Source organism: Phoenix dactylifera, unplaced genomic scaffold (assembly GCF_009389715.1).
Source record: "Phoenix dactylifera cultivar Barhee BC4 unplaced genomic scaffold, palm_55x_up_171113_PBpolish2nd_filt_p 001812F, whole genome shotgun sequence".
Lineage (NCBI taxonomy): Eukaryota > Viridiplantae > Streptophyta > Magnoliopsida > Arecales > Arecaceae > Phoenix > Phoenix dactylifera.
In genome coordinates this window covers 393-68,656 of record NW_024069106.1, presented here as the reverse complement: position 1 = coordinate 68,656, position 68,264 = coordinate 393, and the positions used below count along the sequence as shown (strand labels likewise).

Genomic DNA, 68,264 nt, shown 5'->3' with positions numbered 1-68,264 from the left:
GAAGACAAAGAGAAGGAGAGAGAACGCGGGGAAGAGAGGGAGGGAGGAGACTTGTGGCTGCCATCGGAGAGCCGCGGAGGGGCGGCGGAGGCCGAGGCCGCGGAGGGGTGGGGGAACCCACGGAGGCCGAGTCCGCAGTTTTTAATTTAGGAATTTTTAAGTGCATTTTTCAAAGTTTGTAATTCGGAGATTTTTAAGTAAAGTTGACACCCAATTTGCCGACTTTACTTAAAATCTCAAAATTAAAAAGCCACAGCCGCGCCCCCGCGGGTTCCCCTGCCCCCAGCCTCCGCGGCCCTCCGCGGCTCTCCAATGGTGGCTACAGGTCTCCTCCCTCTCTCTTTTCGCCCCGCTCTCTCGTTCTCTTCTTCTTTCCGGCTCCAGCGGGAAGAGTTGGCCAGTTCGTACCAGCCATTTCCGGTACGAACCGAAACCGTACCGATCCGGTAGGAGACCGGTACGCCTATCGGTACTGGTACAGTAAACCTTGACCGGTACCGACCGGTACGGGCTGGTACCAGTTTTTAACACCAAATCGGACTGGTCAGAGCCCGTACCGGCCGGTATCAGTTTTTAACACCAAACCGGATTGGTCAGAGCCAGTACCAGTTCGGTACGGGCTGAACCGGCCCGTACAAACCGGACTGGTCAAAGCCAGTACCAGTTCGGTACGGGTTGGCCCCTTATATTTCTCATTGATTCCTATAATAGGGTTAGTGTTGTCTTTGGTTGTGTCTTGGTAGGCAACAGATGGTTTACCGTGTTTCATGTTCATTTTTGTTTTTTTGGCATGGTTACAAGTGTGTGTATTAGCTATTATGTTCCTTGAAGAAATTCATGTAGGTGAAGAAATCAGCAAAAAAAGGTCTCAACTGTAATAGAGAAAAGCATACATATACACATATATTGTGTATGTGAATAATCCGATTATGCCAGTTTTTGTAAATGAGGGTATGAGATATGAACCCTAGGAAATTTCAACTATGCCTGATTATGGGCCCAACTACCCTAATAAAGAGCTTTAAAGTTTAAAATAGCCTTCATTTAAACCTAGAATCAAGATCTACCGAACAAATACCAGGGCTCGTATCAACAGGCAACTAGCTCGGTATGGTACAAGTCTGTACCGCAATGTACTGAAGCAAGGAGAGCCAGAAAGGAAGGGGGAGACGGAGAAGGAAAGAGGAAAAGAAAGAGGGGGGAGGGAGGAAGGGAGCAAGAGAGAGAGAGGTTCGAGCCATCGCAAGGGAGCTTCAAGCACTACAAATCCGACAACAAAGACTAAGAGCGATGGGTAGAGAGAAAGGGGGAGAGAGAGGCTGCAGAGAGAGAGGTTTGAGCCATCATGAGGGGTTTTTGAGAGCTCCGGATCCGACAACGAGGACCTAGAGAGAGAGGAGGAGAGAGGGGGAGAGAGAGAGATACCTGGTCGGGGACCTCATCATTGCCATCATATGGCATCATCGCCGACTCGATGGGATGGGGATTAGGGTTTCAAAATCAAGCAAAGCCGAGGGGAGAATATTCGAATAGGGGAGGGGCGAAGGCTTTTTACCTTAAACTGATGGCCATATTGGCAACTGACTGGTTCGGCACGCTCTGAACTAGCCAGTTTGGCATTATTGGCTAAAAATGCCTAGAATATTTAAGCCAGTTTCAAGGTAAACTCAGTCCTACACATGGTCTGCCGAACCGGACCGTACCGACCGGTTCGGCCCGGCACAGACCAATCCGGCCTGAAACCGATACTCGGATAGCGTGGGAACCGGTTTCAACTGTTTTCGGGCCGGTACCGGCTGCGTACCAGCCGGTTCGCACCGGTACCATTTTTTTTAAATCACAATGTGCGCCCTGTGGTGTAGCGCATGGCCCTTTTCGGGCCACGCATGGTTCCCTGTTGAGGATCCCCGCAAACGCCGCCGTCGGCGCCCTCAACCAATGCAAAATCCGGGCCCGGATGAAGCCAATGGAAGGCCATGCCAAGACCAAGATCAACATTTGGGTCAACTACTTTGCTTAGAGAGCCTTGGCCAAAGCTCCTTCATACTTGGCCGAGCATTGATCGAAGCCTCTTCACACTTGGCCAAGCCTTGGCCGAAGCCCCTTCACACTTGGCCAAGCCGTTTCACACTCGGCCAAGATGTGGCAGGCGAGCCCACGCTGCGCATGCCCAGCCTCGGCCAAGCCCGCCTGCGCGCGCCCGCGGCCTAGCCAGGTTCGGCTCAGCGAACCTTGCCGGCCGCAGGTCCGTGTGCCCGCCCGACCATGCACCTGCGCGCACGTATGGGCGCGCAGCGCCTGCCGGCCTGCGCGCGCTGCCTGCACGCGCGCGGCGTGTGCCAGGCCTGCGCGGCCGCCCTGCTAAGCACCCTATCGCGCGCCCCTGCCCTGCCTGCTCCGCCCCAGCTGCCCGCCAGCGCCCTTCCACAGCGCCCCCAGCCGCCCAGCAGCACCCTGCAGCCTGCCAACCACAAGCCTTGGTCAGCCAAGGCTTTGCCCGATCTAGGCCACACCATTTGCCACCCTTTTATGAAGTGTTTGTCCCCCATGAAGAGCCTATATATATGCCTTGATGAGAGCTTGGGATAATATCCTTTTGTTTTAGAGAGTTCCACTTATAATTCGGCCTAAGGGCTTAGGAGAGCTTTGCTCTATTGTAATCGGTCTTAGAATCATTCTAAGGACTTGGGCTAGTGAGAACCCATCATAGTTCCACTAGAGTGTTTTGTAATCTTGTTTTGGGAATAGAATCAACCATCAAGCATTCCTATAAAATACTGTGTTCATACTTGTGTCTTTGGTTGTTCTCATCAAGCCAAGAGTCAGGCCAAGCTGCACACCAGTAGGCCCGCCCCTTGACTTGAATCCACGAGTACCTAAGCATCCGAACACCATCCGGCGTTACCCCCGGTATCGGCCCGAATGAACCATTTTCAAAGTGCGCACAAGGAGCACAAGGCTTAGAGTGGTGTGGAGGCTTCCGGGCCAAAAGCCACCCTCCATCATGCCCCGCCCATGCGCATTTCCGCGCCCGGTTTCACCGCGTGCGAGCGTGATTCCACTGCGCCGGGCGCGATTCCCGCGTTGGGAACCGCCCGGGCGCAGTTCCCCCGCCCACGCGGGGCAGTACGCCAGCAACGGGCGCGGGCTAGTTCATTCGCGCGGGGCAGCACGCGGCATGGGCCAGTTCATCCGCGTGGCGCGCTGCCCCACTTGGGTCATAAATGCCACAGAGTGGCATTTAATGCTCTCTGTGGCCACCTTTATCCGCGCACGGACGTGAACCGAAAAAAGAGAGCAGGAGGACCGGTTCGGTAGGGCGACCGATATGCCTACCGGTACCGATCAACGTACCTTGTCCTACGCATAGTTGTCTCGGCCCTAGGAAGCCTACATCTTGAACTTGGACCTATCCTGAACCTTTGCGCGCTGCCCCACTCGGGTCACTAAATGCCACAGAGTGCATTTAATGCTACTTGTTGGCCACCTTTTATCCGCCGCGCGGACGCTTGAACCAAAAAAAAAAGAAGCAGGAGACTGGCTCGGTAGGCGACCGGTATGCTTACCGGTACCGAGTCAGCGTACCTTGGTCCTACGCATAGTTGTTTCGGCCCTAGGAAGCCTTATGTCTTGAACTTGGACCTGTCCTGAACCTTTGACACCATAATTTAAGGGCAAAAGAGATGCCATCAAAAAAATGTAATCCTTGGACAAACAATAACAATTTCTGGTCTTGTTTCTAATGATCCCTCATATATAAATGACAAGCCTACCAAATAGCACAAGGTTCTAGTTCAATTGGTTGATGGATTAATTATTTACTAGCCTTCCAAGATTGACATACAGGACTCAAAACAAGCTAATCGAAGAAAATAAGGATCAAAAAGATGTTGTCTGGACATGAACCTGTATACAACTCTACTCCGTGCTCCCTTCAATTCAGATTATGCCTTTCCATATTACTAATATCGTTTTTCCCCTGTTGCGAACATTGTTAAGAATGTTGGCAAGCTATTGCAACTATTAATGAGTAAGGAAACTAGATTAAATGCTAAATTAGATTATGAGAAAAAACTTCAAAGGATAAGGGCTTAAAAGTTAGTAGAACAAAACAGCAAATGGAATGTAATTTTAGTAAAATTGGAAAATAAAGATAAGATGCCATTAAGATTGATGGATGAAAAATAACAACATATAATTGATTTCCTCATTTGGAAACTTTTATACAAAATAATGGAGAAATAGATGAAGATATACATATATATGATGAATATCTTAGAATTAGAGCAGGTTGGATGAAGTGGAGAGGTGCCCCTAGGGTGTGGTTGACGCATACATGAAGATTTATGAAAAGATTTTATAGAACAATGATAAGGACTACGCATTGTATAACTAATAATGCTAAGCCATAATAAGGGTTCAAGAGAACAAGTTAAATGCAGTAGAAACGAAATGTCAAGGATGAATAATGGCAAAACTTATATTAAGAAATGGATCTATTAGAGGTGGGACATGCACAAATAAGGACAAAATGATGGAAAATAGATTAAGATGGTATAGGCATGTACGACGAACACATGAGGGGACCCCAGTAAGGGAATGTACTTTAATTTGTATGCACGAAAAAAGGGGAAGATCTGTTAAAAAAAAGGATACAGAAAAGCATCAAATATCAAAGGTAGCCTTAGGAATACTTAGTATGCCAGGTTTTCAAATCCTGCAGAAACAAGATGGTATAAAGGGTACCATACTGTTCTGGCTGGTTTTCTGCACCAATACACAATGTGTTGGTATAGGGGATGCAGTCCTGTGTGCTGTGTCCCATACCTAGTACCGTACCGTTCTAGCAAAAAAAGTGCACGAGTTCCGGTACCATATCCTTCTCAAGTTATGTATATGTATCTGGACAATCTACAAAGTGGTAGAGGTTGCACAGGTGCTTGGGCTACTTGCATTATTAGAAGAAAGGCTTTAAAAACTCTTGATGCTGGTGTGCATGCCTATCAAGTGTCAGTCCAATGCATACTGTACCAACACACCATACAGGTATGTGCCAAGGACAATAGCTGGCATGCTTTTTGTTACCAATACAAAGGGCAATCCTTGGTTTGAAGAAAAAGTTGTGAACTAGTAGGTTATGATAGGTAAAAAGACACAAACATAGTTTGATCTTCTAAAGCATGCCATTTACAACTCTAGGGCTTGCAGCTAAGCATGCTTTGGCAAAACCAAGCACATAGTCTATGGTGTCACCCAATCCTTTGACTTCACACCTCTTGCAACATGATACTATCCTACTCTCAAAAGAGTGCACAAAATTTCAACAACCACACAACCATTCGCGATGCTCAAGTATTCCCCACATGTATCCAATGCTACCCCAGAATTCAAGCGTCCTTAATCTTGCCACTCACAAAACTACATCAGGGATTGTAGCTATGGAATATCAAAGCTAATCATAGGTAAGACAGCCATATTTTGAAATATCTAGTTCTACCATCTTTTCTTGGTACAATAGTATTTTATACCGGACCATACCATCTAGTATCAAGTGAACTGATACTCGACTTAAGGGGAATACCAAGTGTTGGTACTACAAACCGAGGGATACTGACATTGTACTAGAATGGTGCTAGTCCAGGTACCAAAAACAATACTAGGAACCTTGCTTGGTACCATATTGTAACTAGGAGTTGGCATAAAACATCTTAAATCTTCTTTGAGTCCATCATTTATTTTCTATATTTATGAACTCCCTTTGAGTTCACTTTCAACTTATATAAAGTCAAAGTCAAACCCTTTACTATTCAGAAAACAAGTTCCTATCTTTTTGTGCTCCAAGATTTTGGCATACTTTATATCCTAGTGTCGTTGTTGCTAATCTTTCTAGTGTTCTCCCCCATAAAGAAATTGTCATTTAGCATCCCTCATCATTGAGGTTAAACATTTCTTGTCAATATATTTTTAGCCTCATAAATAAGTAGTACAATAAGTTAGAAAAAACACATTAACTCTCATTCTTGGAAAAGAACTTTGTAATACTTCTTCTCCATTTGTTCTTTGAGTTGTTTAGATTTTTGAGAACTTCACAGATTTTATATATTTATTTTAATATACTTGACGAAAGACCATTATAATCTTCTTTATATATCTCACTATTTGCAAGCTAAACCAATTCGATACATAGGTAAATATTTGTCCTTAAGGCGGAGCTAGCTGGGCCCGGGGGAGCATCCCATTCTCATGACAAAACGGTACCAGGACAAGGAGCGGGACTCTGAAACCCAGCCACATAGAAAAAAAAAATGAAAAGGAAAGAAAGGAAAGGGGATAAAAAGAAAGAAATGAAAGAAGAAGAAAAGGAAAAGAAAGAAAGAAAGGAAAGAAGAAGAGGAAGAAAAGAAGGAAAGGAAGGGAGAAGAAAAAAAGGAAGAAGGGAAAGACAAAAAGAAGAAAAAAAGAAAGAAATGAACGATAGAAGGAAGAAGGGAACAAAAGAATAAAGAAAAAAAGAAGGAAAGAAAGAAAGAAAGAGAGGAAAGAAGGAAGGAAAGAAAGAAGAAAAAGAAACAAAGAAGAGATGAAAGGGAAAGGAAGGAATGAAGGAAAAAGGGAACAAAAGAAGAAGAAAAAAAAGAGAAACAAAGAAAGAAGGAAAAGAAGAGAAGAAGAAGAAGAAGAAGAAAAAGAAGGAAGGGAGGAGAAAAAAGGAAGAAGGGAAAGAAAAAAAGAAGAAAAAAGAAAAAAATAGAGGAAAGAAGGAAGAAGGGAAAAAAAGAAGAAAAAAGAGAAAGAAAGAAAGAGGACGGAAGGAACAAAAGAAAGAAGAAAAGAAACAAACAAACAAACAAAGGAAAGAAGGGGAAGAGACGGATGGTACCTACCAGGACGCTCAACCAAAACAAACCACCGGGATGGGCCGAGACAACAGGGCATCCCATTCCGTGGGAGAAACTAGGACATCCCTACCCCATTGGATATAAAAACTTGATTTTAGTACTTCTTTAGCTCGAGATTATTAATTAAATATCTTAATTCAAGAAATAATATATTAATATAAAGCAAATATCATCACCTCATAGAAATTGCATGCTTATATTTGTTATAATGAATGTTTTAAAGCATTATTTGAAATGTGTTTCCTAGGAGAAGCCATGTGGTTGCATTTCTTCCCAAGGATGGTCACATTGTTTAAGTTGCAATATTCTAAAATATGGTGCAACTAGCTGCAAATGCGGGCACACATCCGGATCCCGTCGCTAATCCACAATGCAATGCCTATATGCAGTTACTTTATGCAGTAATACTGCATATGGACCAAAAGTCTGCTACTTAGTACTGTGCAATCACATATGCAGCTGGAGTAGCATTGCAAATCGACACATGTAGCCTACTCTTATTTGAGCCCATGCGGATTCAAGATGATGGTTAAATTGGATATAAGTTTTGGAGGGGTTGGTTATGAGTATTAATGATGTTAATGTGTTAAATCCAGGGTCTAACGAACAAGCCCGTACCAGCCAGTTCGGACCGATCCGGCCTGTAACCGGTACACCGGAGCAGTGAAAACCAGTACTGGCCGGTTCTATGCCGGAGACAAAGAAGACGAAGAGAAAGAGAGAGAGCACGGGGAAGAAAGGGAGGGAAGAGACCTGTGGCTGCCATCGGAGAGCCAGCGGAGGTCGGAGGGGCGGTAGAGCCCGCCGGAGGGGGGGACGGGGGAACTCGCAGGGGCGGTGGCGGAGGCCAAGGCCGCAGCCGCGTCCTCTGTTTCGATGCGGCCGCGGCTTTTAATTTGGGGATTTTAAGTGAAGTCGGCAAATCGGATGCTGACTTCACTTAAATCTCCGAATTAAAATTCCTAAATTGTCGTGGCCGCGCCCCCGCGGGTTCCCTCACCCCCCCACGGGCTCCGCCACCCCCCCTTCGGCCTCCGCCCTATATGCAGTTACCTTATGCAGTAATACTGCATCTGGACCAAAAGTCTACTACTTAGTATTGTGCAATCACATATGCAGCTGGAGTATCATTGCAAATCGACACATGTAGCCTACTCTTATTTGAGCCCATGCGGATTCAAGATGATGGTTAAGTTGGACATAAGCTTGGGAGGGGTTGGTTATGGGTATTAATGATGTTAATGTGTTAAATCCAGGGTCTGACGAACCGGCCCGTACCAGCCGGTTCGGACCGGTCCGGCCTGTAACTGGTACACCGGAGCAGTGAAAACTGGTACGGGCCGGTTCTGTGCCGAAGACAAAGAAGACGAAGAGAAGGAGAAAAAGCGTGGGGAAGAGAGGGAAGGAGGAGACCTGTGGCCGCCATCAGAGCCGGCAGAGGTCCGGGGGGGCAGGGGAACCCACGGGAGCACGGCGAAAGCCGAGGCCGCGGCCGCGTCCCCCGTTTCGACGAGGCCGCGGCTTTTTAATTTGGAGATTTTAAGTGAAGTCGGCAAATCCGTTGCTGACTTCACTTTAAAATCTTCAATTTTTTAAATTCGAAAATTTTTAAGTAAAGTCAGCACCCGATTTGCCGACTTTACTTAAAATCCCCAAATTAAAAAGCCGTGGCCGCGCCCCAGCGGGTTCCTCCGGCCCCCCTCGGCCTCCGCCACCCCTCTGCGGCTCTCCAATGGCGGCCACAGGTCTTCTCCCTCCCTCTCTTCCTCGTGCTCTCTCTCTCTCTCGTTCTCTTCTTCTTCCCCGACTCCGGCGGAAAAGAGCTGGCTGGTTCCGGTATGAACCAAAACCGTACCAGTCCGGTAGGCGACCAGTACGCCTACCGATACCGGTACGGAGAATCTTGGTTAAATCTATTATGACTATTGTTGTTATGTATTAAGTACTATGTAGGAAGCACTGCTTGTTATTGTTATTGATATTGCTACTATTTATTCAAAAAAATATTACTATTACAATAATTTTTTATTGTATTTAACATATTTTACTTATTTTTGAATAGTTAAAAGAAACTACAATTGCAAAAGTGCCTGAATATGCAGCTCGCATACTGCATATGGGCCGCAGCCACCTTTTAAAACATTATTAATATGATAATATTTTTGTGGTTTCAATTGATGATGAAGGAATGAGGAGGCTAAATTCTTTATTAGAAGAATTTTCACGACAAAGACCTAGGTGAGAATTAAAGAATCCACCACCCCACCCCCAAAAAAAAAAAAGAGGGAAGAAATTTATCATGGAAGATTTTTCAAATTTCAAACTAAGAACCTAAATTTAGTTTCTTAGGAGCCAAGTGAAAGAACACTCCAATAATGGAATTTGGATCCTCATTTAAATATTTCATGGGCTAGTAAGTGAAGGAACCTAATAAAATCATAAGCCTAGATCCTCCTACTAAAGCTAACTACAAATATTGACATATCTCAAGCTGCACCAAGAGATAATTTCTTACGAAATTAATAGGCATTTACCATTGGAACCATAATGAAATGCTAATTCGGAAATTTCACCAGGTGATAGGTTAATTGCTGGTTGCCATGCATTGTTCACTGTAGCATGATAACTTTGAGAAGTAAAAAAGAAAAGGTTAGTGGTCATTTCAAGCAAAAGCAGAGAATAGAGCTACAGCTCATGCAAAATGCAAACTACTCTGGCTAAATACTTCGTTGTCTAAAATGAAATTTCTTGTCAAATATTATTTAAAACTCTTCAGAATAACCAAGTGACACTACATATACCAAACAATCAAATTATGGGAGGCAGATTTAAAGTAAACTTTATTTAGGAGAATATAAAGAAGAGACATTCCTATACTCACATTTGTGTCTTAATATGAGTTTATTGATGCGCTGATTAGCTCTTGGATAAATGAGGTTGCCAAGATTCCTTTCCAAGCCCAGATGCTTTGGTACATATGCTTTAATTTAAGAAGTGATGTTTTTTTATCCTGTAATTGCACCTTCTCCTGTTGGTTAAATTGACCTCACACAATGTATTCTAGCCCCATATAAGTCGATAAAATATTTATTACATGATGGGCCACAACCAAAAGTGCATTTTTGACATTCTGATTTATTGGTGATTGTCCTGTTGTCTTAGCAGCAGGTGACTGATGTATTCTAGCCTTCTCGATTCTTGCACTTTCTTTCCATTCTATTTCTTTCTTTAGTCTCTCATCTCCTCATTTTCCTTCAATCTCCAGTAGTCCTTTCCTCCTTGGTACTTTCCAATCTATTACAACTTGTGCCATCAAGCCCAACTATTTTTTGATGGAATTATCTAAGGGGCTGTGCATGTTGCAGGATATTTGCCTCATACAGATCTAATCACTAGAACATAAAGATGAACTTTGAACCTGAAGTCCTGAACCACTACAAAATTAGCAGAAGGTTTGTGCATCCAATCCTAAGGATGACAATATTGAACCTTCAAAAAGTGGGAAAAATTAAATCCTAGTTATATATGTGGATGACTGATTTGTGAGTTAAGATGTCATGAGCTAAAGTCCACTTGGTTTCAACTTTCAACTCTAGATTATTAAATGACATCACCAGAAGAATGTAAAGGATGAAAAACAAGATAATGCACCAAGTCCAACTACTAGCAGTGTCAATTAATTTTTTTTTCTTCAGATAACTACACTGTGACCAAAGATTATGAAGACAATAGAAATAAAGAGAAACCGGCAAGGAAATGCTCAAACTGTATTTTGTCAGCATGAAATGACTAGCAAAGAAATAAGTCAAGAGTATACAGGTGCAAACCTTTTCCTACTTAAAAATTCTAGTGTGATTGCAGACATAATAGGCATTTTCGGGCAACAAAGAACATAATACATGAAAGGTTGAACTAGTCTTTAGAAAACAAACAGCAACCCTCTCAAAGCAACTAAAAGTTAAAATAGATATTCAAAAGTACATATATTTCTTTACTTGGCATATTTCACTTCAGACGCAGATTAAGAAAAAAAATTGATATGAAAGAATCCAGAGAGGTGACCTGTTTCGACTGTCCTTCTCCACAAGGTTCACAAGCAAACCCAAAATAGCAACCAGAAAATCCAATTCATGGTCACTTAAATGTCTGTTGTTAGGATGACCAGCATCAATACCTAGTTTGGAAGAGAAATTATTCTCTTTCACTTGGCTGTTCATAGGGAAGCACAAGTCAAATGATGGAAAATGGCTAATGATCAAATAAGCCATGGTGTCCAGCCCACCACAAGCAGCAATTTGCTGACAGCCCACAGGGTTGTCATTTGTTAAGTTCATAAGAACCTGCCAAAAAGTCAATGCAAGCACAACCTTCAGACAGTATCAGAGCAGCAAGGAGAATGACATGATATAAAGGAAACTACATGAAAAGAAATTAGTCTGAAATTGTTCATGGGTTTTTGTGACCACTCCTTATACAAACAGTGGAAAGAAAAACTGGTGGATTCAATAATAGATGGTAATGAAATAATAATGCAATGAAAATTTTCTGAACAATCAACTTGATAGTTTGATGCAGGAGCCTTTTCAGGTTATCTTTTTGTCATTTCCACATCCTATAGCATGTGGTTTGAGCTTTCGGGGGGTGGGGGGTTTGACAAGCGCGGAGAATAACATCTATAGCTTGTGTCACCAAGTAGGCAACTTAAGGATAGGATACTTCTTTATTTGTCCGACAGAAATCATAAGGCATACATATAAAGACCTGGAAATTACAACTACAGGAGACGTGGTATGCTACTTAATAGAATAATGCCACATTAAGCATATTAAGATGGTGTGCATTAAAAGCAGTTATAAAAAGAGAATGAATTGTGATCGTTGCCTCAGTGGTGTTGGTAGGCATGTAATGAATTTGTCACTCATAACATTACTTCGAAAAGATGAAAGCCCTTATTGGATAGATTAAAACCATCTGAAGAAAAGCATACTGATTCATAAAAATAATGTATCCAAATTCTGAAAAAAAAGAGCACAAAATAAAAATATAATGACATGCAACAAAACAGATGAAATAGTAAAACTAACATGCTCTCCATTGTTGCAAAATTTGTTGCATAGTACAGTATATCTCATGGCTGCTGTACCAGACATACCAGTTAAGATTGTAATAACCAACTAGCCCTGCCCCATCCAAGGGTTAGTTTGAAAGATCAAGTTGTGAGCCATCAAGAGTTGAGAAAGTTTTTGACCATATTTCAGCTCAAAGTCAACCATCATTTTAGTGTTCAGATTTTAGAGACAAGTTGGAATACAATCCCAAATATCCCAGTCAAGTCAGACAGGTGAGCACACATCACATATAGTATGTATAAATGTTCTTATGTATGTAAACTTGTATGTGGGTATGTATATAAGAAAATTTTTGATAAGATATACATTGAGACATACAAAAAAAAAAAATACATATAGTGCATTTGTTTGTGTATATATGAAATATTATGTGCATGCATCAAAATATGTGTTTGTGTATATAAACACATGTATCGTATAGAAAGAGTTTTTGCCTGTAGATGTGCATCATGACTGGAGCATATGTTAGCTTTTAGAATCAGCACTAACAATTCAATGACACATACCCCATCCCTCTAGAAAAAATACCCTGTGAAAACCAATCATGACACATTTAAAAACAAAAACATCGTTTCTACTTCTAAAATAATGCTAAGATTAACATATTTTGATTAATAACGTGTGACTGCCTTAAATTCATTCAGCAGCTTCTCAGCATGTTTGTAGTGTCACTGAAAAATGAATGATGCCTATCACTAGTATGTTATGATACCTGTTGCATGTGTATAAGCATTTGTGAGAATGGTGAGAACAATCAAATTACCTTTACTGAAGTGAGGAGGCAGTCTTCCAGAAGGTTAGAATCTTCTTCAATTACTGATGGACAAGAATTTTCACAAGGATGATAATTTTGCTCATCAGTTAACCGACTTAATACATCATCCGTGGTAACATTTGGAAGATTGTATCCATCTGTAAGTTCACCATTTGTTACAACCATTTGGTGTGTGTGAGATGTTTCTTTCTTCTTTTTTAACAACTCCCACTTTGATGGTTCCAAGTCCCCTTCGTCAAACGCAAATGGATCAAAGCTGTCCATCTTACAATCACCTTTAACATCTTCAGACATATGACGCCTTTTGGACAAGTCACTTGAATTCTTTTTCAAACCATTAGGATTTATGGAGATCCATCCCTTTGAACCTTTAATGGAATTCACCTTTAAACCGTTACCATGCATGTTCAGCTTTAAACTATTACCATTTGTGTAGCTATCTCTAGATGAAGTACTTGATGCCCCATTACATGAACCAGATGAAGTACAATCAGTTCTCTTTATGGTTAACTCATCAGAACCAGATGCACTAGTTGTTTCTGAACCAGGAAGGGCTTCTTTGGACTGGGAAGATGACAATTTTTGACGTTTATAAATGCTCCTTCCATTAAAGTTCTTGTCCATGCCAGAACACCCAGCACAATCACTAGTCAAAGTCCGATCTCCCCTGTCTACGAAAAAAAAAGAAAATACATAAAATTAAGAACAAATTATTCTAACAAATATCTACAAATATATGGGATAAAAACAAATTACATTTAAGAATATGATGGATGAAAGTATTTAACATAAGAATTTCCTGCAAAGGCATCACATTTGACAAATTTTTCCTGTTGCACTGAGAAAATCTAGCAAGCATCAAAATAACAAGAGTAACAGTAATGATGATTTATATTTAGGTAGATATAAGAATTTTTTTTTTTTGCATTCTTTGTCCACAAAATCATTAGATGAATATTCATCTGGTCGTCAACAAACTTCAAAACTATCTTACAATATCCAGAAGAAAGCTAAAAACAAGACCATCAGTAAGCCTCTATTGCTATAGTAGGTGAAAATTGTTTTTTGTTATTTCAACAAGATAATATATCAACTGGGATAGATTAAGACATGCCTTCTAAAATATAGGGCACTTGTCTTATCAGATATAGGAGCCCAGTCGTAAGATAATAGAAGATCTAAAAATATAGTTAAGTGCACAAAATGATTCAATCAGATGCTGTGAGAACAGATTTTTACAAAAAAAAAATGGCAACTAAGTTCGATGATGTGCCAATTTGAGACGAGGAAAAATAGCAAGCAAGTAAATGATCTGTTAGCATATGATGAAAATTAATTTCAAGCAAAATTTTTAGGCCCTTCTATAGATCAATGTTAACAAGACAACTTAAGCAACCATAGCAGATTATTGCATCCAAAAGTTTGCAACAAAGAGATAGACTCATTCAGACGATACAGGTACCTCTCCGGTTATCATTCATCTGAACTTCAGATAAGTTTGATTTCCCTTTGTTGGAAATGCTGGAAGAATTTTGGAGCAGAGAAAGCTCTACAATGCAACCACAAAGACAACATCAACATGAATGAAGTATGAGACTATATCTGATCAACAGTTCAAATTTGACCATAGAACAATAATGCTACAATGAAGAAGAATATTCAATTTTGTTTAAGTAACCTGAAAAAGATTTAATCACACAGATAACGAGCCCAACAAAAGACAGGGGAAGTCTTTCAGAATCCAACTTTCTTTCCATCCCAAGCAAGTGGTCCTGTTTACACAAACAAAAAAGGTCATAAACGTGCAATGACTTCTAGGACTGTACAAAGTCCAAATAACTAGATAATTTGGACAAGCATATGAGATTACCTGATTGTCCTTACTTAAAAATGTGGCATTCTCCATGATCTTCAGACATTTCAACATCAGTACCACACTTTGCAAAGCTGATCCATCTTTTAATTCTAACAACGAGGGCGACTTGTGTTTTAAGCACACCTGTGATATCAAATGAACTACTATAAGCACACCAATCAAAAACCATCCAAAGAAAATAAGCTACATATTGTAGGACACAAGTGTTTAAAAATGGAGCTCACATAACAGTTGTTAGCCACAAGGTATTACATTGTATGTTCAAATTGCACACACTTGACACAACACACGTAAATCTTCTTCATTTCCTTTGATTAATGAATATCAAAAGAAACTAATCATGACCAATTATCAAAGCATAACATTTTAGAAACTAGGTTAGAAATAATTGGAAATTTAAATCAGCAAATAAGGAAATGATGGAATTTCTCTCAGCCAGCCCTGTTTTGGATTGCCTCATTTCCATTCCAGGCCACTAGACCACCATATTCAAAACCCATCTTACTTGCAGGTATTCGTTAAACCCATGGGCTGTTACAGCACATTAATCCACTAGCTCGTTAGTCCATCCATGAGTTTATTTGCTTTTGCATCTTCAGAGGCCGTTTTGCTTAGAATGGCACTATTATCACTCCATTTGTCATAGCTACTGCACTGAGACTGTTTAAGTGAGAACAGCTTTTAATCATGACAAGTGTATTATGTCGTTTGCAGGTTTTAGAAAAATTAGAGGTAGCAAAGAAGTCTCAAGAACCTCTCACCTCTGTTGAGCCAAAGCTGGTTTCAGAAGCATAACAGCAGTTAATGAGGCTCATATTACAATTCCAAGCTCCATTATATGTTACTTTGACATAAAATTGAAGTTTTAAATTTGTTTGTATCTTCACCTAGTCTTGTCCACTAAAGCAAAGAATTTATCTGGTTCATTAAGTGATCCTGTGTCTTCCAACTCTGAGTTTTGTAGACCTTGGTTGAGCAATTGAGTTGATGTTTTACAAGCTTATCCTCACCGGTCACAGCTTAGTAGCTGGTATCTCCTACTAGGGGACTTGCACCACTTCTTACATGCTTCTTTACCATAAGTTGAGAGCGCAGCTTTCACACTCTCGCACATGCTCTCATTACAGGTAACTAAAATCATTAACATTAGCAGCATCAAGCTATTTTGACCCTCTACTTTTCATTCTAACCACCCTATAGGCAGCCTACATCAACAAATTAAATAAGAGAGATGTCATTTGGGTTTAATCTTAATACTTTCTACTGGTTCATGATAAACAGCTCCTAACGAGGAAGGTTGTGGATTTTTCTTTTTCATGTCTGAAAAGAAGAGTGATTGACAAGGAACATAAAAGCATGCCATAATGGAGGACCTTAAGACAAGGTTCGCCGAACCAGCATCAAAACCCGTACCGGTCGGCATCCGGTATGGGTCGGTACCGGTTCGAACCAAGTCGAACTGGACGGAACCATCCGATTCCATCCAATTCCGACCGGTTCCGGCCAGAGCCAATCAGGTTCCGGCTCCTAGTCGTTTTCTACTGCCGAACCGACCGGATCGGCTTGGTACGGGCTGAATCAGCCAGTTCTGTTCGGTTCAACTTTCCTTGCCTTAAGATAGAAACAACTAGTAGAACATATAAAACTGAATCCATATAGAACTTGAAAGACTTATTGGTTTATTATTATGGTTATATTTGGCACAACACTACAAGAACTTTATGGCTATATACTGGTTAATGAAAACACAGCAAAACAAAGGAATATGGGTATCAAACAAGACCACAATACTAAAATCACAAGTTCGCAACAGACCATCATGTGTAAGTGGTTGGTACAGTAGCAGATGCATATGCATTCATCTAGCCAATTCGATAACCAATTCAATGGGCTTCCTCACAAGTTTTTTCTTATTGTTTAATGTTCCACTGGAAAATCTAAATAAACCTCTACAACGAATATATTAGTGGTATTTGTGGCTTCACTTTTTTCCTTGACAAAAGACTAGATGCGTGCTTGAATTTAGGAGATTTCATAGTGTCACAGAGATGGATGTCAAGCACCCTTATAAACTTCCTCAAGATAGATAAAATCATGCAATAATTAGAAAAAGAAAATGTTTGATGCCAACTACAGGCTATTAAACAAGTATTGTTGGAAAATGTAAGCAAGCACTTTATGATGACATATTTGGTGATCCAAGTGAAGGCAGAAGGAGTTAGAAAGTTCTCTGAAGCTACGACGGAACTCGCCTCTTAGATGCTGCCACTTTGGTAGCAGAGCCGAGGACAGCAGCAAGTGTTAAGTCACACTTAATCTTCGGCTTATAGAAGAACACCCCCTTAGGGGGCGAGCGAAGCTTCGCCGTTTGAGAACACCGGGGGTTCGGGGGGTGGGATCTTCTTCAGCTCTCCAGCCTTCACTTCAAACTCACTTCCGCCGGTGATCCGCATCCAATCTTTTTGCCATCCCTCCATTCGAGGTCCAGGTATCAGCATCCATCCGATCCTCGAATCTCGATTAACCAAAGTGAATATGTCCGACGTTCTGCTCCTATCATCGAGCTTAGCCAACATAGTTCCTGTCCTAAAAAAGGACGGCAGAGTCCGCATGTGCGTTGACTTTCGCGATCTGCGTATCCGTCTCGCTCCGTCTTGGGGGTCATAGAAACATACGAACCGCCTGGTGGAGTGAGAGATTAATCTGGACAAGAGATTGAATAAGCAGATTCTAAATCCGTTTGCTTTATTGAAAATAGCTCTTCTTACTTTACTTAACTTTGCCCAAGAGCTGGCACTAATGGTTCTATCTCTGATCCGCTAGCTTAGCTCCCCTGCAAAAGATTGGCTTTTCCTTTCGACGTGCTCTTTCTCCGGCACTAACTTCTTAGCCTTCGGAAGTTTTGATTTATGAATTCACCGTCGAGATCTGGGGAAGGGAAGGTTTCCCCTCCCCCGAACCCCCTCCCCTTCCAAGGGTTATGTGAAAGAAAAAAGGGTTTTTTGTGAGTGGATAGCTAATCAAGAAAAATAAGAAGAGAGCGAGCTGCCACCTTGCGTTCCATAAAGAGGACAAAAGGACATAATGATGCACTGATGTTCCCATGCTCAATATTGACCATAAGCATTGCAATCTTAGATGAGCTTTGTGAATAATTATTTACCAAACATCCCTATGCGGGCTACCTCTAATGTTACTCCACGAGTCCACGTTAATCTAAATTCTTTCACATATATCCATCCATCTTAGCTGAAGTTCACTACTCCATTTGTATAAAGCTATAGATATTAGACACAGAATAGACCTCTCACCCTAGCAGGGCCTCCTCAGATCTTTGCACATCCATAACATCCCAATTAGTTCTCTATCACTCAAACCTAAACAGTGCAACTCCTACACTTCATCATTCTTCATCCTACCATTCCTAATTTTCTAAAACATATATTTCAACATTCTCATCTCTGCCATATTCAACTTGCTTGGGCCTTTTTTGTTGCTCGAAATTTTGAATCATACAATATTGTATGCCTTAGTGCTTTCATCATTAAATATTCCTTTAGTCACACAAACGATTTTGTTAGCTTCATAACAGCTTACAGGCACCTCTTCATTTATCCACCTAATGTTAATGAGATTACCAAAATTGCTTGAATGACCAATTTATGGCACTCAAATCATGATGCCGTGTATTAAATAACATTTCCATCCCCTTCATGTGTTTAAAATAGGCTTTTTAGACCCTACTTTAGATAAGTCTTCAGTTTATGTTTTGTATATCATAAAAAAGATAGTTAAACCAAGCAAATTGTAGTATGGTATCTTCATCACATAGTTTAATTGGGTCTCATTTTAATTTCCATCTCAATTAAAATTGTATTACATAATACCATCATTTCAAAACCACCAAAACAGATGGCACGACTAGTATCATACCTTTCCAACATGAAACTAGCACCAGTATGGGTGTCAAGATGATGAAACAATTATACTAGTACAATAATGACTGTACCGCTCTACACCTATCTGTACTGATGTGCACCAACAATACCGTACCAGCCGTACCAATTAGTACCTATAATTTTCATTATTTTAGAATATGTTAGTTTTGGCACATACCATTGATCCAAAGATCTGCAATCTCTGTACCAGATAACATACCAACATATTACTAGTTCGGTATGGTATATGTCCAGTGCGATACAGTACACAACCCATAACAAGATAGCCCTCAATCCCTTTTTCTCACATTTTTCATGGTACCTCCCGAAACTAAGCAATACGGGTAGGTACAATACGGTACACACCCTCAACTAATGTTTGGCTCGTGAAATGCATGTAAGAGAACATATGAATTGTTGTAGCTTGCCAGAAGTGCGAAACTCTAGAAAAATTTGCATGTAGGAGAAGGCTAAGATGCGGATACGAAACAATGTCTATATTCAAAATTCTAACGTGCCCAACACCATAAATAGCCAACCTCGATCCTTCTCTAGTTATATGACAATTTGTTTTGCCTGTAGTTAGCATACTCATTAATAAAAAGAAAGAGGAAAAGAAAAAATCACTTGACATCAAGATTTGCCGTACCGGCCTGTACTAGTCGTTACGGGCCTGTACGTATCGGTACCGTCCTGAACCGGTACTGGATCAACGTGGAGTCCGGTACCAGAAGCTTATCGTTGGAGAACCAGTACAGAGCCGGTACAGGGCCGGTACGGAGCCGATACGTGGAACCCCACAACTCGGCCATTCAACAAGACGGGTACGGAACCGATACAGGCCGGTACGGCGGACCTTGCTTGACATTATATTGGCCTTTCTCCAAGGTCTATGCAACAATCCTCTCCACATGCTCAGGTGTGACCACCATCAAATTAGTGGATAAGATAAAACTCAAAGGTATCAAAGGAAGTTCTTGAAAGATACATGTAGAAGCATATTAGTTGATCAAAGTTGACTTTGCTGTTAAGAGATTTGTTCAAATAAAGAAACATTTAGTAGCAAATATTTCTTGGAAGTGGAAATTGATTAATAGACTGATTTAGGTATAAAAATGGCTGCTTTCCAAATTATAATAGCATACACTTTTAGCATATGATAATTAATCTCTCATACTGCTTATCATCTATCAATGATGTTAGTTCTAAAAGTAATGCGGAAAATGTATAATCCACATCACAATGATATAATTGTAATATATATGAACATCTTTTATACTCATAGTACTTGTCTAATCTAACATGTGTCGATTATCTATCAGGAATTAGCAACAAATAAGTCCAAAGATACACTGACCTCCATGGTGGAATGGCAGCTGGCCAAAACATCAAAGATTGCATCCAGTCCTCCAAGCTCTCTCAATCGCTCCTTAAAATTTCCTCCAACCCTTCTTACCATGTCAGATGCGTCTAAAAGAAGGCATGAAAGTAGGAAAATTTAAAACAACAGCTATTGGTCAAAATCAAGGTTCACAATCTCAGTTGGAGGGTCGGTTCGGCATATCGAAACTCGGTACACCCCATACCAGTACTATATTGTACGGTATGCCTGGTAGGCTGGTACAAGATAGTATGCCTGGTGCAGGATGGCACGCACCAATATAACGACCCTTGGTCAAAAGTAATTTAAACCTACGATGAAACAATGTATAATGGGAATGACAAATCAGAGGAATCATATCATGATGTGCATAGGATAACAAATAGCTTACATAAGAATAAATTGCTTAACCAATAAGCTGAAATTTCAAAATATATATAAATGAAGAGCAAGAAAAATATGTAGTTATTTAACAATTTCTTATGAGCAATAGGGTTCTATTTGTTAGTAGTAACAATAGATAGCCTTCTTTTAGAATAAACTTGTAGTTCACTTCATGGTTAATCTGTGCAGTTAAATCTGCAAACTCCCAAATCTTCAAATAATGGTTATGCAGGTAGAATTTAAACATTCTACCAGTCTATTTCAGAAAATAACCAAGAAAATAAATCCAGCTGAATTCAATGCAGTTGTGTGTAAATTATGACCAAACAATTCATGACAATATACCAGCAGAATTTTCAAGATAGGACACGATATTGGTGAGCTTGAAACCTGGGATTTGATCTATCTTCAAATGAACTGATGTAGTTAATCATTAAGTTTGACCAAACAATTCAAAACACTGTATTAGCAGAATTTCCAAGATAGCAAATCAGTGACCTTGAAAACCTGGGATTTGGCCTACCTTCAAATGATACAGTAGATAAGCATGCTTTCTCCATAGTCAATAAAGCTATCCATTTTGAACTCAGCTCTGGCCTCTCTGCTCCCTCATCATCCCCATTGCTTGATTTTATCTCTTTACAACTTAAAAGAATCTCCTGAACTTTTGAAATGATTGCTGTAGAGCTAGAGTCTGTTCCCTTATTCATCCCACTCTGTATGTGAGGTTTACGTATCCCAAGAATCTTAGAGCCAATGGTTGCTATCTTGTCCTCCACGTTATTAGCCACAGGTGGATTCAATAACTTAATAAGAAAGTGAATACAAGATGGTGAATCCAGCAAATGGTCATCCTGAGCCTGAAAAAAATATCAAGGAGCTTAAAAAGGAACAGTAAGGAAAATGCTCTAACCTAAATAATTATGAGGATTCATCAAGAATATTGGAGAGAAAGTGAAGCTTAATAAGTATAGTCACTCAAGTCACGAAACATATTTTGCACACAGTTTCAAACCTCACATGTGAAATAGAAACAACAGCCACAGTTATAACAGATGTTATCGTCTGAATGTGCAATACAGAAATAGCTTCCAGAAAATAGTGTAAAGTATACACATACATTATTTCAGAATATATCCCAACACAAATTCGGCTCCAAAGATCACAAACCTTTTCAAAGAGTGCATATTACTGAACTTGTGGATACAATAGTAAGATAAATTTTCCCAGAAGAAACTGATTAATAATAATTTCAGATTAATTTCATTGTAAATACTTTAACCAGCTGTTGTTAGTTAGCGCCATTATTGGGTAAAGTAGAATGCACGTTCCAAACCAATCACCAGATCAAGTTTTCAACTTGAGGTGGATAGATTCAGATCAAGGAATGCTGAACCAGCCCGTATCGGCCGGTTCAACCTATACCGAACCGGTCTGATTCGGTGAAAAAAAAAAGTACCGGACGGTACCGACCCATACCTGCCTGTAACGGCCCGTACCAGCCTGAACCAGCCGGTCCGAACAGGTCTGTATCAATTCCAAATTTTTTTGGACTTTTGGATGTGTGACCAGGCTGAACCCGTGGTACCGGTTCGTATCGACATAAACCGGTATCAAACCGATCCGGTGGCCGACCGGTATGCCTACCGGTACCGATTCGGTGATCCTTAATTCAGATATTTTAAAAAAGATATAGTTTTGCAAATCTATGCCCAAACCTATTATAGCTAGGAATAATATAAAGACCATCTCAACTAATAGTTCCATGGGTAAAACCATGGTACGCGATACCGTACCAAACCGAACGGTATAGCGTGCACCGTACCGTAGTGATTGGTATCGGTATACAGTATGAAAAACGTACAGACACTCGGTATGCTAAACCAGCCTGTATCGTACCGTACCAATATAGTGGTAGTATAACACCAGTATGGGGTCTGATACTGAGATAGTGTACCTTAGGTAAAACACTTGGTTGAAAGTTGAAACAATATGAGTCCAACTAGATATCTTTTGTACTTTGTAGTGTAGTGTCCGATCCAGTTTTTGAAAATTGCTTGAAGATTTTATATGAAGAATCCCAAATTAAATATTGAATGGATGTCAGCATTCAATGTTCCATCTGATACTAAAGAATCTTGTAAATAAAAAATTTCATGATTATGTTCCTCCCAATAAAATGGAGTATTGCAAACTAAGCAATTTCACATACCTAGCACAGGCTATATTTCTAATACTTTATACGAAAATTCCACAAAGGAGGGAACAAAAGAAAAAAAAAAGAAAATGTCACCTTAACTACAAGTTTGATTACCAACTGTACGTCTTTCCCTTATACTCCCCTATCAAATGTTGTGTTTGATCATGTTAGTTTCTCATGCTATAGGATCTATTATTGGCAAGCTATTCTTGATGTTCTATTAAAATATTCAATTTCAACAAAAGGTTTTTAATGTTTGTCAAATATTTCAGTTATCTGGTCAATTGTGTGGATGAGATTTTGCTCATGATGTTACCAAAAAGAAGAATCAATCGCTCCATGTAGTCAAAGGTTGCAATTTCCTTTTCCAGCTAGCTACTTCCTCTGTTTTCAATTGCATCATAAAAGATGGAGCACCTATGGGTTAATTAAAAACTAATGTAAATGAAGGATTATGATTCATGGAATAAGAGTGGCTTTGACCTGTACGTTTGTCTGTTTGGATTCTAAATCTCCTACTGTCCTTTTCAAACAAGTTACCCTTCCACTTCCTTTCATTGAACATTCTTATTTGTATTTCATAATACCCATAAATACAACAGAGGAAAAATAAAAGCAGAATAATCCTAGGATTCATAAGCATTCTGTCAACTAACATGTTCAAGGCACCCCATATGATTAGATTGGGTACAACATCTAACAAAAACCCTGAAGGATCAAGACATATGAATAGCAAACATTATGAACAAAAGCAATTCAAAGACTAGCTCTATTATCCTTATATAATTATGAGTATAGCAAGGAAAGATTTTACAAATATCAGGATTAAAAAAATCAAAAATTCCAAGTTAGTTCTACAGCGGTGTACAATCCGCAGCCAAAGTAAATCAAACATATCATTCTGACATAATTTATGAGGAACTTACATCACTCGCCAACACATAGATTAGAGCAGCAGCAGCAACGGTGCTTGGAGAATCATCAAAGTTGATATGCAAAATGGCATCAACTATTCTCTGGGCCATTCTGGAAGACATTGAAGAGGTTTAGCATATGAGCAAAACATGCACGACAATACATAAACTAAATGAAAGTGGCAATACATACATATTTATAAACATACAAACATTATATGTAAATATATATAATGGAGCATCCAACTTAAAGATTCAGACATCATGATCTATACCACTAAAAATGACTAGAGAAAAAAAAAATAAAAAACACATGCTTTGATGATCTCTAACTTATGCATCAAGTAGATGCAAAAATGAATAGATAAAATGATATGAGATGATGTCTTGCTATTATCTAAGAATTAAAATCTACACTTTTCAATCTATATATGTCTTAACATGTGTAGATCATAATCAATAAAGTAGATTCTCGATTTAAATGTTTTACCATGTATTTTAACACACTAGCACAATCAAAATTGTTCATTTTTGTGGACACAATAAAAATTATTCATTTTTGTGTCCCCATGATGGCCACCAAAATATGTGATTTTCGGTTTCTTGAAATTTTTAGTGGTATAAGTCATAATCAGTAGTGGATCTTCAAGCTAGCTATCTAATTATTGATTTTGGAGTCGAGAGAAGTAGATATTTTCTCCTCTTGAGAGGAGCAAAGTCCATCTGTGTCTGTGTGTGCTCATCCTATGGCTGTCACCAACGTGTATTGGATGCCATGACAATATATTCACCACTTTTCACCATATATAAGACAAAAAGGTTTTCTTTCAGATATGTAGATTCATTAAATACTAGAAATAGTAGCAATATTAAATATAACACAGTACTATAGCAAGCTGAATGCGGTCTGAGAATTCACAAATGTTAATGTTGAGAAACACAACGGCCAAATTTACACATTGGAGAAAAACATGAGTCTCCACTGGATTTTATAATACATATTATTGGGCTTGCATCAAACACCATGACATTCAGAAATTATTTGACCAACTCCAGATAAATGCATTGAACATTAAAAACAGAAACTAATGGACTTTTGAACAATTATAACAAAAAGAAATGGGTACCAAGAGATACAGTAGTTTGACATGGTGAGTTCTGACAAAGTTCAAGAGAAAAGAGAAGAGCATAGGCTGGGTCCAGTAGTACAAATATGACAAGATGATGTGAGGAGGAGGAGAGATAGAGTGATTCAGGATAGGGGAAAGGAACTATCTAGAAGCATCTTTATGGAGATTGCAATTACCAAATTAGAGAGTAGAATAACCATATTCTGTTCAAATGCAAAAGGTTAGGGTTTGTAAGCCACTTGCAGGGTCCAATGACTAGAAAGTACATACAAGGAGTATTTGTAGATAAATTGGCAAAGGAGAAGCAAGGAACACTTGGGAAGCACCTAAGATTGACAGACCAGAACTGAAATATGTTCATTGGAAAACATTGAAGTTGCATTATGGAAATTCAAAGAATGCGGTGGCTTCAAAAGCTGTCATTCACACAGCTTCAATAAAGTTGGAAATGAAACTGAAACAGATGCCCTTGAATTCAAAGATCAATAGCATGTAGGATGAATGATTTCAAGACGAGTTTCTGTTTAGTTAAGAGACTTATGTTTGTGAAATGGAGTCTTAAACATCGCATTTGGACTATATTAAAGGGTCTCAATCCCTCAGCATTTAAAGATAACCACCCCTAGCCTTCTAGTTCAATATTTTGGCAGTCTTAAAGATGTCAACCTATGATCGATTATGGATGAGAAAAAGTTCATAAAAAGGCATAAATTTAACCGGTATGCCTGGTGTTAAATTTCTATTATTCTTTAGTAGGAAGTTGTCATCATTACTTTCCAAGAGCTTGAAGAGAGGTGGATGAGTTCAGTAATTTAAATTAATCAAGTGATCACCAACTTGATGGTGTGACTAGTAACTCCGTTGAAAGCTAGTCTCAACAAAAGGAGTGATAAAATTTATTTAGAATTAATCATGTTAGTTCCATCATGGTTGCCTTAAGGGTGTTATATCATTGCCCATGCAAGTGAATGGCATATGGAAGCATGATATTGACATTAAGTTTAAACTTCTCTGAGTTCAATATGGAGTGCAATTTAAGTTTGTAAAGGACAAACTAAATCCTCATTTAAGTGGACATCTGGCATCGTTTGATGGAACTCAAATCACTGCTATGAGATTGTAAGTTTGTGACCTCCCAAATAAGGGAAGCCCCTTGACCACCAAAATATGTATCGTCTACAAGTTCAAATTCAGCACCCAGCTGATACAAAGCTAGGATTAGGTAATGTCTAATGACCCTAGTATTATTTGTGAATTTTGTAGCTGAACCTTGCAAACAAGGCTTCAACAACCAAGCAATACCAACAACAAGGAAACCTCAGACATACCCTCCCCCCTTCAAAAAAAAATTAAAAGTGACATGGGAGTAGCTCCCCCATATTAATCATCGTCCCCCCCCCAATCACCCTTTTTCATCAATTGGAAATCTTGACCATAAGCTCTTGTACAAGAGTCACTTTTTTTCTCTAAAGGCGAAGACTCTTAAGTGGGCGAACACTCGGCCCAGCGGGGATCGTCAACACCAGGTCCGCGCACGCCTTCTCGAGGGCTACTATACTATTGGATTTGAACCAATGACTCCCGCCGTCTTTTTTTAGCGGTTTCCCCAGAGATCTTTATCATTAACGCAACCTTCATTTTGCTCAGATTACGATCGGCCATTACCGGTGGATGCGGCATATCTAGGATTGGTGAGGAACATTATGAAACTGCGCAAAGAGTTAAGCAAACTGACTTTGAATTCTCAGATAGGCAAATCCTTGCTTATTGGCTACTAACAGCTAGTGACAATTCAACATTTTTGATTTAGCCCTCCGAACTCAAAAATGGCGGCTTTTGAGAGACTCATTAAGGGGGAAGAGCTTCAAAGATTGAAAACTAACTTGCTGCCCTAGAACCTTCGAGCACCTGACTCACCCCTGTCTTTCCTATTTCTCCTCGTGTTTTTGGTTGTGTTTGCTTTGTTAGCGATTAGGGAGATCAAACAGAGTCCTACTCTTAGGGAAAGCTAGGTGTTTACCAACTACAATCTAGAAGCAGTCACTAAAGAAGGTAGGATACGGCATTTAAGCTTTTTGCCTTGCTGAAGATAAGGACGTCATCAATGTAGGCAATTGCAAAATAGGCTAGGAGACATGCATGTTTAAAGCTTGCATGCATTATGTTCCACTTGTCTCACCATAGTTTCATGATCAGTTCATATCCCAAACATATTTTTTTTAGTTAGCATGTTTATAGCCTGCAAGTCAAATAATTCAAGAATGACATCTAACCATGCACAAATACGTCTAAGATGCTTGGTCTCCCATGTTCCAAACCTTTTAAATTGAGAAATTTTGACCAAATAACAAGTATTTTCGCAATTTTATGAATTCCTTTAAACAACGAATGGTACTAAGTAATGAAACAATAGTCAACTAAGATTGTTCAGAGAGAAGTTTACAAAGTTGGCCCCGAAAAGGTAATAGCAAACCAATTCTCCTTGTTTACTAAACTCAATTGGTTTTATTTCTTCTTCCTCGGAAATTAAGCATTCATGATTTCAAAGGTCCTCTTGAAGTAACTTTTAATTATGTTCCATTTGTTCGAACACTTCCGAAGTCTAAGACCCCTTAAATTTGTTAAAATATAATTGAACAACAAATATTCTAAGAGATTTTAGTGGTTCTTGAGGAAGTTAACTATAGTGGAAGGCAATTCCATAAACAAACTGGTGTAGATGCTAAAAATCTAAAGAGATGGGATGAGAAGCTTGTATAGGCTAGTTCCCCCTTCTAGCCAGGATCAATAAGCCATGTGTTTCGGCTATCTAAAACCAATTTTGTTTGATGGTTAAATACTTGGACCCAGCAGATCCACTTGTATTTGCTAGATCGCCGGCCAATCTCCAAAAATGCCATTCTTTTGGTAATATCAAATAGCAATATGTTTATGCCAAATTAAAGCACCAATCTTTAGATTTCCATAATGGTTTATAAGCATTTATTTGCATAAGGATGGAAGTCAAAAAATTGGACCATATTATAATCCAGGAAAGTGTGTGTAACAATCCAAAATCTCATCCAAAAAAACTAGCAAGAAGATATTATTTAGATTCCTTAGCCCTGTATAAGTACACCCAAGATCAACTCAATACATAGCCGATATGGATCTAAACTCACACTCATATAGATCCTCACATACTCCCTCCGTTTAAGCCCTGACGTCCTTGCTAGGCTAAGGGTCTAAATCCATTCAAATCTAATTACCAGCACCACAGTCGACCCGTGGTCAGCCCTCATGAACCTGTACTGCAGTGTCCCCTAGTCCACATAGGCTATGAGCCAGATCCGCTCTGATATCATTTGTAACAACTCAGAATCTCGTTCAAAAAGGCTAGTCGGAAGATATTATTTGGATTCCTTGACCCAATATAAGTACCCACAATTGACCCAGTGCATAGCCGATATGGAACCAAATACACACACGCATGAGTCCTCACAATGTGTAGAAGAATAAGGACAAAAGATAGTGACCAAAATAAAGCATCAAAGATGAGTTTGGCCCTCCAAAGGGTATAGCTGTAATGATTCATATATAATAAGATAGCACTTTGACTCGGTTATTTACTAAATGCGGAAGAAAATCTTGAACTTCTTGCTAAAGACTTGAGACAATTTCTCCATCTTTTAAAGAGAAAACATCACATGAGATGTATATAATTATAGGCTAATAATTTTATCAAGGTAAGAGATGGTACTTCTGTTTGGTCGATACTTGGTTGGAAAACTCCTTTACAGCCGGTCAGCATCTTACTACTTCAAACCATAACAAGTTGATTATTCCAACAAGGTTTCTGGGTGATTAAAGGCTTTCGTGGTATTTCAGGCTCAAAAGAAACAATACTGATGCTCGAATCAGTTAATGGGTTCTCTACTCCTCATGATGGTCGTGTTTAACCATGAAGACAGAACAATTCCACAGCAAGAAAAAAAACTTATAGTGTTCTTGAACCATTGCACCGTTTCCTGTAAAGCAGGTGCTTTTGTACTCTAAGATATTTTCTTTGATGATTTCTCTTGGTGAGACCTTAATTTCCAAGAACTTGGAATAATGCATTAATTTCAGTCCCAATCATGAAAGGTTCGTTGATGAGAAAACGTGAGAAGCCACGAATTTCAAGAATGTCTTATAAAGAGCGGCACTAAGACATCAATTTCAGCGCCAATCATGAACGGTTCGTTGGTGAGACAAAGTGAGAAGCCACGAATTTCAAGAATCTCTTACAAAGAGCGGAAGAAACAAGAAAGAAGCAAAAGGGCAGGAGAAAAGGTTTCCCATTTACTCACCCCTGAGCCCGAAGAAGTCGGCGCTGTTGCGCCGTCCCGCATATCGACAGCAACGACAGCAGGCTTGCCCGCCGGATCCGCGCCGGCTGCCCTGGCCGCAGCCCATCCAGCGCAAAATTCACCTCGTCCATGTGTTCCATCATCTCCCCGAACTCCTGCGCCTCCATCAGCGTCGCCGTCGCCGCCGCCACGGCCGCAAACCTAGTCGGAGGATTCTTGACCTCCCGCTCCAAATTCCTCTGCCTCTTTCCCGGATTCCGCGGCCCATCGGAGGAGTCGCCGAGGAGGAGGAGGGTGGGGTCGTGGGGGTCGGGGCGGATCGGGGCGGTGCAGGGGTCGGCGGGGTCGAGGGACCAGGGGGAGGAATCCTGGGAGGAGAAGGCGGCGAGGGTAAGGCGGTCCTGGGAGCCGTCCTGGGAAAGGGGGAGGTCGAGGAATTCGGCGTCCTCCACCGCTCCCCCGCCTCCACCGCCGCCGGAGGAAGAGGAGTCGCCGTCGAGGAGGATGGGCTCGGATAAGCTCCGGCCGACGCCGCAGCGGGTCCTCCGGGCGTATGTCCGTACGATCATCTCGCCACCAAATCTCTCATCCGTCGACGCAGAGGAAAGAGGAGAGGGGGAGGAGGTCGGGAATTGAAACAGGAGCTCGAAGAGGGGAAGGGGGGACGGGAAGTGGATCTCCGGGGCCGGGGGAATGGAAGCGACGGAAGTTGCGACGGATCTCGGCGGAACTCAAAATATGGAGTCTTGTTTTCTTTACGGCTGGTAGATTTTCTCTCCTGGTTTGGTTGCCGTCACCGCCGGGTGATAGGTGATACATGATCCGTGTCTGAGTCGAGCTGACCGTTGGGCTTGGAAAGGAAGAATCACAATTTACCTGCCAACTTGCCGTCGCAACAAGGAGGCGTTTGATCGCGAGATCACTGCATTTAGTTGCGTCATGCCTATGTGGGGGCGTTTGGCATGGTGTGATAACTCCAAGATCGTAAATAATTCAGATAAAAATGATAAAATCATCGTAGTTGATTACATCTTAGTAATCTTACATGACAATAATATCGGATCACTCCCATTTTTCAAATCACAGTTCAATCCAGTAATCGAAAATCCGTCCTTGAGAATGGGTATCCAACCTCACCGGAGCGCGGTGATCTTATATTAAAATATGTTGACCAAACTATCTTTCTTAGATCACCGTGGTGATCTTGTTGGGGTTACCAAACGCCCCCTATAGGAGCCATCGTGAATCACCTTTACTTCTCAAAACATCACATATCTATCCTTGAGATCAGATTCATATCCTCCAGAGCAATCATTTTAGATTGAAATTTGAAAATAACAATACTCATCAGTTTAGCCCAAAAAAATAAGTATATCAATATACTATTAATATATTATATTAATATTATGTATTATATTTATAATATATAATTATAATATATAATATAATTATAATAGAAATATATTAATGTACTTTATATTGATATAAAAAATTATTTAATATGTTGCTTCTATTTGTCTTATTTTTTAATTAAAACATATTACTATTAAAAATAATATACTATAAGTATATATAAAAATATTATTTCTATAATAACAATTAAAATATATCTTTGTAGCATTAGTAATTTATAGGACTAATAAATATATTTTCATGGAATATATTAATATTCTATTTATAATATATTTTATATAATTGATAAATATATTTTTATAGAATATATTAGGAGTAGTTTTGGTATTTAGTCAATGATCTTGAATTTTCATGGAATATCAAATAGGTACTTGTGGATATTTGAAAATCTTTAATGACTATAACATAGCATATTAAATATGGTGATCTTAGATCATCGAAGATCAGAATACCCTAGATAAGGGTCACTAGTGATCTATGATCACATTGGTGGACCTATTTGAGTCACCAAATGCCACCTGAGGATGGATGATGAAATGAATATTAAAACCCTAAAACTATCTCGACCCTAACAATATTTAACAGTAATTTTTTCTTAAATTTAGATTCTATTAAAATTTTATTTCTTTTGTACATTAGAATATTTTCTCATCCACATGTTTGATGTTGAGAAAAAGATGTGGACTCAATAAATTGAAACCTAAACCGACTCTATGTTGCAAATGGTAAAAGGTATTAAATTTTGTCCATCCATTAGATTATTCACCAAAAGACAAAAAGATTTATTATATCATGGTATATTTTACAATTTTATTTATCTTTTTATTATTTTTATTTTATATCATAATATGAAACTCCGCCATCTCTAGAAATACTACCATCTTTGGCACATGCACTTCAATTTGTTCATCTCTTTGTTAGCAAGATAAACGAGGTAAGTAAACTAACGACAATTTAAAATATCTATTTAGATTATACTTCCAATCCCGACTCTTAGGCATTATTTGGATCAAGTATGGATTTTCTTGTTGAGGATAAGAAAAAGTTATACTAAAGATATTAATTTATATAAGCATAAATAGGTATAATTTTTCAATTTGGATAAAAATGATGTTATGCTAAGCAATGGTTGTAGTTATATTTATTATACATTTGGAAGTTGATAGAGGATAAAGAATGGCTTTTAGATGTTATTTTGAGATACGTGGACAAAAAATATATTTTTTTATAAAATTGAACAAGTTTTCAAATCCCTATTATTCTTTATATATTATATAGTATAGTATGATAATACTATTATATAATTTATAGTATGATAATATTATCATGTAGTATTAAATTTTAGAATATTATGCTATGATATTGTATTATATATCATGATATTATGTAGTATTATTTTGTATATTAAGATTATAATAATATTTACATATTATATGATATTATATTTATGATTAATATTATAATGATGTTATTATATAAATATAATTTAATAACATTATATCATATTATATTATATTATTTTTAATGTTATAGGCTATGATTGATTAGCTATTCTTGTAAAATCTAATAATGCTTCATTAAAATCATATAAAACAATACTTAGAACTCCTATTAAGAGAAAAATGGAACCCTCTGTTGTGTGCAGAATAAACTTATGCCCAAGTAAAAATGTTTTTCTCCTCCCCACATGGATAAAAGTAATTAAACAGAAATTAATTCTAACTTTCACATGATGAAAACAAGTAATGAGTCTAGAAAAGAAAATGAACTTATTTGTCTGTTGTACATTGCTAACCTCAAGAATTAGAAAAATTTATAAACTTGGCCAGGCCACTAACAAAGCTTAAGTGGGAATAAATCTAGTCATCAATGTAATAGATCCAAATTAACGTTTTTTGATTCTTCAATAAAAAGATTCATTCTCTTCATAAATAAAAAGAGATAGAACCAATAAAGATTTCTTTTTCGATTTATTTATAGAGTTAAATACTTCATTTAAGAATTTTTTTGATCCAACCTATAGGAATCAATGGAAAAAGGTAGATCATCTTTATGCACTTGATCTGACTTGATTGTTGATAGAGTGAATAAACCTGATATTTCTTGAAATCTCTCTTTTGATTTAAAATCATGGTGTAACATGTATGTCTCTTTATTTCATCATAGAATGGATAAAATAAATCAAAAAGTGGATTTTTATTCTTTGTATTATATGGTATTGTATTATATGATAAGATTACATTAAATTTTGATATTATATGATAATATTTTATAGTATTATTACATTTTATTTTATTTTATATTTTTGGAGGTCTAAATTGGTCATTTTCTTTGTTAATTACTTGGTGGTTATTGGTTTTAAACCAAGTCATATAATAGAGGGTATAAGTGAGGTATTTAAGCCAAGTCATATTGGTTTTAAACTTGTACCATAGGATCCTAGGTGTTATATCGAATATAAGTATAATAATAAGAGTTTGACTGAATAAATGATCTAAAGTTTTTTGCATAATATATGGAGTTGTTAGAAATCATCCCTAGGATAAACTCCATTATCCCCCTTCTAAACGGTGCCTTCATTTGCTTGAATTTTTTTTCTGTACTTTCTAAGCTTCTCAATATATAATTTTATACACTAGTACCTTATTTTATGCATAGCTATACCATTTATAGGGTTTTTTTCTGTTCTATGTACACACTTATATTTTCGTATGTACATATGCTAAGGAATAGATGAAAAAATAGCCATAAAAACAGAATTTAAAAAGTGAAATTTGGATCAATTGATTGTAATCAACAAAAGAAATTCAAAACAAAGAGAGGAAAATAGTGTACTTGTGATTAGTTAGTACATTTCTCCCATATGCATTATTACTATTTCACTATACCCCATGTAGGTTTTATTAGAGTGATAAATTGAATGCTAAGTTTCGTAAACACAACATATAGATTGTTGATTTAATAAAACTAGCATACTAAAAATTTAAATAAGGAGGTATGATCTATATATACTTCTAAAACGAGCTTCACATTGATGCCTTCAGGGGAAAAAAAATCATTGCACTATGTAATATATCATGTAAGAAATGGAGTTATCCATGTGCTGCATGAGCAATTTTTGCTAGGGTTGTTTGCATGGATACCCTTCTAAATATTAAATTTTGCATGAATATCCTTCCAAAATTGATATTTGCATGCATACCCTTATAAAATTTTGTCATTGTACAAATGCCCATAATATAACAGTTGTTCTAACGGTGTTAAGAAAAATCATATTTATATTAATTAAAAATAAAATAAAATTTTAAAATTATGCTATTGTTCCTATCTTCTTCTTCGATCAGAATCACGATCTATTTGCATGTCTACTCATTAAGGGTATCTTAGTCATTTTAATTTAAAACCATTAATTTTTTAACATCGTTAGATAGCATGGATACATATGCAAAAACAAAAATAAAAAAAGAGTAGAATGGCAAAACAAATGTTTTACAAGGGTATAAATGCAAATATCAATTTTGGAAGGGTGTTCATGCAAAATTCGATATTTAGGAGAGTATTCATGCAAAAAATCCTTTTTGCTAATATATATGCAAGTTTAATAATAGTTACATTGAAATACTTGGTGGTTATTAAAATCAATATATATATATATATATCAAGTATTGAAATTATTCTTTAGTAAAGAAATCAAGAAATTTGATATCAAGTTTATCAAATTGTGATAGCAAGTGAATTTATATTTTTAATCCATTTTTACTTTGTTAGAAAAATGCAAAGAAGAATATAAAATGATACTGTACTATCCATCAAAAGAGATTAAGTGTCCATTGTAAGGTGATTCCTTTTTGTGTGCATTAAATTATTTCCATACTCCTATAATTTGCTTAATTACTACTTGTTAGAAATTCTAGCCCTCTTCTTTTCATGATTCTCTCATTTTTTTTGGTAACACAACCTCTCAGTCTCTAACTCCATATCTTTATACTTGCGGCCACTATTTTTTTCAAATAGTATATTGAAAATAATGAAAAACGAATAAATCTTAATATTTATCATTTATGTCTAATTGTATTTGCTTAGTTAAGAACATTTCCATTGGAAAAATTTTAATTCTTTTATCAAAAGAAATTTGCTTAGAGTGATTGTCTATGGCGCTTCTAATTCCATAAACTTTTGTTTAGAAATACTACGTGAAATACAAATAATAGAAGACCACATGTTCTATTATACATACAAAAGAGATTAACCTTATTATAAGCAATGTAAAATAATATAATATATAGAAAGAGATATCTAATCATTGATTTTCATTCTACTAGTTGATAAATGATGTACAGTGTTATATATAGACATAATCTTAGTTAATGAGGATGCTTGTCACCATCTCGAGTAACTTGACGTGTTCTATATATATATAACAGAAAAGATTTTAAAGAATTCATATTATTTATGAGTAGTGATCCCATAAGTTGATGGAGACAATCCTTGCCATCCAACATGACTTGGAAGGACTTTTGATGATATAGTATAAACATTTATTAAAAAAAAAGTTTTGTTTCTAGATATCTATATTTCTCCTTGAACACCCAAGGATTACACAACCTCATTGATATTTGATATAATATACATATAAATAATGATTGGGCAATAAAGAAGTACTTTTTAAGTTATATACAAGCTATGTTATCCAAAATTAAGAATGGTTTTGGGGCTTTCTACTTCTTTTGCAAAGGGAGAGGGGAGGAGGAGGGTGGAGAGGCTGATAATATGAATTTATATGTATAATTCATTCAAATATAAAAATTATTTTCTCATGAAACTAATCATATCTCTAAATATTAATTTACTTCATACCAATTATATTAGTTCATATAGAACAATCTATGATTCTAGTTTACTCGATTTTTAATTTAAAAGCATCCATATGATATACAAAATATTTAAATTCAACTTAAAACTATAGCATAAAGTATGAAAAAGTGCAATCTTCAAATCTCTTTATATATATGTTATGTAGGTACATATGTATGTATGTACATATGTGGGTATATGTGCGTGTGTAATGTATGTATCCATATGTGTGTGTGTGTGTGTGTGTGTATATTTGGGTGTTTACATTATATCTTAGCATGTGATATAACGCCAAAGGTTGATTAGATAGTATCTATGTGGCAAACCCAAAATGAAGTAATCATCAAAGACTCTTGTCTTGGTAATGAAAAATAGATTGAGCGTTGAATCTTGACTAAACAAGATGAGCATAGAGGCCACTAACGAGAAGTATTGAATAAGACAATTTACATTATAATGGAGATCAGCTTAAATGATGTCATATTCAAGTTTGAGGAAGGCCGAAATAGTAAAAAGATGGATCGAGGATAGACTAGGCATGCTGATTGTGTTACCGCGTATTACATAAGATAGACCAAGCAATACTAATTAGAACGATTGGTCAAACTAGGCCAAGCGACTAATCAAGACATCGGTCGAGGCCTGAAGAGGGCAGAAGCATAGGCTGATTATGATTATTATCCAGTTAAGAGGTTACATATTGATCTAAAGGCTAATTATATTTTATATTATTCATGCAACTAAGCCATCAGCTAGATATAGAATGAAGATGTAGAAAAGAACGTGAGACGGTTACCGAAGAATTAAAATATAGAAAGTGGAATCGGTGATGGTAATAAAAAATGATAGGTGCAATATGAGAAATGGGCAACTGTCTGATGATTAATAAAGAGATGTACTAAATTGTAATTTGAAGAACATACCCTTCACCAATCAAATGATTAGTACTTTACTTTATCTCAAATTTTTTTTTTCATGTTTGATTACATTTTAAGTTATAGTCTTTAGTGTAGCATCGTAGTTACTGCTCCCTTCTTTGAAAAGACGGCACCTTAGCGGTAAAAGTCCTTGAAGGTTGATGAGAGCACAAAAGTGCGACCTACATGTTACTAAAATTAGTGTTATTGTTAACCGATAATGATAAATTCACTGGATTAATATTATATTTGGGTTTAACATAGATTAGTATAAATTAGAGATAAAATGCACATTGAGTACAAATTTGACTTCAAATCGGGTCCGAGTCGGGTTCGGATCCGAGTCGAGTTCGGATTCGAATCGGGTCCAATTTCTTTGTGCTTTTGGGAAAGAATTTTGGGCAAATCTAATTTGGCCATATCATAACTATAAGGTGCTGGGTGACCCATGACTCGAAAGAATTGCACTTGACCTCCAAGATGACCCGTCTACAAGCCAAATTTCATATCACACTATTTTTTCTATATGACTAATTGAATGGAACTTGGTGTCTCCCAGCTCCTTCCAACGCAGCTATCCTCCTTCCCGATTCGCTTCCGTGATCCAAGCCGCTCGCGTCCACATCTTCAACGCCATCCTCCTCCGCGATTCCTCCCAGCTCCAGCCGGGATGCAAGCCGAGATCGCGTGCCAGCAGCCCACCTTCCGCTCCATCCCGCGCGTCTCCTTCCTCCCGACGATCACGCTCTCAGCTCTTCCCGGATCGTAGCCGCATCCCGACCATCCGTGATTTCGCATCCTTCCCAGCAACCAAAGAAGGAAGTCCTCATCCGTGCCTTCCTTCCGTGCACCTCCGGCTTCAGCCCCCCTTCCAGCAAGACAGATCCCAAACCGAAATCCAAGCCTCAGATCCCTCTTCCGGATTCAAGCCGTTCGCATCCCCCTCTTAGCCCAAAGAAGGAAGCTCACAGCCTCCCAAATCAGCGACTCCCCTCACGCGTCCGTGATCTTCTCCTCCGCAATCGTAGCATCTCAGCTCTTTCGGCTTCAGCCCTTCCTCCGCATCGGAATCCCAGCCGTGATCCACTACGTGACAGCTCGCCCGTGATCCCAGCGCCCGGATCTCGTCCGTGATCAACTCCTCCCCGCGTCCCCACCTTCCGATTCCAGGCCGTCCGCAGCTATAAGAGGAGAAGGAGGAAGAGGAAGGGGGGTGTGCTCGGTTGGGGTGGGAACCAAAGAAGGAGTCGGCTGGGTGTTGAGAAGAAGAAACAGAGCAAGGCTCTGTTCTTGGGAAGAAGAAAGGAATAAAGAAAGTATTTTATTTTGGGAGCTCCACCGTGGGAGAGAGAGGGAGAAGAAAAGTGACTTGTTCTACTTTCTTTTTCTTTATTTTATTTACAAAAGAGAAGAAGTATTAGGTCTAATCTCCATTGTTATTTGTAATCGATGTTATTTTTATCAAAACTATCATTTCTTTTTCATGCAATCCTTGTTCTAGGTTTAGTTTAATTTCTGTTTTCTTCATGCAATGGTTTAATTTTTCTTTTTATGCAATACATTAAATTTTCCTTTATGCAGTTTTTTCTTGTTTTCATCCATTTTTATTTATGCCAGAGCTTTTCTTTGATTAGTTAAAAATATAAATGCTCTTTAAATCTAAGTACATGTCTTTTTATTATTTTTAAATAAAAAAATAATTCTCCAGTAGACTAGAGAATTCATCATCATCCCCGATATAATGTTTTTCTTCTATTATTCAAAAATCGATTTTGAATCCGAGTGAATGTTCTAATTTTTATGCAACTCCAATCACCTCCCTGTGGATCGACCTCTTACAACCACTATTCTTCGAGTAGAACATGTAAGAGTAAATTTAAATTTAACTTTTGTTCGTCGGTTCTAACAACGATCTGTTTAGCATATTTTTAGTTAGACAGAAATCGGACGAACAAAGGTCTAGGTAATAAAACCCCTTGCCATCCATCCTTTCCAATTTGAACACTAGTGGCACATCAAAAATCATTATAGATCCATCCTTCTTCTCCATCCCATCACAAGGGTGAAAAAAAGGAACAATAATATGCAATACTCTTTATCTTCAACGAGACAAGGTAATATATTTTTTTAATATATTAGTAGTTTTATAATACCCGACCCTTTTAGTGAACTGGGCCTGGTCCATTTGACCGACCTAGTTGAGAAAGATTTAGCCAGAAAAAAAAAACTCGCACGTGCCTGGCACGTGTGAAGAGGGAAGAAGACTCCTGATCGGAGCCTTTTTTTTCCCAACCTCATCAGAAGAAATCCAACCAAGTGATGAATTCCCATGCTCTTTGACTCTATTTAGAGCCCTCCGACCTTCCCTTTGATCTCACTGAAGAACTCCAACCCCCTTATCATAGTTGTCGTCAGATTTCTTTGTTCTTCTTTTCCGATCGATAATCGCTACTAGCACCATAACTGCAAGAAATCATCGTCGGAATCCAGGTAAGGACTCGAAATCATTAGATCTGCCTTCTTCTCCGTCTTCAGTGACCCTTGGAAGTCCAATCTCGATCGGAGATCGCCGAATTTTTGGCGAAAAAGGGAGATGCCATGTTTCCCCTATTTTCGAAAATCAACCTCTTTTTTTTTCGATTTCGGCAGGTTCTGGTGCCGATTCTTATCGCTGAGGCCTCTCTCCATTCCTTCGCAGCGACCTATGGTCATGGCTAGAGATCCAATTGCTAGATTGGCCCTATTTCATGACTTGAAGGGTTGGAACCCCTATTTTTGACTAGTTTTGGCATCGCCGGCTACTAGTCACTGCCGACCGCTAGTCGCCGCCGACTACCAGCCGTCTATTGGCTGACCTTAGATCCCTGACCCCAAACACCGCCTGCAATCCCCCTCTTTTCTTCCTTTTCCCTGGTTAGAGATAAAAGCTTCATTTCTCTCTCTTTCCCACACTTTCTCTCTCTTATTGCTCTTTCTATTGGACTTTCTCTCTCTACACTCTCTAGGATACTTGGATCTGGTAGGAACTCTTTACTGTGATTTTGAATTAACTTTGGTGAATGGCCTTGATCCAGGATCATCAGCCGACATGTTAGCCCAACTCTGGCCCCTGCTAAACATTGTTAAATTTGTTCGCCTTGATCTTTGTTGAACCATTTGTGCCATATTTTGAGCATGATTCGATAAAATCACTTGGATTGGACAGACCGGAATGTTGGGCACTTTCCCTTAGTCAACCCTATGAGGTTATCGAGACTTAGAATTATTATTCTTAAATTAATCATGATTAAATTTTATAATTTCAGTTATTAGGTTCTAAAAGAGGACTTCAAGATTAGTTGGATTGTTTGCTCGTTGTTCATGCAAAGTAAGTAATGATTTGCCTTTGTAGATTTTTTATTTATGTTATATTATTTTTATATCAAATAAATTGTTGATCAATTTATATATGATTTATGAATTTTATGAGACGGTGTTTCGAATGAAAAATAGATATATAATTTGGAATAATATTTTTCAGACTATTGTTCTATTGTTTCCTGATCTTACATCATATATGCATATTTTAATTGGACTTGATATATATGTAAAAAGAATTTTGATACGTATCATATTTGAACTATCAGCTTGACTATATTTTGAACTTTGCCAATTTGGGACAATGCATTGGCACTCTAACTATTATTGAGCTCATTGATTCTGCTTCTAGCTTACTCTGTAGGATATAAGTACGGTATTCTGGCCCACTCTGCAGGGTATAGTGCGGTGTTCTGCAGGGTATAAGTATGGTTCTATTTATGGCCTAGCCATAGGGTATAAGTGTGGCTATAGTTTAAGACTGTTGAGTTTAATGTGATTAGTTTCGAATCAGATTTATGATTTCATATATGAATATTTGAAAAATATGGATTTTAATGAATTTGTGTTTTGAAACGGAATTGATTATATCTTTATACTGATTCATTATAATTTGTATTTATATTTTATATTATTATATGAATTGTCTAGTTAAGGTATTCATTACTTACTAGATTGTTTAGCTTATTATATGATTTTTTATTATTTTTATAAATTCAAAGAATTAGCTCGACTCGAGGATTTATCATAGAAGAGCGATTAGAGACAAAATTTTGATATATTTATTTAGACTAGATTTTGTTTTAGAGTTGATGCAAGATTTTGAAATATCATTAGTTTTATAAGACTTTTAGTTGTGTTATTTAATTAGAATTTGATCGATATTATTTAAATTATTTTTGTTGATTGATTATGATATCATGATGAATTGCCTTGTATGCTCATGGGGAGAGTTTTCTATGAGTGTGCGGTGGTTGCCGCAGCTGGTTCGTGATTTCGGGTCAGGGGTGTGACAAGTATTATAGTAAGTAGGGTGTTTAGAAGAGTATAGAAATTGGACTTTGCTGGAGGTGGTGAAATATCATGATCGGTACAAAACACTCACAAAAACCAAGCTCAAAATCTGCAATAATGGACAAATCTTAACATGCAATCTACCTGTTATCACTACAAAAAACTTGGACATTAGCGACGCTTTTAGAAACCATCCCGATGCTTTATAAAGCATCGGTAAAGCATCGCCTATGCTACAGTGGAAAAAATATTTTCCGACGCTTTCAAAAGCGTCGCTAATTCAATTTTAGCGACGCTTAAAAGCGTCGCTCTTTTCCGATGCTTTAAAGCGTCGCTAATTACCATTTGCCAATAAAATTACCATTGGCGGTCTGCATCTTCTCCTCCATTCTATGGTGCTGATGGAGCACAAAGAGAAATACAAATAACCTCCCCAATCGGTACCTTCATTCCATCCGTGCAGTGCGGTTGGGTTTGGCTATATAAACAGTTCTTTCTTTTTCAGATCCGCCGATGTGGGACTAAAATGAGGTGGTTTTTTGGCTTCCGACGATGCTTTTAACGACGCTTAAAAGCGTCGTTAGTTAACCACGCTAAAAAGCGTCGTTGAAAGCGTCGTCAATGACATATTAACTTCGACGACGCTTTTAAGCGTCGTCATTAGCCAATGCTTTTAAAAAGCGTCGGCAAATGTTGATGGAAAATTTTTTTTGCCGACGCTTGGAATAAGCATCGGCAAATTAGAGTCGAAAATTTTCTTTTTTTGTGTAGTGTATGTGAACTTTGCTGATGGGAGGGGGTGATGTTCTCAATGTCCAAGATCCAACCTAAGAAAAAAATTCACTTGATCCCTTTAAGCTTAACGTATTCAAGTTTATTAGGACTTTTGCCAATATGAGGCTAAATGTATGTTCTAGCTGAGCCATGTAAAATCACAGTAAAAAGATGCTAAGATCATCAAAAGGGGAAAGTGATGATAGCTCGGTATGGAACACTATTATCTAGATAATTACATTTGTTTTGTATGAGAAAAAGAAACCCGCCTAGAAAATCACTGGTTTAGTTTCCTTCTTGCAAGATGTGGAAGCTGGACTTTCAAGTTCTTGATACATAAAGTCCCAAATATTTGTTAGAAATGAAGTCGACAAGTGGAATGAAATGTGAGAGTTTAAACATAATGATTCCAACCCGAATTGCATGTTTAATCGATGTCTAATTATGCTATAGATTATTTGGAGCCTGATGCTTCGATTCTTAAGTCATAATCACAACCTTCTATTAACATCTTTGTGATCAATGGCATAATAAGAATCATGTTCTAAACTAGTAAGACCATATCAATGTAAGCAATCCAGTCAAATACTTGTTGATACATTGGTACTTAATCAACTTCTTAATTAACAAGGATGGGTAGGTTTAGTATATTTATAGGTAATAGTGGTTATTGGAGAGCAATATAAAATGTTCTTATATCAAATTTTGTTATAGTGGAGCAAAATATATCATATATCTTGCCATATATAAGTACTTATAGTTTTTTGAGATGAAGGTAAAACAAGAGTATCTTTTCAAAAAGAAGAAGAAGAAAGAAAGAAAGAAAGAAAAAAGCTAAAGGAATAGTAGTTTTTATTATAAAACAATTATTTAGATGCTTACTTTTATAAGCATTCCATTTGGTTCATTACTTGCATTCCAATATCCCAACATATGGATTGACCTTAAAGCCACAAATTGCATGGAAAATTGCTACAATTACAATATTAGCGATCGAAACTTTTCAATGTATGTAGATAAAGTATTCCTGAATTTCTTAAATTCGAACGTTCAACTTAATTATGATCCGTTAAAATCATCAAAGGAAGTTAGATTTACTCGATTCAATGGCATAATAAGCTAGCCCAATGGGTTGCATAAATTTGATTTTAGGTTCTAGCCGGTTTTACATTTTACCATGATCTTTATTAGATATAAAAACCTCTTAATAATACCTGCCCGGAATCACTACCATCCCATTAATGCCCGGCTAATGACAACAAGAACTTGAATCCTCTCTCAAGGATGCAATACTTTGTGTTATACATAACACATCATAAGAAAATTCATGATTAATAATAACTCAAAAAACTAGTTGAATCGTGTATATCTGTTTTTTTTTCTTCTAAATACCTAAATCCAACAACAATAATATTGTAAACAAAATAATACAATCAGACATAGGAGTAAGTGAGTGAACCAAACAGTCTCCTCAAATTTGACACTGCTAAAGAAACCCCCTGATGTAAAACTCCATTATGCTCCCCACCCCTCAACTCGATTTTCCTTTTCCCCCTGTTCTTCTTCCATCACATCATGAGTCCATGACCCACCAAAAAGGTTATGTCCAATCTAAGCACTCCGAGTCCAGGCCAGACTTCCTAATCCACTTATCTTCCCACCATATTATAAGGGTCGAGTTGACTTATGACTTGATCCGACCTATTTAGTTCTGGCTTGATCCATTTTGAAGTACCTGTGAAGTCGGGTTGGATCCTAAAATTAGATCCGTTTAATTTTTCTGACCAGTCTGGATTTACTAAATTCAGATCCGATCCGATCCGACCTATTTGAAATTTCAGTAATTTTGAATTTTTAATCCTACAATTCGATCCGATCCGAATCTGTAAAATTATTTTGACTTGCAGGCCGCAGCCCGTGAAGGTGCAAACAAGTTCTGAAGTTATGGATGGATTGATTCGAACTGGACCCGATCCAGATCCGAACTGGATCCGATTTTTTTAGTTAGGTCTAGGTTATATATGGATCCGATCCGACCCAAATGACCCGTTGGTTCAAAATTGTAGCGATGGATCCGATTCGATTCGATCCGATCTTTTATTGAATTGAATATGGGTCGAAAATTAAGACCCAAATAAAAAATCAAATTGGGCCGATCCGGTTTAGCCCAACCTATTTCCATACCTAACCATACGGTTTTAAAGAGTCCCATGCATTCCTTCAAAACCCTAAACCCCACGTCATTAATCTCTTCTGACCAAGTCCACGTCAGATTTCCTTTTTTCTCTCTCTCATACCCCACCTGAATTGACAACTCCACCTCAGAATCTCATATATATATATATATATATATATATATATATATATATATATTATAAATGGGGTCAGAGTGATGTAGATGGGTATCACAAATCAGCGGTCACCGCCCCCCATCCCTTGGCGTGTTTTCTATGCGGGGGGCTCGTTACATCCACACACTCCGTACCTTTACTATTATTACAGACTATTATTATGATTTATTTCACAAGTTGGAGAAATTGTTTAGGACTTTCCTGTTTTCTGGTCCCAGCGATCGACGTGCTAGGGTTTCTAAACTTCCCTTCGTTGCCCGCCACCGGAGCAGCGGGCGGACGGTGGAACCGCGGACGCACCAGAAACCCTAGAATCGCCCCTCTCGGATCGGAGGTTTGGAAACGGGGAGGGCCGTAAAACCCCTCATCCGAGGCCTCTTGAATCGAATCCGAGTACCGAGAGACGAATCCAGACCCCTCCTTTCTCTCAAGAACAGAAGGAGAGAAAACTTTTCTTTTTCTTTTTCTGTTTTTTTGTCGTCATTGAATTCGGCAAGAATAGATCTTTCCCGTCTTAAACCTCGAATCCCTTGGTCTTGATCTATCTGATGGAACCCTCGAAGAAGGAATCGGACGGGGACCTTGTTCCCTTTTGATTCATTGGCGAACTTGGTTTTCCCTTTCTTTCTGGCGGAAAAAGATCCTTTTTGGTGGCCTTTGTGGAGGGGAAAAGCATTCCTTTTCTCTAAGATTGAACTGATTCAGAACGGTTAATGAAGAATCAAACCTAGATCTGTTCTTCCAAGAAAGGGATTCTGGTTTGATCTGAAAATTTCATCTTAAACATGTTCGAATCGGCTGTTTACCATGGGAATTCCCTAATTGGGGAGGCGGAAATCTCCCCCCAGAACTCGAATCCTGGCGCCTGGCTCAGGGAGATCCGGATCTCCCACTTCTCCCTGCCGAGCGAGCGGTGCCCGCCGCTCGCCGTGCTCCACACCATTGCCTCTGCCGGCGTCAGCTTCAAAATGGAATCAAAGTCGCCACCGTCCGATGAGTCACAGCTGTGTTCCTTGCATGCTGCATGCCTCAAAGAGCAAAAGGTATTATTCCCCAAAAAGAAACAAACAAAAGGGTTTAATGACAGCAGCAGGAAGATGAACAGTAAACCCTAATAGCCTGAATCACTTTGCTAAAATGTCACACTTATGAGCTGACTGTTCTGAATTCATGCTTTTTGTGGAAGGGAACATTCTGGTGAAATTCACTTTTCATGACTTTCCTTACTCTTGGTTAAAATGGAATTAGCTGGACCAAATTGTTCGCTACTGGCTTCTTGATATGACTCTAGGGTTGCAAAATTAGTATCCTAACAAATTGAAGCTGTGGTATTCGGTTTGTCTACTAATCTGTGTTTATGAACAGGCTCAGGAGCGCAATTTTAGAGATGATTGCCTCATGCATCTGTCTCTGAATAATTTAACTGTGGAGTAAATTGCAATAGTCAATCATGGACAATTTAACTGGTGGATAATCGAACTAAAGCAGTATTATTTTTTTTTTCATGATAAGTAAGATGGTTCATTGTTGAGGTAAATTAATGGAATTTTCTACTACAATCAATACTGTTATCTCTTCTAACAGATATAAATTGTAATCAGCTAATGCAGACCAAATGTATTATGTATATATCCTGTCCTCTGCATATTATATCTAAATGTAGTGTTATTGTATCACGTTCATGAAATTGCGGACATGGATATGGTTGATAGAATTGGTTCACATAAAGTGATTGACTTTATGCTTATATCTGTAGATATATGTTCCTTTGTTTTATTTGTTTTACTCATTGTATCTCTTTCGTGACAAATTGACTATAGATGGTTGGCCTTCTTGGTATAAAGGATTACAAGTTTAGGGTTAAGAGAGGGTGAAGTCTTATTTGCTAGCTTGTTCTTGAAGTTTATTTTCCTGTTAACATGTTTGCAAATGAGGGTTAGAGTTAATTTAGGGAAGATAAAAAAAACAATAAACAAAATAAAATGTAAATTTTTTTCCTTTGGTTGTTATTTTTTCTTCAATAATTATTTGAAAAGCTACAGAGAACCTAGTAGGAAGGTTTTGTAGAATGTTTGCGCTGTCAATAATTTATCCTCTCACTAATAATCCAAAAGTTGCTGTTATTTTCTATGAGATTTATGCTGAAGCAGTGCAAAGTTTGATATTAATGTGCCCTGCCAAACTAATTAGGAGTAGGTGGCCCTTTATTTTCTTCCTTTTGACAAACTATGCTGGCATCAGATGAGCTCTGAAAGTTAGTGGAAGTTATGTAAAATTTGGAACAATGCTAGGTTACTACTGGATGCATGTGCAAACTACTAGGCTTGGTAGGAGTGTGATAGAACTTTTTGAATACAGGAAACGTGCTTCCTCGTATTACAGATAAGTAGAGTGTTTTAAATCTTATAGCTCGAATAGAGGGGTTGGACCCCTGCTGGTGTGCAATCTAACTTCCTGAGGCGAAGTTGAAACTTGAAATGAAGTTGGGTGTTGGAGGTTGGCATATTATGGAATTTTCTCGTTTAGGCCATTCGTTATGGAGGGGAACCTGTTGAACTTGGGAAAAAGGATGTGGGTGTATGAAACTCCATGGCTCTAGTTAAAACTCTGTTCTCACTTGGAGCAAACTTTAACACTGGATCCAGATTAGTGATTACACTGATTGATTTGGATATTAACATTGACGGTACAAGTTCTGTCTCTATGAAGTTCAGGAAGAGATTGTCAAATTTATTTTACATTTGTGATGTTAGCATGGTCTTTCTGATGTTGCCAAGTTTTTAGGGACAAATCAAAACTGCCATCTAGGCATTTGTTAAGGGTTTGTTCTAGTCAGTATTTAGCAATCAATTCTGGTTGAGTCATCTTTCATTCTATCATCCATGGGGAAATCCAAATTCCAGAGCCCTTTGATTATAAAAACATATGAATTTTATTGTATCATAGTAGCCCCCTAGGTCCTTGAATCCTAGAAGGGAGGCTGGCTTTACCAAGCTTGTTATGAGATATGCAACTGCAACATATTTTGCAGCTGGCATGGCTGCGGGTTGAAGAAGATGTTAACCAAATCAGGTAATGATTTGTATCTGATATCTAGGATCCAAAACAGGAATTATGTTTGGACCCAATGTCAGGATCCAAATTCAACTATTAACAAATTTTCAAAGCATTTCTCAAAATGAATTGTGAATCAGGTTTGTTTGAATCATTGGTTACCTCTCTGACAGTCTTGGTACCACTGTCAAATAATATGCAGTGGTAGAAAATCGATTTCAAGCACCCCTTTACTGAGGATGGTGAAAGGTTTGCGTCATTTGAGATTTGCAAAGGGTGGTATTTCTGAAGGGTCATTTAGAAAGTTGCATTTCTTTTTAGTAGTGTTTGGAGATCCATATTTGGTTGTATATCCTTTTGGTGTTTGCTTCTGACTTAGGTGACTTGAGACCTTATGATTTTTTTTTTTTTTGTGTATATCTGCATATTCAGTCTTCTCTAGGGGTAAAATTTCCTTTTCTTCCTGAATTTTTTGGACTTCATGAATTCTTCTTCTTTTTTTTTTAACTGGTTACAAAGAGAGGACAACAGTAGTTCATAAGAGTTCAATAAAAGCTCATTGTTCTATTTATGATTATAGTTGATAAAGGTCTCTTAGTTTTGTAAAATGCAATTTTGTGTATCTGTATAATTTATGTCTGTTTGCATGTGTATCGATAGTGCAATGTGCCAGATCTCACTGTGAGGACAGTTATAAATCATCTTCCCCCACCCCCCCCCCCCCCCCGAATGTACGATATGTTTGATGCATATCCATTTATCGTACACTAATGCTATAAGTTAGCCTTATTTGAATGGGCATTTTCATTGGCACATTCTTTTTTATGGTTTTTTTTTTTTAAACTCGAATTTATCTTACTGTGTCATGTGTCCTTTTTTATGCTTGCAGACTGCAGTTATTCCATTAGGAGAGGAAGAATTGCACTTGGTGGCCATGAAGTCGAGGAAAAACCTTGTGCATTATGCATGTTTTTGGGGTTTTAATGTTGCATCAGGGCTGTACAACTCTTGCCTTGGCATGTTGAACCTAAGGTGCCTAGGGATTGTGTTTGATCTTGATGAAACCCTCATAGTTGCTAATACCATGCGCTCATTTGAGGACAGGATTGATGCTCTTCAACGGAAAATTAGTAGTGAGACAGATCCACAGCGAGTTACAGGTATGCTGGCTGAGGTCAAGCGCTATCAAGATGACAAATCTATCTTGAAGCAGTATGCAGAAAATGACCAAGTCATTGAAAATGGGAATGTCTTTAAAGTTCAATCTGAGATCGTACCGCCTTTATCTGATAATCATCAATTGATAACCCGCCCAATTATAAGGTTACATGAGAAGAATATCATTCTTACACGTGTTAATCCGTCGGTATGTATTTCTGTATTTCCTGTCCTATCTACAATGCTTGCAAAAATGGGCGATTTTTCCCTTGATCTCCATTGCATGGACGTGCCACTTTATATTTGGACATTTTCACTTGGAACAAATTGTTCTTATCTGATTAACTGTTTAGACTTTAGAGAGTCTGAGGGAACTACTTATTGTTCTGTACAATATTTGATGAATATGAGTTGCTGTCTTTTTGATTCATCGAGTGATGCCCAATGAGGTATTCTTTTAATAATGAAAGGCTTACCTATGTTTGCTGATTGAAATAGTATGCCACTTCTTTACTTGCAGAGAGATGTTATGAGAATCTGATTTTTGCCTCAATGAACCAGCATTTCTTTTAAAAGAACTTCCTCACTTGCATTTTGTCTAGTTCAATATTATCACACATATAAACAAAGAGGTCACTAAAATCTTTGCAGATACGGGATACTAGTGTCCTTGTACGGTTAAGACCTGCATGGGAGGAACTAAGAAGCTACTTAACTGCTAGAGGCCGCAAGCGTTTTGAGGTCTATGTTTGTACAATGGCTGAAAAAGATTATGCTTTGGAAATGTGGAGGCTTCTTGACCCAGATTCAAGGTTAATCAATTCTATGCGACTTCTTGACCGGATAGTGTGTGTCAAATCAGGTATGTCATGCAGAGATCTTGCCGTTCTATATTGGATGATGATATTCACAAGTAAACATTGTCATCTATATCCTTGGTAAATTTTCTATGAAAGAAGCCAAATAATAAATTAGCTGAGTGATACTTCACCTTTTGTAGAATCTCTTTATGTTTTTCTAGTTTTATACTTCTCTTTTATTGTGGGACATAGTTTCATAATTTTGTACAATGCTGATAGGGTCAAGAAAGTCACTGCTTAATGTCTTTCAAGATGGAATTTGCCATCCAAAGATGGCACTAGTTATTGATGATCGTCTGAAAGTTTGGTATGAAAAAGATCAACCTCGAGTTCATGTCGTCCCTGCATTTGCTCCATATTACGCTCCTCAGGCAGAGGTACAATTGAATCCACTTATCGTAATCTATGGTTATGAGACTAAAACTATGCGATTCTTTATTTCTTCAATCTACTAAAAGGAACCTCTTTATGACTCATGTTAATAGGCAAATGGCAACGTCCCAGTTTTATGTGTTGCAAGAAATGTTGCATGCAATGTTAGGGGTGGTTTTTTCAAGTAAGAACAGAATTTTGTGTTAATTGTCTGTACCTTTTACCAATGTGTGTCTCGATTTCCATGGTGAAATGAGAACAAACTCTAGATTCTTGTGCACATAAAATATCGATATTTTCTTGACTTGACAAATCATGACTTTTATTGACAGAGACTTTGATGAAGGCGTACTGCCACGAATTAGTGACATTTTCTATGAAGATGAAATGAAAGATTTCCCATCTGCTCCAGATGTGGGCAATTATTTAATTTCAGAGGTAAGATTTCCCATCTGCTCCATATATGGGCAATTATTTAATTTCTGAGGTAAAATCTGATGAATGTGCGCTTTTATTGTTATTCTCCGCAACATATTTACTTCCTTTTCGTTGGTTCAGGATGATAATGCTACCTCAAATGGAAATAAAGACCAGCTTTGTTCTGAGGGCATGACAGATGCTGAGGTTGAAAGGAGATTGAAGGTCTGTATTATTGCAGTCCTTAACTTTTTTTCCTTTTTATTTTCTTTCTTCACTGATGTTTTTGGTTGCCATGGTTAAGAGAAACAAAAATCAGTAATCAAATGCTTCACTACTGAAAAATGTTCATGATGTTAACCAAGGTTCGCCGTCTCAGTACCGGATCCTATACTGGTACCATCCTACTCCAGGGTCGGTACACAGTATGGTATGAGACGGCGATGTGTACCGAGTGTCAATATAGTACGAAACTGCGTACCAGTTTGGTACCGATGCCAATTGGTATGGCAGATCTTGATGCCAGCAACATCTTACATATGTTGTTTTGAACTTGTTCAGGAGGCAAATGGCAATGTCCAAGTTGTTCATCCCATGGTCAATACCTTGGATCTGAGGTCAATGTCTCCTATACAACCTGTTATGGCTTCTTCATCCTGTGTACCTCCGCTGACAGCCACTCAAGTGATGATGCCTTTGCCTAACAACCAGTGTCCACAGCCCATTGCATTAGGCAGGCCACTAGGTCAACCCGGCCTTCCAGAACCTAGTTTGCAAGGTTCTCCTGCTAGGGAAGAGGGTGAGGTTCCCGAGTCAGAATTAGATCCAGACACAAGGAGAAGGCTTCTTATATTGCAACATGGTCAAGACATTCGAGATCCTACTCCTCAATTTCCTGTGAGAACCCCTCTCCATGTCGCAGTTTCTCCAGTGCAATCACGGGGAAGTTGGTTTCCATTGGAGGAAGAGATGAATCCAAGACAACCGAGCAGGGCACCTAAAGAATTTCCTTTAGAACCGGAAACTGTATGTTTGGATAAAAAACGACCTAACCATCAATCTTACTATCGCAGTGGGGAGAATTCTATTTCCTCTGATAGAGGTTTTAATGAAAATCGGAGATTGGCTATGCAGGTAAATGATGTTTTAACGTAGAAACTATTATCTCTTTTAAGTTCTTATTTCGTAGAAGATTGAATGGCTATTAACTGCATAATTCAGTTACATCATGGAGATGATCGGCTGAGGCCAAACCATGCAGCAGCAAACTATGATTCCTTCCCAGGTAATTTTTGTTATCTTTAATAAATAGTTAAAACTGGATTTTCTGAGCCTTTTTAGTTCTTCAGGATTGAATATTGTGTTTGTCACTGCTTGTAAATCAAATTCTCTCGCTCTTTTCTTTTCTCCATCTCCATCCTTTGTTATATTGGGAGCTTAGAAGTGCCGATTGCTCATTCTCAGCTTCTGTTGCTGATTTCCCAAGTGAAATTCGGAACTCTTTATTTAATTTCATGTTTCTCATATGTGTGCACATATATGCATTCACATACAAATATATACCACTTGTATGCACTGCAAGTATGTTGCCCTCATATACATAATGGGTGCTTCATGTGGATTTTGATGAGGAATTTGTAGTTTGGATGCTTAATCAATACTGCATAATGTTGGAATGTGTGAAATGGGAGGATTTCTGAATCTTATAGTTATGCATGGAATTGAATGAGTGATTCTAATTTGACTTGTCAGAATTGATGTTAAGGTGTCAGTTTTTGTTATAAGTGGAGCAAAGGTTTGCTCATTTATAATGGTTAACTTTTATAGTGCTCATTTAGTACGCTATAAATAGTACATCAAGATAACTTTTATGTGTTTCGGCATTTGTGACCATTGAATTTGGAGATTTCATGGAGAAGTTAGAGGAGCATTGATCCAAGATATGATTTACTTTTGGAAACTAGTTGCCATGAATTTAAATTCCGAACTGTGAGCCTGCTGCTAGTTCTGCTCCTCACGCTGTCCTGGGTTTAGGACTTCAATTCAGTTCAAGAAGCTATGATGTGCTAGGAGAAACATTGGATGACTGTTAAATTTGAAAGGAAGTGAAAGAATCATTTAATAGTGGAATGACATCATCAAGAAAGGGAGCAATTAGGAGATCTCGAAAATTTGAGCCTAGAAATAAAATATCTGGAAGGGATCTCATGATGTTGAAGTAGACCTTCTGCAGATGTAGAAACTAGTTTTGATTCAGATTATTATTGAGATTTCTTGCAGAACTTTTAGGGGCTTGGTGTAAGGGACAAGATGAGCCTGGGAAAGCTCGTAGGTTTGCATAGGTAAATTTTCTTTGTCTCTAAGATGCCAAATGACAAGTCATTTAGGTGACAAAATAGTGATTTGGGTTGTCCAAGATGAGTTGATGGTCACAATGAGCCCATAGGTATATTGAGCAGGCTTTTTAGGGTTTGGTATGTCAGCAAGATTAATTGGTATACATGTTGGATTGGTAACTTGTGCAGTCTTGGAATGAAGATCCTGAAGTTAAAAATGATCATTGTGAGGACTTAACACTATTTTTAGGTTTCTTCTTTGGTATTTCTAATAGAACATAATTCTGTATTTTATGATAATAGCTGAATTGGTGGTATTATGAGTATTCAGAAGCTCTGCTGCATCTGTTGATTGCCTCAAACTAATTGGTTGTCTCTTAGAGAGGATCTTTTATGTTTTCCAGTACCTAGACTGTGCTACATCATGTGTTTGTACAGTTTCAATTATGAGTTCCAAGAAACGTTTGAGATCTCAACTGGACTGTACTTTTTTGACCCTGTATCACTTACCATATTGACATGTGGTATTGTTTGGTTCAGTGAGCCATGAGTAGATATGAGGGGGTATACTGCATCTCTTACCTCACCTGTAATATTTCAAATCTTGGTCCCAAGTGACTTCATTAATTTCTTCATTTGGGGCAATTATCACTACTGAGATTGACTTTAGTTCACTCTTATTGTCTTTTACCATCATTTTTTATTCTTAAGGAGTGGAGAAAACACTTTTAAACCATAAGGTTTGTAGCTTACCAGTAAGCAGTATTAAGTCTTCTTCATCTATGTTGGTGGTTGCATGTGGTTGATGTCTTCAACCATTCTGCTTTATGAAGAAATTGATAAGCGAGATTGATGATTAAATTGAAGAATAATAAGAAGTTAGAAGGCTTAAAGAAGGATTGCGATGAAGAGAGTCTTATGAATAATGGATTGAAGAAATCCAATAGAAAAGTCCTTGATGAAGCTGAATAATATAATATGTTGGTTGGAAACTGGGGGAACACTTGAGGTCTTAATGATATTGATTATTCTCATGTGATTTTGAAACCTGAAGATGTAAATTACTTCAAAAGATTTAAGGTCTGGGAAGATTGGGTCACAAAAATATACTGGCATTGAAAAGGTAATTTTTCACTAACATGTAAATTTGTACCTTTATGGGCTCATATCTAATAAGATAGTTGATGGTTTCTTTGGAGAGGGAGTCTAATACAGTGGAAGCTATAGATTAAAGACGCAATTTATGAATGAGGTAAAGAAGCAATCTTGTAGTATGGGATAGATCATTATCATTTATATTCAAACTTCCCATTAAGCTTCCCGTCAAGTTAATTTCTCTAATATTATGCAATTGACTCTGGATTACAGGGACATAAGCTAAAAGTTCTAGTGTATACAAGATCAACAAGCATTTTGCTAGCTGTAATGACATTTTTGCTCCTGTGCAAGATGTGTCATGGAAGTCAAATTCTGCGTGCTTCTAGCAGATCAATCTGTCGGCTGGAACAAAACTATAAACTGAGATGTGTCATTTGTATCATGTTTTCATCAAATAAATCTGATGGCACTGGAAATGTTCCTCTTTTAATTCAATTGAGTGTGCGAGCTTATTGTGCAATTGTCTCCAAGGACTGTTACATGATGGAGGATAATTTAGTTAGCAAAATGTGCTTTATCTGATTTTCTGTTGCATCTGAGTTAATGTGAAGGACATACTAATTTTCAATTGAAACTGATTAAAAATTGCTGTTTCCTAGCCCAACTTTGAACCTGGAAGGTGAGGAGATGCCAACTGGTTGAGATTTATCATGTGTATCATGTTTTATGGATGAAATAAGTCTAATTACTCTTAAAGACATGCCTGCTGCTGGCACGGGAAATGTTCCCCTTTTAATTCAATTGTGCGAGCTTGCTATGTGCTTGTCTCTAAGGACATTTTGGAGGATAATTTAGTTAGCGTAATTTGCTTTGTCTGATTTTCTGGTGCATCTGAGTTAATGTGAAGGACATACTAATTTTCAATTGAAACTAATTAGGTGTGCTGTTTCCTAACCAAACTTTGGACTTTGAAGGTGAGGAGATGCCAACTGGTCGAATTTCTTCTAGCCACAAGGACATCCAATTTGAATCTGGCCGGGCCACTGCACAATATGCTCGAACTCCTGCTGGCGTCCTACAGGATATTGCAACAAAGTGTGGAGCAAAGGTAATTATAATTTTTAAAAAGTATGAGATGTTGTGTTTAATTTTCTTTTATTAATAATGCCTGTTCTAATTGTTTGCTTGTAGGTGGAATTTCGAACAGCTTTATGTGACACTACAGAATTGCAGTTCTCTATGGAGGTAGCGAAAATATATAACTTACAGAAGTTTTAGAGGCATATCTTGAAGATAATGGTTTTCTAAATGCATGGATTCTGATGCTGTCCTTTTGTCATTCTAGCTATGCAGTAACTTGATTACTGTTTCACTTATGGTGTTCTCAATTTGCTTTAAAAATGAACCTTAAGCTATGCTACCTTGATATTAGTGTACATTAGCATTACTTTGTTTCCCCTTATATTGTTAAGGAAGATAAATAATGTACTACAAACCAATTTCCAATATTTGCTGAACTGGGCCGAACCGTCTAGTTTAGGCTGTGCCGAGCCGACCCGGTGCGAAACCGGATCGGTTCGCCTTATGAATTCAGTTTCGGCCTCGTACCAGCTGGAACCCCTACCCAGCCAGCCGGAACCGGACTCTTACTGACCGGAACCGGCCGGTAAGTATCCGAATCGGTCGGTTCGCACCGAGTCAATTGGGTTCCGAATCGAGTTGTACTGTTGGGAAGGCCCGAGAAGGCCTTCCCAACAGCAGATAATTTATGGTGGTTCTCTCCACCGCTTCCTCTTCCCAAACAATCAAAAAAATCGCCGATTCAGCAGTTCAGAAGGAATATCCAAGCCTAAATCAGGTGTGCTTCCTCTTCCTCATCTCATTCCCTCAATTTTTGAGCTTGAAAAAATAGCTCAAAAATTGCAAAATAAGGGAAGAACATGCCAAAATTTTTGATTTAGCTTAATTTTTTTATATGTTGTAGATCTATGGACGATCTACATGCTGACATAAAAATTAAAAATTCACTTTTGGATTAAAAAAACTTTTTTAAATAAATAAAAATTTTAAAAATTCTAAAATTAGAAATGTATTTAGGGGCATGCAAGATACTGTTCATAAAGATTTGGTATCCATTCATTCAAGTCTTGATGCGATCATATGCATAGTGGTTTAGACCTAAATTTGAAAAAAAAATTGAGAAATAAGTAGCCTTTGATGCATGCCCGAGGGCCTCAAAAATATATGTAGCATTCATTATTGGGTTCTATATAGATCTGAGCTGAAATTAATTTTTTGAAATACTAATATTTAAAAATTATTTTTAATTCAAAAACTAATTAAAATATATAAACAATACCAAAAAATTATGAAAAATTAGTAGTACGTATTACATAATTCAGAAGTAATTTTTGAGGTAGAAATCATATATTTTTGAATTTATGATATTTAAATTTTTAGATCTAAAAATTATTAAAAGTATATAAATAAATAGAAAATATGAAAAATTAGTATTATGTATTAGATAAATCAAATATATTTTTTGAGTTAAAAAAATTATCTTCATTGTAACGAAATTTTGTTATTTTTAAATACTTGATAAACTGACGTACTTGATAAACCTATAGATCATTAAGAAAAAATAAGGAGCCAGAGCATGATATTTGCTAGGATCATGGGCAAATGCTCTTGGGCTGGCACCATTGGAAGTGTAACTGATGCAACATAAAGTTCGAGGAGGGGTAACCAGGTTGAAGGAGTACTTAGCCGATGGTTACTTCGACGAATTTATGTGCTGGAAATACTTACAGGAGGTTCGACAACTGATGAAGAAGCACTTCGCTGATTTCATAGTAGCAAAGAAGAGGATTTTCAAGAAAAATATAGAGGTGGACTCTCGGGCGGCAGAACCATCTTCCTATTACTCCTGAAAGTCAGAGGAGGCGTCTGCTCCAGATGATGAGGCACAGATTCAGGCTGCCATGCAGGCGGGCCTGGATGATCAGGGATGGCAGGATGAAGTGGCTAGGTATAGGGCTTGATTTGGGCCCTTATATTATGAGTCGGGCTTCGATTCTGTAAGCAGCAGGGCAGATCTAGAGTTCAGAAGGACCATCTTAGTCAGAGAGGCCGTCGGAAGAGGTGGTGGCCGGATTGCATTTGTGCTAGAGGCTTTTAGTAGCAGAAAGAAGCCATCTAGAGAGATTTCACTACCAGCAGCAATCCCTGATTTAAATCTATCTTTTTCAGTAGAGATTTAAAGTAGCAAAGGGTTGACTCAATGCTGAAAAAGGATAAGAAGAAGGATATGTGGTGAGCTATTAGATCGTAGTTCTACTTCAACCACATTCCAACGAATGTGGTGGACAATATATACTACAAGTCTGCCATTTTTGCCATATAGGCTGCCGATCTTGGTGTAGATCCTCCAAGCCCAAAGGATATCTATGGTAAGATCAGGAGTCATACGGTTTATGACCAATTATGTTGTACTTGATAGCCTTCTTAAGAAGAAAGCAACTCTACGTCAGATGTTTGTCAGTCCCAAGTGGCAGAAAAGTAGATATGCGAGGGCCGACACTGAAGGGTGGTGATGAGGCAATGTGGTAGTGAAGGCTATCAAACCATTGTATGAAGTGCTTCGGATCGTGAACAGCGAGAGGTACCCTCAAATGGGCTTTCTATATCATATGATAGAGAGGGAAAATACTCAGATCATAGAGGCTGAGCGGCGGTGGGACTACCAGATGGGTAGGAACTTGCATCTAGTAGATAAACAGGAACATTGAAAATTAGACTGCTCTTATACATTTTTAAGTTTACTAAGATAATAACGAATTCTACGTACATCATACTACCTGAATCCTCGGTTCCAACACCGTTCTTTTTTCACAAACCAAAATATTAGAGTGGGCAACGACGACTTTGGAGTCTTGGTAGCTGTCATAAGAAAAGTATGAATTTAGGTATGTTACACATCAAGAGTTCATTTACCTGACGTTAGATGGTTACTAGTATGGTACTATCTTATATCTAATTTTTTTAAATATTTTTGCAATTGAATGGTGGATTCATTTTGGACTATCCGTAAAAAATCTTAAGCCGCTAGCTATCCGGATTCTCTTTCAGACGGTCTTCTCGAATGGCTGTGAGTGCAATTGGTCCACTTTTGTCTTTATCCACAGCAAGTAGAGGAATCATTGGACACAGAAGTGCCTCAATGACAGAAGTGTCTCAAATCTCAATTATCTTGCATATGTTTACTACAATCTAAGGTTGGGGCTAAAGTGTTTTAAGAAGAAAGTGGAGCTAAGTATACAAATTCGATTCATAGTACTTTCGTTGATGATGGGGATGATCCTATGATCGGATGGCTTGTGGGCCAGTAGCAGGAGCCGGAGCTTGATGAGCGAGAATCGCCTCTACGACCAGCCAGTGTCATAGCCGCGAGGTTAGGGTCGATGCACGGCGATGGGCTGAGAGCAATATTCCACGCATCCTTCCAGCTGATCAGCCATAACCATAGGGGAGCCGGTCACCACATGACTTTTTGTCCGATACATCTTCTCAGAGATATGATTGGGAGATGCTTAGAGGAGGCCACTTTGCTACCCAGTCAATTCGGTCAAGAGAGCGACATATATCCTTCCAGTATAGCTAGATAGAGAGGGGCACGAAGGATAAGAAGGCAATTGCCCAGTACGTAGTCCGGAGCATCTTACATGTTGGATTTTGCTGCCGGCATATTCAGATGGGCTCCTCCACAGTCGTAATATCAGCCAGAGGACATCTTTCAAAGTCAGAGCTTCAGCAAAAGATTCGAGAGTGTTTATAACTCGACACACGTTCTTTATGGAATAAACGTACAAGACTACAACGTTGCTTAGTTAGAGGGGTGTGCTGATGTGCCTCCTGACTATGCTGATGATCCGAATATCTACGAGAGGCATCACTACTCGACTCGATTTTAGATATCGGTATGTATGTTGGACTTTAAATGTTTGTAATTGATTGTTTTATTTTTTAATTTTTATGTCACTACTTGATTTGAGAATATTTTATGTTGTTCATTGTAGAATGCAACATTTCACTAATCATTTTATGATTTGTATCATTTTAAAGCAATAAGATGGATCATTTAGGTTAAACTGGATCATAGAAACGTAAAAAAAATTTAAAAAAACATCTAGAAAATATAAAAAATATTAAATTAGATTTAAAATTATTGAAAAAGTTTAAAAAGAGTGATTACCAATTAAATATTCTTAAAAACTCCAAAAAAAAAAGTGTGAACCAAACCGATACCGACCTGTACCAGGCACCGACCGGTACGGGTCTCGATACCCGTACGGCAAGGTGCCCGGTACGTGTCTCGATACCCGTACCTTGCCAATTTCATTCCTCTAATTGAATTCTGGCTCTTGTTTTTTATCCGACGTGCTACAAAGTACTTAGTTTTGTAGCCTACTGATTGACTTGGGATGCCTATATACTCTCCGGACTTCTTCTGCTGCATCAGTGACCAAATTTGGGTTCTTCAGCCTGCTTATGAGTTGCTGGTCATTGACTTTCTATAATTGTTTTAGGATCATGCTTCAAGGTACAAGTTGAGCAGTTCTATTCAATGAATGTTTTCTTTTTGACCCACTACTTTAGTTTGAGTGGTTCAGTGAGAGTGAAAATTTTAAACCTATTTCTACCAAGATAGGGGCCTTCTATGAAACCTACAAGGCTACTTTTATGCATATCAAGATATTTGTTATTGATTTGAGGTTTTAGCTTATGCATTGAAGTACAATCCCTTAAAAATTCTACTAGACTTGTAAATGTCTAGCGAATGGTGGAAGATGATGACATTTGATATAGGAAGCTGCTTTCATCTTTAAAGCACAAATAAGCCAAAGTGCCAAATCAGCCCTAATCTTGCAATCTTATGTTGACTTCATTAAATTAAATCTCACAAACTTGGTTATTGCATATCTTTTGTTCTCAATGAAATTTTAGAGGGACTTTACAAGGTTTATCATGCTCCTAGTGGGTCTTGGGAGACTTCAGTTATTGCATTTTCACATTTTCATGACAAGCCAGGAAAAGGATATCTGGATTTTTTTATTATAAAATTTATTGCTCATTCTCTCTATTTCAGTATAATAACCACATTCCTGTTTCGGGAAGTCTTATTTGTGCATGCTTGTCATTGTCCTTTCCAGGTTTGGTTTGTTGGAGAAAAAATAGGGGAAGGAATTGGTAAAACGAGGAAGGAAGCCCAGCAGCAAGCTACTGACTTCTCCCTTCGAACTTTGGCAAGTAAGAACATGTTTGGTTTTACAGTTCTTAGTCACTGGGCAGTAACTATCGGTATCACAGTTACATCTTTCTGTTAGTATTGTGTGTCCATGTTTTATATATTACAAGCATTGCAGTAGCATATCCTGTCAAATTACACGTTTGAGTAATAATCAGATATCTCTGATGTTGAAGTTTTGCTATTTAGACTTTTTGTTGGTTGCTTTTTGACTCCAGAAGGTAAGGGCTTTTATATTTTTGGTTTCTTCTACTTGCTGATTTAATTAAATTTGCTTATATGATGGAACAACCAGAATAATTTATATTTTTTCACTGTTTCACATGATAGGTGTTATTTTATTTTATTTTGTTTTTTGGGTGGCAAGAAGCTTTATTATCAGATTTTGGTCATTTAAGTGTTGAGGAATGCTGCTACAATCTTTAGTTTTTTTTTTAATATATATAAGTATCCCCATTACTTTTCTTTGAGGATCCTTGGTGATGCTTGCAGAGATAGGAAGTTTATTATTTTGCATTGTATGTACATTGTTCCTGACAAGTTGAGAAGACAGTAACTTCATGTGATTTATATTATCATGTTAGTAGGTTTATTTCAATTGCACATGTTCTAGCCTTTTAGGGATTCTATTATATTTTTATGCAATAAATTACTGAATTGAGGGATGTGCACCTAGGAGCACCTTTTTATCATCATTCATTCATATATGATTGGTTGTTTGTAAGATACATTCCTGCTTTTTAAGCATTTCTCTATCCAATTCTGATCAATCCTGTTTCTGATTGCAGATAAATATTTGTCAAATGCTACATCTGATACTCTGCGTGGAGATATGCTAAAGCCCTCTAATGCCAAAGAAAATGGTTTTATAAGTGATGCAAACTCTTCTGGATATCCAGCATATGCCAGGGATGATCTTTTGGCAGTAGCAAGCACTTCAGAAGAGTCCCGTTTTATGGACCTGAGATTAGAGGGTTCAAAAAAATCAACAACTTCTATTGCTGCCCTTAAAGAGCTAGTAAGATGCACTCCTTTTCTTCTGTAGGTTCTTTGGAAGTATATTTTATGTATACAAAAATGTATTGACATATGCTGGTTCTACTATTCAGTGTACCATCGAGGGATTTAGCCTAAATTTTCAAGCTCAACCTTCCCCTTCAACTGATTCAGTCAGTAAAGGGGAAGTGTACACACAGGTAATTATGAACCTCATTTTTCCAATAATCATTTTTCTTTAGATTTTTCTCTCTTATAGTGCATGTTGCTGCATGTGTCCCGTGAACAAAGTAATTACCAATTTTAATTGTAGGCCGTAGCAATTCTTTAAAATCAAAATTAAGGGAAGAATGGATTATGACATTCGTAGCATTTTGTCATTAGGTGAAATTTATATACTTACCTGGCAGTTTGGGTCTTCTATTTCGCAAGTCAACTTCTTTTAGGTTGCTATCGACAATCTATGATAGGAATGCAAAGAGCCTCTAGTTATATTGGTCATTCTTGGTTTGACCTTGGACTTAGAAGTTTCGGAAACCTTCTATAATGTTCTTTGGGTTCAGTCTATTAACAACTAGATTATGGAAGATGAAAAATGTTAATGTGAAATTCTATGTCCTCATTCATTTATAATGTTTGCCATTTATGCAAGCTCATGTCTAAGCTATAAAATACAAATTAGAACTTTTATATGGAAAATGAAAAAAGTTCATTTGAAATTCTATTCCTTCTTGGTTGCTTGTTCTTCCCATAGTTTATTGTGTTTTCTGCTTGATTCCAAGCTTTGAGAATGTTTTACGTCCTGGAATTTAAGTCAATATATTGACACGACATGGGTTGGGAGGCCTAGTGCTATTTTTAGAGAAACACAGTGAAAGATTTTACTTGCTAGGAAACTATAATATAAACTAGTTGCAAGTATAAGAGAACTAGAAGTGAAGAAAGCAACTAAAGTTTTGTAAACTAAAGGTAGAAGTTAATTATGCAAAGGCTAAATAAGGATGACTATTAGCTTAACTTGCTACTAAAGGCCCTTTCTATTGTCTGCAATCCACCAAGGCTTCTTTAAGAAGATTGCAACCTGTCAGAATCTACTAAGCTTACTGCTGCCGATCTTCAGAATCTACCAGAGCTACGTAGAATCCACCATGCAAAGAAGAGCTTTCAGTGATTTTGTGATTTAAAATTGGGGTACGTAGAAGGGGTATTTATAGTCTTAGACCCCCTTATAATGATAGGAATGAATGGATGCCTTAAGCTTGTCTAAAACTCAAACAATTCCTAATTCAACTAAACAAAGAAACTCTCACCGAAAAGGCATTTTTGGAAGAAATTTCCTTTTGATGATGAACCTAGTGCCATTAGATGGGCTTGAGCGGCTATGAATTTGTCATTAGATAGCTTCTTATGGTGAATTACATATCGTCAAATCCTCTCAGTTCCTTTGTTGGCTCGAATTCGACTACTTGGACTTTATGTTGGATCAGGGTAAGGTGGCCTCGTATTGGTTGACTTTGCCGAGCTTTTGGAAGCTGTCAGACACCTTTGACAGTGAGCTTCTTCCTTTTGACTGCAAGGCTTGTGCCGTTGGATGGCTTTCGACTCTGGGGTCTTTGCTATTAGATTAGGGTTCTTTTTGCCATCATTTTGGGTGGTCATGGCTTGTTTATATGTATTATGCTTTACATCATATTAACTGCTGTACAAGTTAACTTGGAATTTGCTGCCTTTCAATAGCTAGAGCAAGCTCAATTATTTTTTAACTATATTTTAGCTATAGTGAAAGTTGATGAATAAGGGTTCAAAAATATCAGGGAATTTATCACCGAGTTGTTGCTCAATGATATCACCTCTTGCCACTTGGTCAAGATGTTAGGCGTTCGATTCCAGTTGGAGTCTGCCTTCAAGGGGTGGGGTGGGAATAGGGTAGATGGTGGGGATTAGCTGTCGTAAAAAGAAACATTTATATAGATATAAGAACCCAACCCACTAAGCAACATCAGAATTAAATCAGATGAATGCATAACTTGAGGGCTGATATGCAACTCAAATCATATAATATTGCCAATTATAGATGTCCATTTAGAGTGTTGCATTAATTAGAAGAAATGATGTGTTCAAGCTTAAGATAGCAAAAAGAATTGGAATTTTGGTTGTTAAGAAGGTTTTGGCCTATCCTTGAGCCTAAACCTTTCCTGCCAAGGTAGGAAAAATTCAACAGTGCTCGCCGCCCACCAGCTTGGATGCATGCAGATAGATAACATAACCATATAGCCTCGTGCCAACTATTTGGTTGAGCTTTTTGAGTCCTAAATTCATCAAGCACTCCTACTTAGGACAACTTCAAATGTGTGCTTGTATACAGAAAGAGGGGAGAGAGAGAGTAAAGAAATGATCTAAAAACATTATAAGAGATGCCTTGCGTGAAAAATTTAGTAACTCAACTAATAATAAGTCATATTTTATAAGTTGGCAGCATAAATGACTGTATAAGCACAAACAACATTCTGTATCAACATTTTATCAAGATATATGTGCGCGCGAGCCCGCCCGCATGCTAAGTTGTAGGTGTATCTTATATGTAAAATTATGATAAATAACCATGTAATAATTTGTTGATCATTCTAATCATTCTTGGGTATTTCATCAATTTTTAAGTGTGCGCTGTTCTCCTGCCTTCCTGACCACGGATAGGCTACGGGGCTTTGCTCTTTGTAGCGCTCTCACTCATCAGTTGCTTCTGACAAAAAATCCATTTTTCTTTTCTTCGTTACTTGACTGAGCGTAGCGGGCTCCGCGCCCTGGCTTGAAAGCACCTCTTCTTTCTTCCTCTCTTGGCGGTGAGATTCGATGATATGGCTTCTTTGTTCTGTTTGAAAGTCCTTGTAATGCTCATAATTCTATCCATGACTTAAAGTTTTTATATATAGAATCATGTATCATAGCATAAAATTTTACTATTTACCTATGTTTACTTGTTGCCCAAGGTGACAAGCCAAGAGGGGGGGGGGTGAATTGGTTTCTTCTAAATTTTGGTGCTTTAAACGTTTTCTTAATTAAGTGCGGTGGATGCTTCCTTAAACTATTTGAATGATTTAAACTAGTGCAAAGATAGAAGATGATGCAAGAATAAACGTAAGCACAAGCACAACACAAACACAACAATATATAGTGGTTCGGTGCTCTCCTTAGCACCTACGTCCACTCCCCAAGCGTCCTCTTGGGAATTCACTATAATCCCGCGGATTACAGTTGGATTGTTTTCCGGGCTCACAATCCAAAAACCTTTGTTGGTTTTGCGGGCTCACCAACGAACCTATACACTTGGTTTTCCGGGTTCACCAAAAACCTTTGTTGGTTTTGCGGGCTCACCAACGAACCTATACACTTGGTTTTCCGGGTTCACCAAAAACCTTTGTTGGTTTTGCGGGCTCACCAACGAACCTTTACAAAGTGTTTAACAAATAAAAAGAAAAGATTCAAACTCCTAAATGAGCATATAAAACAATATGAACTACAAAGAAGAGTTAGAAAGTATTTATCGCTTTGAAGTCGCTTTGCTCTTCTTTGTCAAGGATGCTTCACTCTTCAAGGGAGGATGGAGCTCTTGATGACTCTTTGAATCTGCTCAACCCCTTTCTTTTGACTCTTGAATGAAGCACTTGGATGAAGCTTGCCTTGCTAGGGTTCTCTCTTGAATGCACTTGATGTATTTTCCCAAAAACTTTTTTCCTCTGATGAATACTCCCTCTTAAATACTTCTCCAACCTCCAAATAGTCCTTTCTGACCGTTGGATTGAAGAAACTAGCCGTTTATAGCCGTTGGGAGTCCAAAAAGCATTTCTGCACAACTAGCCGTTATGTTCAGCCCGTGTTTGGGTCGGCTCAACCTGTCCTTGGGTCGACCCAACCTTCACTTGGGTCGACTCAAACATTCCTTGGGTCGACCCTCTCAGAAACCACAGAAACCTCAATTTCAGCCTTCCTTCCCATGGGTCGACCCAACCATTCTTTGGGTCGACTCAAAGTTCACTTGGGTCGACTCAACTTCTTCTTGGGTCGACCCTCTCAGTAATTCCAGAGAACCATTTTCTGTCTGTCTTTCTGTCTTGCCTTTGGGTCGACCCTCTCAGGGTTTGGGTCGACTCAAGCTTGGGTCGACTCAACCACTGTGTGGGTCGACCCTCTCAGTAAATCCAGAGAGCATTCTTCTGTTGTGTTTTGAGGTTCTTTGGAGGTTGGGTCGACTCATGCTTACCGTGGGTCGACCCAACTCACTGTTCATTTGTGCCATTTTTGCAGGAGTGTGCCAGATGACTTCTTGATGTACCGGGGTCGACCCAATCAACCTATGGGTCGACTCAAACCACACTTTGCTGCATTCTCAAGGTTAGATTCATCCAAATGAACAAGGCCATTTATCCATTTTCAATTAAACAAATATACTGAGAGTAATGAACTTATAAATGAAGTATCAATTTAACTTATAGCATGCTCTAGATAATTGCTTGTTAATCATCAAAATAACACTATCATCCTCATTACTCTTTCCCCGCCCTTACAATTTTTGTTGGAGATTAGGCGAGCGAATCCACACCTTTGCAGAAACAACCTCTCCGCACACAGGGTTAAGGCTACATACATCTAATCCTCCTCGAACCTTGATAGTGGCGGGGACTTTGTGCACTAGCACAACTTTTTCTTTTAGGTTCTTCTTTCCCTCTTCACATGACTTACTTTCTTTGACTGTTGGGATTTAACCTTCCCTATAAATTAAGAAAGCTAAGGTCATATATTTGAGAGTTATATCAAGCATGTACATCAGCAAGGATTCAAGTCTTAGTGGGATGTTTTGTAGGATATCGAGATAGGGGTCTGTTCCTGATGTTAGAATGGGACCATCCCACCATCGTCTCAGCATTCCATTTGGTGCATTCCGGCACATCTAAGGTCATATATTTGAGAGTTATCAAGCATGTCCATCAGCAAGGATTCAAGTCTTAGTGGGATGTTTTGTAGGATATCGAGATAGGGGTCTGTTCCTGATGTTAGAATGGGACCATCCCACCATCGTCTTAGCATTCCATTTGGTGCATTCCGGCACATCCCTCATCCTAAGTGTTGGGTCAGGATAGGGTGGCAGCACATCTCATTCCACATAAAAACTAGAACAACCCTGCCCCATAGGATTCGAATCATTGCGCATCGGAACATCCGAGAGTGAGATTTGTGATATATAAGACACTTTGGGATTATAGTATTGACATTACCTTGCTGAAGAGGAAAAGAAAGTGGATAACAAAAAATATGCATGGTAGTCATTCTTAATAAGGCATTTTACATTGAATTTTGTTACAAGTTGGTAGTTGATATGTTCAATGCACATGCTAAGAAACATAATGGCTATGATCTTACAATTTTGTGGGGCCTATTCCTATTAATAATGCCTTTATGAAGAAGACAAACATGAGGACTCTAATGCATGTGGACCTAGGCGCTAGAGTCCCCTTTTACATTGTGGACTCATGTTTTTGTTTTCCCTTCTCTCATCATTAGGACTCTAAATTTTCCAACTACAAAGGAGAATCCAGCTATAAAAAAGGAGACCATCCACAAAAACTTTCCCATATAAATAGTAGAGATTTGGTATTCATATCCTTTGTAATGAAGTTTGAAGCCATATGATGAAATTTGTAACACCCGGAGATAAGAATTCTTCCTAGGCTTCACAATCTCGATACTGGACCCCATCATAGTACCATCTTGGTAGAGTCTCGGTATATCCAATATGGTGGTGGATCCGTACACCACTTGGATCATATACCCTTTTGGTACTAGTATGGTACAATACGTGCGGTACGTATCGATACACACCGATATGGTGTACCAGAATTTTTCCTCTTATACAATCATTATCAAGAAAGAGAGGAGAGGAGAGAGTGGAAGGGAGAGTAGGGAGGGCAAATCTAATGTTCAGCAAGGTATTTTCGCAGATTCCCTCTTCACCATTTTCTAGTACATCCCATAATGGGCAGAAATTGAAGAAATGTGGAAAAATTATATTAAAATTCTGTATTTTGGCATGATTTTGTGCTATGTCATAGAGCTTAGTCATATCTATGCAATGATATAATTTTTTGATTTTTAATATTTATTTTTTTTCAAAAAATATAATTTAGATAAAAAATATTAAAAATTAGAGATGTTAGATTCCAAAAATTATCATTTATAATGCAGTTCCAATTTTTATTATAAGCATTTATTATACATAATAAATTTAACATGTATTGTATAATTGTATCATTCTTTAGGCATGTAACTTAAAAAAATTAAAGTATATTGCATTGGACATTAAAAAACGAACTCAAAAACCCTATTTTCCCTCGAGACTAAATAAAGGAAATTTTTTAACCTTAAAAAAAGAAAAAAGAAACAATTTTTTTTGGCATACCTCTACAGTTGGGTATGATAATGGTATTGTACAGTGCTGGCCACCAACAAGTATGCAGTCCGTTACCGAAACTGCGAACCTAGATCCTAATGCTTTAGTATCTATGCTATCTTTGTGCTTTCTGTTTTCTGATTGTCAAAAGTATATTGATACATATGTACCTACATACACATATATGTACACATATACATGAAATTCATGGATTTGCATGTGTTGTGATAAAGACATTCATTCAATCATTTATTCATTCATATTTTGCCCCTACATTCATTAGTTTATTCATTTTTTCATTTATTGGTTCATTAATTAATTCATTCATTAATTCATTCTGAGAATAACATTAAGTTCAGGGATTTGTATGCTTTTATGATTAAGTCTGCATTTGCAACTATAGATTATAGACATAGAATATAGCTTTTGAAACTTCATTCTGTTTGTGGTTTTTAGATGTTTAGAATTATAAAGTAAACCCAAAAATACCCGAAAGAGGAATATTCAGGGTGATTTTGGAGATTTTTCGAGGTTTGACTAGTATAGAGAAATATAAAACCAGATGCAGCCTGAGTGGTTTAGCCTGGTTTGATCTGTTCTATTGTGATATCCCTGCATTTCTTTTTATTTTTTATTTTTTATTTATTTTCCTTCCATGTATGTTTGCATGTGTTCTGGTGTGTGCATGATAAATGATATGATGCTGGTTGTAAAACCCAGTTGCAGTGGATATGTAAAATTGTTCTTGTGTTACTGATTTTGATCATTGTGTCTTCTGGCTGGCCATGAACTAATTTAGGTCGAAGTAGCAGGGCAGATATTAGGAAAAGGAGTTGGAACAACCTGGGAAGAAGCTAAGCTGCAGGTATTCTCTCTTTTTGAGTTTTTATTTTGTCTTTTTATGTTGGCTTTGTAAATCAGGAGATTTCATATGAAAACATGCATTACTCGATAAGGGATTATTCTTGAAAGAATATCATGAAGAGAATTTAGAGAACTAATTAAGATAATTATGAAAATGATTCAAACATGTAGCCCTTTAAAAAGAAACAGATGATGGAGAAGGAGATACGGAGCTGCTCTAGAAGGTGTTCATGGTTATTATCAAGTATGCAGGAGATTATTTGACTTCCACTTGTGTATGACATTAATCTCTCTACTCAGATATGTATGAGAAACAAGCATCAGTGGATTTCTTCACATCTTGGGAACTAGTGACATCCACTCCAATCATTTTAGTGGAAACTACGCTTGTAACTTTTGCAACTACTGATTTGTACTAAGTTGGCGTGCTTTAGGGAATATTTTGTGTTATTATTCAACTTCCTTTCACTGATTGACTAGATCAAATCTGCACAAATTATTGCTTTTCCATACCCTGAAAGATGAATCAATTAATAATATGTGCAACCATGACCATGTTATCTGAACAATTCTTGTCTTTTCCACAGGCAGCTGAAGAGGCCCTTGGAACTTTGAAGTCTATGCTTGGTCAATTTACACACAAACGCTCAGGATCTCCAAGGTGAATTTCTATTTTATGCTGAAAGTATGTAGTATGCACTTCACTGATACCCTATCAGAACTACTTTT

General features: G+C 37.8%; 2 protein-coding genes across 2 annotated transcripts in view; one reads left to right on the top strand and one right to left on the bottom strand.

The window, feature by feature from the left end:
• Positions 1-10,237: 10,237 nt before the first annotated feature.
• Positions 10,238-29,711, bottom strand: LOC120109106 (wings apart-like protein 1). Its single transcript, XM_039122847.1, has 9 exons — positions 28,955-29,711; positions 23,509-23,608; positions 20,906-21,242; positions 19,975-20,087; positions 14,674-14,802; positions 14,482-14,575; positions 14,266-14,352; positions 12,792-13,474; positions 10,238-11,239 (listed from the first exon to the last, which is right to left on the bottom strand). The coding sequence occupies exons 1-9, from the start codon at positions 29,521-29,523 to the stop codon at positions 10,910-10,912; spliced, it is 2,442 nt and encodes an 813-aa protein (XP_038978775.1). The 5' UTR covers positions 29,524-29,711; the 3' UTR covers positions 10,238-10,909.
• A 14,060-nt stretch (positions 29,712-43,771) lies between these two features.
• The window catches only part of LOC103721113 (RNA polymerase II C-terminal domain phosphatase-like 1), a 24,549-nt gene continuing 56 nt past the window's right edge, over positions 43,772-68,264 (top strand). Inside the window, exons 1-16 of the mRNA XM_039122846.1 lie at positions 43,772-44,677; positions 47,578-48,054; positions 48,498-48,708; positions 48,926-49,083; positions 49,192-49,262; positions 49,411-49,516; positions 49,637-49,720; positions 50,057-50,629; positions 50,717-50,780; positions 53,868-54,037; positions 54,121-54,174; positions 59,139-59,235; positions 60,022-60,251; positions 60,343-60,429; positions 67,471-67,536; positions 68,123-68,264. The exon at positions 68,123-68,264 is cut by the window's right edge and continues 56 nt beyond it. Of these exons, the coding sequence (XP_038978774.1) occupies positions 44,420-44,677; positions 47,578-48,054; positions 48,498-48,708; positions 48,926-49,083; positions 49,192-49,262; positions 49,411-49,516; positions 49,637-49,720; positions 50,057-50,629; positions 50,717-50,780; positions 53,868-54,037; positions 54,121-54,174; positions 59,139-59,235; positions 60,022-60,251; positions 60,343-60,429; positions 67,471-67,536; positions 68,123-68,200 (2,784 nt within the window). The 5' untranslated portion in view covers positions 43,772-44,419 and the 3' untranslated portion in view covers positions 68,201-68,264. The remainder of the gene's footprint in view (positions 44,678-47,577; positions 48,055-48,497; positions 48,709-48,925; positions 49,084-49,191; positions 49,263-49,410; positions 49,517-49,636; positions 49,721-50,056; positions 50,630-50,716; positions 50,781-53,867; positions 54,038-54,120; positions 54,175-59,138; positions 59,236-60,021; positions 60,252-60,342; positions 60,430-67,470; positions 67,537-68,122) is intronic.

Coding starts and splice junctions, on each gene's coding strand:
- LOC120109106 (XM_039122847.1), bottom strand. CDS start 29,523: ATGATCGTACGGACATACGCCCGGAGGACCCGCTGCGGCGTCGGCCGG. Junction 14,353..14,481: donor TGTGATTAAATCTTTTTCAG/GTTACTTAAACA, acceptor GTTGCATTGTAG/AGCTTTCTCTGCTCCAAAAT. Junction 11,240..12,791: donor GCCTCCTCACTTCAGTAAAG/GTAATTTGATTG, acceptor ACTTTTTGGCAG/GTTCTTATGAACTTAACAAA.